Raw genomic sequence first — 60,948 nt, 5'->3', positions numbered from 1 at the left:
ATAAAATATGTCTTGGTGAGCATAAAACACTTATTTTTTTACAATAAAAATGTCACTGACTCTAAACTTTTAAACTATAGTGTATATAATATTTACATTTTGCTGGATCAGTTGTAGTACTGGCATAATATAATATGTTACACATTTAAACCTTTACTTTCCATCTCATCTTACCGGCCTGTTAGTGTTTCTTCTGTCTTTTGAGGGGATTTTAACAACTAACCCAAGTTCTTCTTTGAATTACTTAATTGGTACAATATCATTTACCACTTAATCACTTAAACTCTGATATCATACATTAACATTTAATCTCAGATGTGACCTAAAACATGCCCCCCTGAAGCACCATCACAATTTAATTTACCATGTGTCAGTTTGTTTGTCTAAGTGGTTCAATCTTGTGGTTACTCTGTCTTCAGGGGTTTTAAAATCATTTTCCTCCTCTCAAATATGACCAAGCTTACACACATCAAAACCTGTTATTATTGTAGATTGAATAACTGCAGGGCACTGAAACATACATGAGTGTAGCAATTATGTGGGTATGCCACATAATATCCAAGTTTATTAAGCATCACTGTTGAATTTTAGCATATGTTTTTTCGTTGACACTGCTAGATACTGTATTAGATGCTAAAAGGCTCCAAGTAAGACCACTAATGAGCAAGATAGATGATAGAGACAGGTGAGCTTTGTTAATTACATTTTATATAAAACTGAAGAATGTGGCCTCATAAACTTGCTAATGAGTAGTATTTTCTTAATATCAAAAACAATAGTTTAAGCATGATTCTGTATTAGCCAGAACTTCCCACAGATTTAACCACACTCTCAGGCCTGCTTAGTGAACCAAGGAGGACTATATAATATCTATAATATCTAGAGGAAGCTGTAAAATAATAAAAATGGATGCCAAGAAAAGAAAAACTACCAGTGATAATGAGCATTGTTACTTAAAAACTATTTAGCCTGGTAATCTCAGTTGAAGAACATCTCATAAATGATTCAGATATGTGTGTTTAGTTTGGTCTTTTGGCTCTTTAAATTTTGCACTGACTTCATAAATAGCCTTTTGTGTCCTCTCCTTGTGCAAGTCATATTTGGCTATGAACCCAGGGCTTGATTAGCCTCAGTCGCCTTCCAGTTAGCTCCAGAAAAGTCTGTTCACATACTTACAATTGTGCTTGGCGTCAGCGGCATACAATCTCTGCTCGTATGTGTAGTCCTGCCAAAAACATGCTAGCATGGATGCAGGACAAATGGGTTATTAAAGCAGAGCCTGTTTAAAAAAATCTCACTGTTTGGTCTACGGTCTACTCAGGCACCAATTAGAGCCATTCAGAGCAAAGAGGCAACATGTTGTTTGTAATTGGTCCCCCTTTATTCAATACAGAAAGGTGTGTGTGTTTTGCGCAGATATGAATGGTTTGACCACTTTCAGTTGCTCTAAACCAGTTCCAGATTTCTTAGAAGACTGAATGTTAATGGTTTGCTTGTGTCACATGATCAGTCTTCCACCCTGCTAAGTCCATTTGGGCCTCCTGATACATTGCATTAAAAATCCTGCACACTTTCAAACTCAGCACTTCAAAAACCATTACGCCACTCATCTACACATTCAGAGCACACCATCTATTGGCCTTAATACAGAGGGAATTCTTACCAGCACTTGGAGACACTGTAATTCAAAACAAAACGATCTGGATAAAAGATTTTGTTTCTTTCATCGTGTAATGTTTTGGCATGCGATAAAAGGTATTGGACGTCACTTCTACGGGTGTACAATTCATATGAGACATAAAGGAAAATGAATTGAGAGCAGATGGAATAGTGCACAGGCCCAATATCACAATTTATAAACATCTGGTTTAAGAATTAAGCTTGGGAAATGTTCTCTGGTGGTGCGTCAGGGTAAACTGAATTCATAATCAGTGGCAGCATTTAGAATTACAATTAACTTTCGATGGAGAAGAGCTTTGCAATTTACGAAATGCAGCCATATTGTGACTGAGGTATATTTAATGACTACTGTTTTTTGGTATTTGATATACTCCATCCTCTTGCTCAAAATATATATTTAAAGAGAGAGGAGTCACATGAGGCAGAACACTCAAGGTATGAGAACCATATCCTCCGTGGTTCAGTCGTGGCCTAATGGTTAGAGAGTCAGACTGGTAACCCTAAGGTTGCAGGTTTCATTCTCAATACCGGCAGGAAAAGACTGAGGTGCCCTTGAGCAAGTCACTTAACCCCCAATCACTCCCTGGGCGCCACAGAAAAATGGCTGCCCACCGCTCCGTGTGTGTGTGTGTGTGTGTGTGTGTGTGTGTGTGTGTGTGTGTGTGTGTGTGTGTGTGTGTGTGTGTGTGTGTGTGTGTGTGTGTGTGTGTGTGTGTGTGTGTGTGTGTGTGTGTGTGTGTGTGTGTGTGTGTGTGTGTGTGTGTGTGTGTGTGTTACTCACTAACTCCTAATGTGTGTGCACTAACTCGGATGGGATAAATGCAGAGGACAAATTCCGAGTATGGGTTACCCTTCACAATGAAACATGTGACTTTGTACGAGTTAATATGAATTATCCACCAATTCACCAAAATGTAAAATAGTTTTGTAAAACAATATGTTTTGGTTGAATTCACAAAATAATTATTCAAAATAATTTGTGAAAGATTCAACCAGTTTTTCTAAAAGATATGGGTAATAAAGATTAATTCACAAATCAGACATCACTATCATGGTCTTAGTGCAGTACTCAATTTCTTCACTTCAAAATAACAAGCCATTTTTTCTCTCTCACTATTTAGGAGAATAAACAGTCAGTTATTATGATTTGTGAGAAAACGAATTATAGGAAAAGTCACATAATAAAACTACTAGATAAAGAGTGCTAAACTTGAAAAATGTCCACCATTGAATTTCACCCATGTGTTCTTACCTTGTCAGCTGCAGTTCAGTTCTATGCCTGCAACACATTTTCTTGTTTTCTTGCTCACTGACAGCATATGAATATGGCGACCTGACCTCAGCCACGCACATGTATGCACTAATGAATAATTCACAGTCATGCAGATTTCAGCCACATGAAAGTCTGCCAAGAATATAACAACTCTGTTTTTCATTCTTTTTCTCTTTCTCTCTGCCAGACAGGCAGTTGTGAAGTTCAATGAAATCACACCTGTAACAGTATATCGCTCCAACTTTCTGTAGAATATAACAACTTTGTTTTTCATTTTTTTTTCTCTTTCTCTCTGCCAGATAGGCAGTTGTGAAGTTCAATGAAATCACACCTGTAACAGTATATCGCTCCAACTTTCGTCAACAGATAAACAACAAAGAACATGATGTAGAAAATCACTTAAATTCTGTTCTGATACTGGTTATATATAATCAGCAGAGGGTAATGATTAAAAAAAACTTCACACATGCAGCACATCATAACTTGCATATGACTCCACATGCACAGCACATTTTCACAACCAACATTTTCCAACTGTGTGAAGAAATCCATCATGAATTTTTTGACAGCAGTGATATTCAATTTGTCAAATGCTAGTGAACAAACGACAAAAAACCTTACAGTGTTGCATATATATTTATACATGCAGTGAATGGGATCATTTAACTCCAATTCCTGTGCACCCATTACCAGATTAACTTTACAGACAGCTTCAGGCAGCCTCGCTCTCCCAGCATCCCGCACTCTCCCTCTGTTGTGGGCTGCCGACAGTTAGAGGCGAAGTGCACATGTTGGTGTTTATTTCCATTCTGTCATGTGTATGAATCTGATTACAGGTCACTAAGTCAATATTTAGCTTTTGCGGACGGATTGCAGGCGGTCAGTATATTTTGCTTCTTGCCACTTCTCCCAGCATCTGCTGCCAGAAGCCTGTGTGTAAAAATCAAAAGTGCTCCACTGTGACAAATATAAAGACAAACAAACAAGTTCAGAGAGGCTGTGTAAAACAGGGTGGCATTGCATCTGTTATCCTTATTCAAATTGTATGCATAATTCTTAGCTCTTATAGGTATTTATAAAACGATAACAGTTCCAAATTAGATATCTGTTGAAATAGCAATGGTCTTTAGGTTTTTGAACATACATGTGGTTTTTATATTTATTACCTTTTATGTTTATATTTAATAAGGAACAAAATTATTTTTAAGACATTTCTAGCATTAAAGGGTTAGTTCACCCAATAATGAAATTTCTGTCATTAATTACTCTCGCGTCGTTCCAAACCCGTAAGACCTTCGTTTATCTCCGGAACACAAATTAAAATATTTATGATGAAATCCTTGAGCTTTCTGCATCAATCCTACCAATCCTGCATCAGTATCACACACATGCGTCATCGTACTCAGGTGAACAGCGTCAGAGACTGACATGGAAGAGAAGAAATTCTTGAATAAAGTCATTATTTTTGTTTTTCTCGCGCACAAAATGTATTCTCGTCGCTTCATAACATTAAGGTTGAACCTCTGTAGTCACATGGACTATTTTAACAATGTCTTTACTACCTTTCTGGGCCTTGAAAGTGGTAATAATGTTGCAGTCTATGGGGGATCAGAAAGCTCTCAGATTTCATCAAAAATATCTTCATTTGTGTTCCGAAGATAAACGAAAGTCTTACGGGTTTGGAACGACATGAGGGTGAGTAATTAATGACAGAATTTTATTTTAACCCTTTAACAAGAGATTGATACCATCTAAAAAAAAGATATGACAATATAGTCTGTGTTCACTGAAAATACAGTCACTATACAAATAGACTGACATATGTTGATTATTATGTTGCATAAAGACTCCTAAATTGGTGCATTACCATTTGGTCGGCAACTCAAAGAATTTGTTCAAATAAGCCTGAGGTGCACAAATCTTGGACGCACACACGCACGCATGCAAAAGGGGCAGTTTCTGTATAACACATCATGGTTAAACTCCAGTTTACATTCTGGCCCTCAGGCTGAGGGGATTTAAAATTTATTAAAATAGAGAGAGTATTTTTCTTTCAGTCATGACTCTATTTCAGGGGTTGCACTGTGCAAGCAGACCACACACGCTCCGACCCAAAGACATGAATACAGACATATGTGAACACTGCGGCAAAAACACACATGCTCACAAATCAGAATGAAAAGGAATTGTTTTCTTTTCTTATAGTTTTTTCAAGTCTCTTTTCCCAGAGTTTTCATTTGATTCTGCTGAGCTTCAGTAATGACAAGTTACAAAGTGAACTAGTAAAACATTGAAACTTCCTTTGGCAAACCTATATTTATTAATACTTTGGGTAAATTAATAGAAAAAACACAATGTGAATTCAGTGTTGATTCAAAGCTTTAGCTCAGACCATATATTCATATATTGTGTTTAGGGAACACAACAATCGCTTTTAAAACAAGAATTCAGATTCATAAAATGTTCAAATTATTTTCTAAAACTGGTTGTATGCAAAACCAAAAACAGCATAAAACAATATTACAGATATTTCACAGAAGCCAAAGAACAGATAGGACTTTCAGGTATTCTTTTCGCAAAGCATCAAGTTTAACATCAATGTAAATTAATTTGTATATGTATATGGTTTATATTAATACGCCAGTTATCCCTTTGCCCCTAAAACACCCTAAAATGTTCTTCAAACTCTCAACGCCTGCCTTCGTTTGCAGTGTAATAGGTGAACAACACACAGGAAATAAGTTCAGCCCCCACCACCAACTTAATTTCACTTAAACTCACACACACATCTGGAATTCATTGTGAAGCAGGGAAAAAATGGGGAAAATGAGAGCGAGGAGAGACTGTAGATGCCTTACATTTCCTCTGATGCTGAGATACTGTTGTGTGCCGAAAATCTCCTGGCGGTTTGTTTGCCTGACTTTTTTGGAATGATGGAGGCATTTTGGGAGGGAAACAAATAAGACATTCACACACAACCCTGCTTGAAAATATGAGTTAATGCCCAGACAGGGCTATTTTTCAGAAACATTGCACTGATTACACTTTAAATCGAAATGCGGTAACGGAGGCTTGTGCAGCCAGAAGCAAACAGTTTCATACGGTAATTCGACAGATGGTCGTATGTAGATGTAGTCTCTTTCATCTATGTTGTAGACCACCTAAAATGAGACATGGATTACTGTAAGATAGCATAATGCATTTCCTCTGGGTCTCCTGTCAGAGCATTGTAATTTAGGTACAATGTGTGCGGTGGATTGGTTTTGTGTATCTGTGAGAATTAAACAGAATTTAGCATGTTTTTCGAATTACTAGTTTCATTAGGTTTATATCCAACTTTCCCAGCTGTTAATATCTCCCTTTAAATGTTATAAATAACCGGAAGACTGAACTCTGCATTGTCTTGCTGATGTATGAGGGGTCGAGGTTAATAATAGCATGGTAATAGTTCAGGAAAACCGGTATCAAGTTAAACAGACCAAAGGGAAAAGCATAATTGTTTGGATCTCCATTCATAATCAACAGGCCATTATGATAGAGGCTGCAAGTCTCTCTGCGATTAAGTGTACTTGGGATCAAAGCAGCCTGCTATTCAGATAAGGCTGAATGAGAGCAATTTGATTGGTGCCTGATTTGGGAAGCAAACAGATTTTCTCAGTGGATAATTGGACATGATGTCACATTCCCGCCATTTTGACCACTCCCTTCTTGACCTTTTCCAAGCTGCTTTATTTGAAAAAAAATATTGAGTAACTAACAAAAACATGCCGTCTTTGGCAGACAAATCAGCTAACATCCCTGAAGCAGAAATAGCTCCTCCTTTTTCTTACCAGTGGAATTGGAAACACAAGAAAAACCTTTACTTTGTTTTCTGAAGTTTAATTTCCGTACTTTGCTCTAAGTGTTCCCAGCTGCTATCCCCCGTTTACGTAACACTTTTCTCTGCAGGGTTCTGTCTTAATAAGGGTGCTGCGCAGTCCCTGGGTCCCAACATTTATTTTGCACACCACTTCAAGTCAGCATCCAAGCATTGGTGACTAAGCTCAGATTTAATAACCACAGGGTGAATCTAGTCCTCATTGTTGACTGAAACTTATATCTCACTGTACAACCAATTTCTTTTGTTTTTTTTACAAATTTTTTTTTTCCTTCGCACAGGTTACCAAAGACTCCCTCCACATCAGACAAACATAAATCCCTGCCTCAAACTTGAGGCATTGATTGAGCCAGTGTTGCTATTAGGTGGAACAGGATGCTCAAACAAATAGAGAAATGCACCATAGAATAAATAAATAACTTATAGTCTATTCAAATTAGGCTGGGGTATTAAAAAGTGTTTTAACATTGAACAAATTATACATTTCACTTTTAATATACACTTCTTTCTCTTGTTGGGATAAACAATTGTTCTTCCATTTGTGGTATAACTAACAGTGACCTTCATGTCTCTTTGCATATACAGTCAGACATAAAAGAATAATTAATTTAGTCCTGAAATAATTGTTATATATATATATATATATATATATATATTGATCCCTCTGTAGCATAGCTGAGAGATTCAGGCAGTTTACAGCAGTCAGCAACTGCCTTCCACAGCAGCTGATAAGTGTCACCACAAACTTTTTGCACTCGTTCTGTAAATGTGCAACAGTTTTTTGGCTGTGAGATTTTTCTAAATAAACCATTGAAATCAGCAGCTGCTTTGCAAGAGTCTCCATTATTTATATGTAAACTTCTGGCTTTATTAAAAATAGTAAACAAGTGGTTTTAATGTGTGACACTGGCCGCTGGCCAATGTAAATGCTTTTGTTATGATAACAGGCTAATTTCCTGTAGTTAAGATTTTTGTTTAACTTCAGGCCTATTCTCAGCCACTGCCTGGCAAGGGCCTAGAGCTCGAGTTTTGTCAGACTCTTAAACTTAGCTGTAAGGAGCATACCAGATGTGGCTTATTTAAGCAAATTATTAGCTGTTCTAGTACATGTAGCTTTCCAGCTAAGTATTTCCATCCTATTTTTGGCAAAGCGAAGAAGACGACATTCCACTGTGGTAAGATCACTTTTTCCCTGACACAGTGACAGCTCGTGGTGCTTAATCATTTATCTTCATGGAATTCTTGTACTAAGACAATTAATATAACTTCACTCCAACCCTGCCTCCCATAGCCTTTGCTGCTTTCCAAATAGGAATGGAAATAATCCACAAGGCGTATTATGCCTGGAATATGTAAGAAGCTGTATGGATTCCTAGTAAAGAATAAAGGCAGACTTGTTTTAGGACACTTATGTTCTATAATAAATACTATATTCAACCATAAAAGCAGGGACAAAACCAAAGCACTTGGCCATTTAAAATATAGTTGATATAAACCCAGTACTTTTTACTAGAACATTTCTGCTTAAGAAACTATTCTGCTTAAAGTCAACAAGAAATCAAAACTGAAATCAAAACTGAACCCATTTACTTGTGTAATGCACATTCCTATTCTTAATTTGAATGATTAATTGTTCTGTAACTGTAATGTCTTCCAAAATAAATAAATAAATAAATAAATAAAATAATAATAAGTTCAGTCCGATGAATAACCTTTAAAGGTGGGGTAAGTTGTTTTTAAAATATGCTGTTTGGAAGTTAGTACAACAACAATCGTGTAGCCAATCAGCATAGCAGTATGACGGTGGAGGAGAGAGAACGATTATGAGGGAGATTTGAACTGAAGAAAGACTACAGAAATAGAGATGAGACACAATACAAAAGAGAAAAGCTCAGAAGAAATCCCTTAAAACTACAGGGTGGTGTCTGGGCAAGAGCTTTAGGACCCGCGTTAAAGGACAAGTTCGGTATTTTACACTTAAAGCCCTGTTTACAGATCGTTTCTGATGAAATAGAACGGTTAAGATTAAAATTTGGACACATGCTGCTGTCCCGAGAATTTTAGGTTTCTTTCGCTCCCCCCCCCCACCTCCAGAATGGCTGCATATGGGCACTGGAACAATCCTTCCTAAAACGCATTAAACTTTCGTTTACAAAGACGTGAAACTCACAGAGTGGTCAGGGGTGTTCACTGATATGCTCACACAAAAATCGCTGCAAAAGATGCTTTCCAACAGGTTTTATCGTAGTTTTTGTCCAACTCCATTGACTTGTATTGGATGTGCTATATAGGTATATGGAATGAGGTAACGAATGGTAAAACACCTGTTGGAAAGCATCTTTTGCAGCGATTTTTGTGTGAGCATATCAGTGAACATCCCTGACCACTCGGTGAGTTTCACATCTTTGTAAACGAAAGTTTAATGCGTTTTAGGAAGGATTGTTCCAGTGCCCATATGCAGCCATTCTGGAGGTGGGGGGGGGGGGAGCGAAAGAAACCTAAAATACTCGGGACAGCAGCATGTGTCCAAATTTTAATCTTAACCGTTCTATTTCATCAGAAACGATCTGTAAACAGGGCTTTAAGTGTAAAATACCGAACTTGTCCTTTAATATTAGAAATGCTTTCCAGTGCTGGAGAGAGCTTAGTGGGAAGGCCTGAAAACAGACGCGGACGCGTTGCTCCACACGTGAGTAACACTGGTTTTGAGTGTCATTGTGTGTCTGGAGCTGCTGTGCTGTTGGCAACTAACAACCAACTCTTGTTTGTAATTACTATTGTGTACTATTCATACATTTTTTGTGCTTCCTTCCTTCATTCGTTCATCATCTGCGCTTTATTTTTCGTGAAGCATTATTCTGTTATGATAAACAAACATCCTCTCTTGTATTGCGTGCGTAACAGAGGCCAGTTAGTCAGAGTCGCCTTGGCGACTGCCAGTGAATGCGATGTTTAGCGTCATTGTTAGCGCACTCGGCTCGCTTGCTCGAAGATCGGGGTTCGAGAGCTATTCGGAGCAGGGCTGTTAGGATTGGAGTGTGAGTTTTGGAGGCGGAGCAATGAAGAAGGGGTCTGTTTGTTTGGGTTGATTTCAAATATCAACATTGGCCAAAAGCATATTTCAAAAACGACTTACCCCACCTTTAATCAAAATGTATTAACTCGCTCTTCCTCTGAAATTACTTTTGCTGATGTCAGTAGGTTGAGTGGGCTATTGAATAACACTAACTAGTAGCCAAACAGCAACTTAAAAATTGCTTAAGTAACTCCCATTCATGTATGGCTTCATAATGGTATGTTCAGTAAAAATGTGGTCACATTTACTGTTGCTAAGTGAAATTTCGCAAGAGCAAGAAAGCAGGACTGGTTGTGACAAAATAAGATGAATTATATGGGAATAATGATGATGAAATAAACATCCAAAGCTATCCAAGCAACTAACCCTAAAAACTGCTTTCCAAACAAACTCATGTTTTCATGGGTCATGTAAGTCACCACCCGAATTAGCACCTCGTCCATAGAGTGGTGCAGGTATGAAGTCAGAACCTGGAAGACTAATTTTATAATGTTTTTTATTTATTTATTCATGTGTAAAATAAAGGCTCTGGTAAACATAACTTGACTATACTTTGATGTTTTGTTCTACAATGTAAATTACACACACCCATAGCGAAAACACGAATTTTGAAGCAGGTATGTTCATTTTTGAAAATGTATATTTCTAATAAGTAACTAGATAAGACAGTTTGGGGGGTGAGTGTGTGCAGTGTAAAACGTCAAAGGATCGTCAAGTTATGTTTACCAGAGCCTTTATTTTACGCATAAATTGGAACCCCCCATTATAAACCCCCATAGGAAAATTCTTGAAGGAACCAGTGGCAAATTAGACTTCAGGGTTCTGACGTCATTTCTGCACCACTCTATTGTAGATCTTCAGTTATGAATCTCCACCCACAGAGGGATCACTGCCGGATTAGGAGGCTTGTTATTGGTTGGCTCTGCAAATTTGTGTCAAAGTTCACCAGAACTTTTCACCAGAATTGAACCCCACAGCAAAATTTGCATAGCTAAATTTCTTCACCATCCAAAGTTCACCTGACAAAATTATTTATCGTCCTGATTTACATTCAAATAACTATTTTGCTTGTGAAATTTCACAAAGCAAAGGTAAATGTGACCACACACTTCACCAACCAATCATGATAAATGGAAGTCCCTACCTACTTTTCCCCCTCTAGTTTCACTTTGAAATATGTCATAGTTCAGAAGTGAAATAGGTTGCGAATCAGGATTTAGATTTAAAGACTAGGAAATGGCTATTCTGGATCGTCTATATATTTGTTTAGACACCATGTTTGAGTTTTTACCACATAAGGTCTTCCATAATGTCTTCCTCATTACTCCATTTCCTCTTGTCTGTCAACCCTCAGGGCTCTGAGGGCATCTAGAATGACACAGAGCTGAGGGTACCAGCATACTGGAGCTGATTATTCCACACCATCCTTCTCTTTTACCAACAAGATCGAATTACCATCTCAACCGTCCGCCACTCCAGCCCGGCCTTGTAATCTCTGCTGGCCGATTACATTTCATAATCTCTTTGCACTTTCAAAAGGAGTTACAGTGCAGACAAGACATTTATTCTGTGCATGTGGTTGCATCAGGCTGGCATAATGTTTTATGTAGCTAACTTGGGGCTCATGATCTTTGTGCAGGAATGACAGGGCAGGGAATTCACACGTGTATCATGTTATCATCATCATTACCTTGAGGTCCTGCAGGGAGAGGTTATAATTTCCAGATCCTGTGAGAGTCCAACCCAGATCTAAATCATGCATCAAAACATCTGCTGGGGGATTATAGGAAATGATTGGTGAATAACACTTTTGTAGAAGCACCTACAATAACCTTGGTTGTAAGCATAAACTTGACAAACTGTAAACTTGTCCTTCAAATCTGATTGGTTGATTGGAATGTTCAGGATCAACAAATACATTGATCCAGGAACATGTACTTGGTGAAATCATGTTCACCATCATTTCCACACCATTAGTGGCAACAATTTGAACTGCGGTCTTTTAGGGTGTACTGTGCCTGAGCATGTTTGACCCCCAAAGTCTGGTTCATTTGACTAGTGCGATCGCGCCGTACCATGTCCGGGCGCAGTTCGTTTAACCGTCCCTAGCCCACTTGGAAGAGGTTGGCCAGAGCACGGTTCAGTTGGGCTCGGGCACGGTAGTGTGATCACTAACCGCTACTACTTTTGTGTGCGTTACTGTCATCATCTTCTATTACTACTTGGACAGAACACTTTTCAATTATTTTTATTAAATCGAGTATATATAGGTTTATTAAGGGTCTGGTTCTCACCTTATTGATGAACAGGAATTGTAGTGTGCAAGTAAAGCTGCAAATTCCTCCATCAACATCAGCTGCCTCAGTAATATTCGTATGATACATGCAGCACAATGAAGTTAAAATCGCTGCATGGCACAGTTCTTCCTGTTTTCTTCAAAAGAAGAAGTTGCATCGTACATTATGTAAGCTTGCTCTGGCCCGGAACTTTAGGTGCAATGTGGGTGCAGACCAGCGGGGGAGTGGGGAGGGGGACAATCACGCCAGGGCACGGTACAAGACAACCGTGTCTACACCCTTAGACATACATAACAAAATTGACATCAACATAAGCTGTGAGTTAAGAGTCAGGACTATTTGTTTGTCTGACCAATGAACAACAGGGGGAGTCTTTGAAAAGACATTATTTTAGCAATTTACATTTACATTTATTCATTAGCCAGACGCTTTTATCCAAAGAGACTTGCAAATGAGGAAACAAATGAGCAATTTGGTTGCCAAAAAATTACACTTCACCTTTAGACAATGTGGTATGACAAAAATATTTGCATATATTCTTTTGTTTCAATTCTGACCTAACATTAGAGTCACTAATTGTTCTTTCAGTTACTAAATTGTATCTTTTAAACATCCAATTACTGACCACAAACTTTTCAACAGTAGTGTATGTATACATGGTAGAAATTAACATTAACCACAATTAATAAATGCTGTAAAAGTATTGTTCATTGTATTTTTATGTCAGGAATTGCAGTATCTATTATTAAAGTAACAATTCTTCTTCATTGTGTCTGTGGTACCCTCAAGATGGCACTGCTCATTGGGAATGGGCACTGTATACAGTATCTGCTTATAAACTGTGTTTTGTAATGGTGAGTGCTTGAACAAGAGGCACAGGACACACAAGGAAATATTTACAGTAAGAATACATGCACATCATGGTCGGTGAACCTTAGTGAACTCTCCCAGACTACAGTGAGTGCCCTTAAGAGGTGGTGGGTCTGATATATTACTTTAAACAAGCAGGGCCAGCTGAGGCTAGGTAGGTCTTAAAAATGGCACTTGTGTAAACATTTAGGAGCAGAAACAGTGTCTGAGGGTTGTTAACGTCTCGTGGGTCTTTACTAACATCATGCTGTGATGAGTGAGTGAAACGGAGTGCTTCTCTCTTATGTCGAGGTTTATCTCTACATTATGTAGTTTATTAAAGAAAATAAACATTATATAGCTTAATAAAGATACTTGAAGTGCCAGGAGGGATTTGGGATTGGGCTGGAGGGCTTCAGACACACACTAAAAAGAAATTAAATCAACCAAACCGCTTTTGAAAAAAAAAGCAAAAGCAAAACCAGTATTTTTTGTACTGGTAAAGTTTTGTACAAAAAAAAAAAAATCATTTTTGTTTGTACACAATTTTACATCTAGAGTTTCCATGTGCATTGTATGAAAATGTATTCCATACTAACAAAACAAAAGCACAAAAAGTAGGGCGACATCCTCAGACATACACACACTTAACAAGCTCATAATTGGACGCTGCGTGATGACTTCCTGTCAGAGCTCCATGAGGGATTCTTGTTCTTGACTCTGCTGATGACCCCAAACCAGAAACCTCAGCTTTCATTCCTCTGCCCTTGAAATATGCCCTGTGGCTTTGAAAAGCTCTCCAGTGCATTATCAACTGGCCAGTTTTTATGTCGCAGGCGTCTGCCTTCATCCGGTGTCCCTTGTAGCACTTAGCTGAAACGCCTGTGTTTTATTTCTAGAATTACTTATTTTGTATACTGCGAGATAAATCCAATCTTATGCTCATAGACAAAAAGATATATTTATAAAGCACAGCTGCTCTGAGACTGCTACATTTAAAGCCTTCCACTATGCATTCGCTCCTTTGACAACACATTCGCTCCTTTCTGCAACGGAACTGACTATGATGATGACAGCCTTTAAACTGTTTAATGTGGAGAAGCGGGATAAATCAGAAGGTAAGCGCCTTCATGGAATGTGCTAATAACAACCAGATCAAAATCATGTTTATCACTGGCACCTTGTAAAGGAGGCGATCCCTCATCTGAGCAGCACCGAATCTACTGTCTGCACAGCTGAATGCCTAGAGCCGTCAGCCAGCATGAACAACCTGAGGGAGACTTTTACTCCTGCAAGGCTTAGATAAAGTTGCTTAGTGAACTCAAAAAAACAACAACCAAAAACCGAGTATCTGCCAATATAATCTTTCCTGGAATTCCTTCCTTTCAAAATAACAAATATTCGTTCGATGAAATAAATATCTTTCACAGAAGACCCAAAGACAAAGTTTCATTGCCTGAATTGAACTTGTAATTAGTTCCACCAATTGTTTCCCAAGTGAGTTCTCACAGACAAGAGGCAAGCCAGTGTAATCCAGGATGGCTCAGACCAAAGATGCCTAATTCCTCTGAGCCCCTGTTTCCCACTGACGACAAAGATGAGACAGTGTCATTATTGTTCTCTCTCTCCCTCTCTCTCTTCTTTTCTCCCTCTCTCAGTTTCTCCAGCTCAGTTTTTTTTTCCAGTTGGAGGGTGAACAATAGGTCATTCATGCTCTCCTGTCATCCATCAATGACATGAAACTGCAGAGATGCCCCTGGGATCTTGATTACAAAGTCTAAAATACAGATGTACTACAACAGAATGCTCAACATATAGGGTGCTTCCCCCCTTTAATTGATTGATTTTTCTTTGATTTCTTTAGTTTCTTTTTTCTTCTTGCTTTTTGTCCCCGACTGATATTTTCATTTTAAAAATATGGAATTTTATAATGAAAATATAAATGATCTTTTTTTTAAAACTGATTAAAAGATAGTGAAATAAACATAAAACATTTTAATAGTTATTTTCTATCAATTACAGTATTTGTGCCGCACCAAACAGTTTTGCCCCTAAGAAAACTTAAAGCAACACTAAAGAACTTTTCCTCTTCGGTCGCCCTACAGGTTGGAAGCGGAATTGTCCATTACCGCTGTCGTAAATAATTTCGCTGCCTGCAGCCTACTGTCGCACACACACTCGCTGTTTATCTAGCACCGGCTTTGGAATGAACGATGTCCACTGACAAGGTAGAGTATGTTGCATGATTTCATGAAAGTATGATGTATTGCAACATCAGAAACGAAGGAAAACTAAATAATGACTATTGTAACGCTTGACGTAAAGCAAGTCAAATTTGTAGTTTTCTTATGTCTCATTCGAACTACAGAAACGCGACCCGGTTTGGCAAACTTGCATGGTGTGGTTATAGCAGATATAGGGCTGCAAAGCGAATCCAGAAGTGCCTTTCACCTTGTTACGACTTGAACCACTGATACGATTTTGGAAACATTAAGGTAAAAAATTTTCCTTAGTGTTGCTTTAAGGAGGTCAGTGAGTTCAGGAAATATATGAAATGTGATGTATGGCAAATATCACTTGTGAACAGGATATTATTATACTATGTAATTTCCAAACAAGATGTAATTTTGTAAGTGTAAAAATATTATTTATTGTGTGCATTTAGGATACATATTTTAAAAAAAAGTTTAAAAATGTTTTTGCAATCACCATCATCTCAAAACAGAATGCTAATAAACGCAATATATCATTTAGGATGTGGAAATTAATAAATAAATAAATAAATAAATAAAGGCAAATGTCTTTAGATGAAAAAAAATAATAAAACCCATTAACTTTTATTGGGTGGAAAAACAGCTTGGACATTCTTCTAAATATCTCATTTTGTATTTGATGTTAAACAAAGTAATACAGGTTTGAACAGACATAAGGGTCAATAAATAATGACATAATTATATTTTTTTGGATGAACTATACCTTCAAATTTAGAATCTCCTTTCTCCACTGTTTGATCACCATCACCATAAAAAGCCAAAAAACAACATAAAAAGCATATTCTTAACTTTTAGATGAGAAGATGAAGTGATCTACTATCACAGGAGCTCCACCAAAACCATAGGTTTCCTATATTAGCATCAAAGGTCACTGTGTTCAAAGACAAGCATGAAGATAATGGCTGAATAAATCAGATCAGGTACTCACCTAAACACAAACAGGCTACAGTACAAAAAGCGTTTCCACATAAACGATAAGATTTAAAGTACAGGCAACAACCTTTACAGACTGAACTGAATAATGATTAGCAGGTTCCTGGAAATAAGCAGCTTGAGATAGTCACAACAATAATATAAAGCATAGTCCGTTGGGATGTATTTACAGAGCCCTGAAACCATCCTGTGCCGTAGAACTGAATGCAATCTCTGCATTTTGATAAGGAAACAGGATTTATACATTACTGAAGTGAAATAGTTTGCCTTGCTCGTCCTCCTCTGTTTAGTGTGACTACTGTGTGACAGTTAGTGGTTTACACAACAGTCTCAGAGTTCATTTTGCCAGTTTTACTATTCTTACATTTATAACTTATTCTTTCTCTCTCCTCTCTCTTATTTTTGTTCCTAACATGGCCTGTGCTGTCGTATCCCATAAATGGTTAATGACCCCCCTGCGCATAGCAGAAAAGCTCTGAGTTGTTTTGGAGAGAGAAATAGTAAAATTTACTGCTTCAACCAAGCAACTCTGGACCACCCGGCTCGGAATAGCACATAATACAATCCAGAGCACTCTCTCTCTCTCTCTCTCTCTCTCTCTCTCTCTCTCTCTCTCTCTCTCTCTCATTCTTTCTTCATCTCATTCTTTCACCCTTTTTTCTTCATCACCCTCGTGGTCTCATCTGATGTTCTCCCTCCTTCGATCTACCTATACTTGGGATCCCTTGACTTGCCGGAATGTTCTGGCTCATGTGGTTACAACAAATATCATCTCCTGTAGACCGCCATCAGCTGTAATTTATGACGCAGCAGACTGAATCCCAACCTGCGAACTGGATCCTGGTGTGTTTCAAGGGAGGCATGTCCCTGCATCTATCATATCTGGTGTCAACTAAGAAATTAACTTTTTGAGTACCTTAACTTCACTTTCAGTGCTTTGCATATTATGTCTCTATGTGCACATGATGTTCTAATTATGATGGCACTAAATATTACAACAATGTCAAAGCACTTGGGTGGATCCTTAAACCATGCGTCTATGAAAAGTGTCTCTTCTTAAAGGGACAGGCATATGACTTATGATCTATATTCCAGTCTTAATAAGCCATATGATTACTTAGTAATAGTATGAAGTTTAAGTTGTTATTCTCACTCTTACAAACACTCAAACTAAAGAGGACTACTGTCATGCATCTGTATTCACTTAAAGGAACACTCCACCGTTTTTTGAAGTAGGGCTTATTCACCTTCTTTCCTACATTTAGATAGGTGGGCAAATGCATTTTTGTCTCAGTGCATGCATTGTTTTAGTTTGACAGGGTCGGCGCTAGCTTAGCTTAGCATAATGAATGGAATCCTTTGTTGCCAGCTAGCATGTCCTGAGTAAAAGTGATATAAGAAAAAAAAAACCCACCTAATTACTGCGTATTCACAACGAGTACAAATAGCGATGCAGATTAACACTAGACGATTTCCTAGGTAGATATTGACTTATATATTGAGGACTATATTAGGGGGAAGCACGGGCGAAGCACTGCTACGCCCAAGTAGCAGTGCTTCGCCTGTGCTTCCCCCTAATATAGTCCCAAGTCAATATCTGCATAGGAAATCGCCTAGTGTTAATCTGCATCGCTATTTGTACTTGTTGTGAATACGCAGGCCACAAGAAGTAATTAGGTGTGTTTTTTTTTTTTTTCATATCACTTTTACTCAGGACATGCTAGCTGGCAACAAAGGATTCCATTCATTATGCTAAGCTAAGCTAGTGCCGACCCTGTCAAACTAAAACAATGCATGCACTGAGACAAAAATGCATTTGCCCACCTATCTAAATGTGGGAAAGAAGGTGAATAAGCCCTATTTCAAAAAACGGTGGAGTGTTCCTTTTATCAGCTGCTCACAGTATCTGTAATCTAACTGACACTCAAACTCAGCACACATGACCTGCTGAAATTGGGCATCATTCACGAAAATGTTCTTTCTCCCGTCTGCTTTTTTGTGGCATGATCCAGAACGAGCTACACGGATCATAAGTTTGGCCAGAGTCCCGGGGGGCTTCCAGAAAAAACTGAAGTCCTCATTGAGGTACTCACTGAGAGACATACTGTAGAAGGCCTTCTGGCGCCACAACCTAGAAACCTTCTGGCATGAACATTGATCTGCTGACAAGAAAATGGTCTGATCCATGAGTTTTAACAATGAAAGAACTAGACTGACTTCCACCACAAAATTCATAATAACTATGATGATTTGTGATTATGATGGTTGGAGGAACCATTAAATGCCCTAAAAGACAATCGCCTATACCCAGGAGTTTTGCTGTGATTCATCTATTGTAAACACAAAAATATTGCAATACTGCATTTATTGTTCTGTCCCAGTAACCCATTGTAATCCCTTAAGTCCAATAAACAAAGAGCTTGTTTGTAGAAATGTGAAACTTCCTTTTGAAACATGCAAACCGAATAGGAATTTCAAGCTGCATGCTCATTTGGATGAGCCTGAATTTATAAATCTGACCACAAGCTTGGGCTCTGAGACTATAAAGCTGGCATTATAAACAGTTTATTTGAAGTGGCACCATCTTGACAGTGAGACTACAACAGTGATTAATTTACAATAACAGTGGCATTTATGCCAACTCTGACCAGCATAAACAAACAGGAGATTGTGTTCTGACCTTTTCAAATAAATGCAAACACAAGGGACGTTACATGTCACCCACGATTAGTCAAGTAAACTTAGCTGACAAATTAAATCAGATGGTTTCCAAAACAATTCTTTAACAAACACATACACCGCATTTGCTGTCTAAAGGTGCACTATAAAGTGCGAAGATTGCAATCTGGTGAATAAAATAATGTATAATGTTGACCCTACACTGTAAGTGCATCAGGAAGGATAAGATTGGATTTACATATAATAAACATTATAAAAAAAAAATTCTCTATAAAATGCAATAATATTGAATATTTTAAACCATTTAATTTTCTGAAATAAAATGATAAATAATGATCTCAGAGTAACAGGTGCCCTTGCCTCGAGCCTACCGTGCCACACTATATCCTGTCTAGACAAGCATAATTTCCTTTCTGGTGAGAGGGTCAGCTTGTTTGTATTTTTATGGAACTGTAGGGAAAAAATGATGTTAGCTCACTTTGGACTGAGAAACAATGCTGCTTTTTAGCAGTTCTCAAGCTTGGCAAGTTTTGACCATTCAAAGGTGCTCCTGTAAACTTAAAATTGTCAAGGTATGTCAGACTAAATTTTTCAGTTATAAAGTTGATGTAAATGCAAGCAATTGTATAATATTTGGCATTTAATCCTTTTTTATATTTCAAAACAACAGCCAAAATGGAAAGAGTGATGATGAAACTGCTCAAATTTCTTCAAGTATGGTCCACTAAAATTCAAATACTGATCAACTGAATGATTGATTAATATAAAATAAACAAATATTGTTATTGTTATTTCTGTTATATATTGTTATTACACTGTAAAAAAAAATTACATCCCCAAGTCAAAAATTTCAAGTGACCGATAACATCTAAATTTTTCAATTAGTCTGACGTATTATTTCTCATTGAGCCAATGTTAACAGACTATTGCAACAAGAATTTCACTTGGGCCAATTGAAATTTTTGATTTGGGAGGGTTAGAATTTTTTTACAGTGTATAATTACACTGTAAAAAAAAATTACATCCCCAAGTCAAAAATTTCAAGTGACCGATAACATCTAAATTTTTCAATTAGTCTGACGTATTATTTCTCATTGAGCCAATGTTAACAGACTATTGCAACAAGAATTTCACTTGGGCCAATTGAAAAATTTAGATGTTATCGGTCACTTGAAATTTTTGATTTGGGAGGGTTAGAAATTTTTTACAGTGTATATATGGCTGGTTATATATATATATATATATATATATATAGTTGCCCTATCTTTGTGATTATTTGTGAAATGTACTATTAATTTTGAGTTAAAATTTTAAATAACCATTTATTTCAAGCTACATCATCTTCTAATTGATTCTGAGTTTTGATACACAAAGCATCAGCAGTCCCAAACTCTCTTTTCATTTCAACAACTGTGAATGAAACATCTAAAGTGAGTCACAGGCACATTATTTGCCCACTCCCTTCTGGACCGGCTCAGACAGCCAAACCCAATTTCTCCCACCATCCACAGGAAGTCACACTGCCTCAGAGCGGTCTGAAATGGAAGCTCTGTCAGTTGGGGAAAATTCCTTTTGACCTCATGTCTTTGGGGAGAAACACACAAACAGCTCCTTTGCAGGCTTATTTTTAATGCCACTATCAGAGAGCTCACAGGGAAAAATGTAACCTCTGTGTTGTCATAGTGTCTCACAGTCCTGGGAGAAACACCCTATGGAATAAAGCAATGGGACCCTGGTGACGAGCTTGTTCCCAGCAGTTTCACGATTCTTAGGACTTTGCATGTTTAAAATCATGTGCAAACTTGGTAGCACATTTAAAAAGAACCAAAATGATATTCTATCTTCAGATGTAAAATAAAAAAGTAAAAAAACGCAAAAAGTGCCTTGTCATTTTATTTACATTATGAGTTTCCCTTAAAGGGATAGTTCACTAAAAAAACCGCCTTGGTTACGACTGTAACCTTGTTTCCCTGAAGAGGGAACAAGACACTGTGTCTATTGACGCTGTGGGAATGCTTTGCGTGCTTGCGTCGTGAAGCACGTGTAAAATCAGTCCAATGGTGTGACAAAACCTCAGAGGAGGGTGACGCCGTGGGAACGTCTATACCACGCCACCGTAACGACAAGTGTCTGTCTAGTGTGAAATCATGAAGAAAACACTAAGACGAGAGCACCTGAGCCCCTGGAGCTAAAGTCCAGGTTGTAAAACCTCACAAATGTGTGTGGTGAGAACCAGCCTGTGGCATCACAAACATCTAATGCCTGAACTGGACACAGCATATTATTTCTTTCCTGGTCTGAGTCCTGGAATGGAGGAGGACAGAAGGCCTGTAATACAATAGATCTGGCCACATTAGTGGGGACCTTAGGAATGTACCCTGGCCTAGGGTGAATTAACGCCTTTACTGTGCCGGGTGCAAAATCCAAGCACGAAGGGGCAACCGACAGAGCTTGCAAATCTCCTATCCTTTTAAGAGAAGTGTTAGTTAGGAGGAACAATGTCTTAAGAGTCAGAAACTTGACTGGAACCTCTTCAATAGGCTCAAAGGGAGCCAGGGATAAGCCTTGGAGCACCACGGCCAGATCCCATGCTGGTACCCTAATGCAGTGGTTCCCAAACCTGTCCTGGAGTACCCCCAACACTGCACGTTTTCTTTGTCTCCCTAATCAAACACACCTGATTCATCTCATCAGCTCATTATCACATGGGTTAATGAGCTGATGAGTTGAATTAGGTGTGCACCTTTTGAAAAAATTTAGCCACTAGACATGGACCATCTTTCCAAAATCCCACCCTCCAAACACATGCATGCAGACAGAGACGTTGTGAGACGGTTATAATCATCTCAATGTCACAGTGAAACAAAATAAAATAAACATTCAATTTGATGTCAGCAAACACAAACTGTGAACTCAACTTTACTCTGGCCTTGTATAAACTCTGTAACGTCAGCTGTCAAAAGCAAAGGTAGTGTTCTTGCATGACAGACAGACACTCTCAGCTTTCTGGATTGATTGACAGGGAGAAAGTGCCTTAAAATCTTCTGATTGGTTGAATAAAGAATCTGACTGCTGCCTGATGTGCTCATATTTTATAGTTTACAGAGCAGGGACTGTCACAGAGGCAAGGGTGAAATTCAGGAGCTATTTCAGTGATATCTGTCAATCAAAAAAGAAATTTTTAGCATGCCGTTTCATAATTTTTTTTACAGCACTTTTAAATTCCTATTATTTGCACATCCATTTATAGTAAATTACCCACTATAAATGCAGCACACATGCAATTTGTTAGACTGCAGAAGTACATTAGCATACTTGATTTGAGATCTTTGAGTAAATATTAGACTTCATTGAGGCAGCACAGCAAGATGGACTCAGTTTGGAAAGAATTGTTCATGTAAGGACATGTACAGTCACAGAAAACTGATGTAGCCTAAAAATCCCAACACATTTTCTCTGACCACAATTTACACCCATGATGACAAATATACACACAGCAAAAAGGCTGAGGAAGACAGATCTACATAAGACATGAATGCAGACAAAAACATTTGTTTTGATAAATGAAGAAATCATTTGAAAATACCACAACCTTCTAGTGAACTTTCAAAGAATAACAAGTTATTAAAAGTAGTTTTTTAGTTGCAGGAAATCAGTTATTAATAAAATATATAAAATATTTAAAATTGTAATATAAAAAAGCCAAACAAAAGGCACTTTATGAACACAGGCATCCTATTTTAATATAAAAAGTACTATTTTCAGAGGCTGTTCCTGCTGCTAATGTCACATCTGCACTAAAATCATCAAAGGCCACAGCTCAGTCCCTCTCAGTTTCCATGAAAGCATGCCAGGGCTCAAACGGTAACAGCTTTTTTCTTTTCCCATTATCTCACACTGGCTCCAAAGACAACATGCTTTTCACTAACTCACCTTCCAAAGACAAACTTCTCTGTTGAGCTCTGAGGTCTAACCCAGTTGCTGTGTGCATAGCCCTTTATAATCATGTCTATAGATGTGAACTTACATGTGTTGATGTAGTATCCTGAACACTAGCACTGTATGAACAAGTGAGCTTATGTGAACTCCAGGAAAGGATCCAGGCATCTGTTAGTCAAAGGGACTTTTTTTAATGAGTTTTTGCTCTGGATCACCAAGTTTTGTCATCAAGTTTGGTTGAGGCTGAATATTTTTTCTCAAAACATTTAACTTTACTGCATAGTGTCAAATAAAGTCAACCACGAGAGCGGTAGAATTTCTCAGTTTCTCTCTCTCTCAGAACCTACCTGGGGTGCGTTTCCTGTACAACGACGTAACTCGATGCTTCACTACCATAGTACGATCAAGGGTGCAGGGATTTGTATTATTTTGAAGGTACCCCCGGACGCCGCCATTGGCTAACGGAACCCCACCTGCAGTTAGCATCCCATTGACTCCCATTCATTTTGGCGTCACTTTGACAGCGAATAACTTCACATCTGAGGCGTTTAAAGACTCCATTTGTCCATTATTTATTTCTAAAGAAACACGACAATGTATAAAATGCTCCATTACCTTGTAGCTTATGTTATGGCCCTGTAGAAGCAGTTTTTGTAAAAGTAGGCTAACGATTGCGTCACAGCCACGCGACTCTCTGTCGCACAGTAAGAAATTACCGTATGGACCGGAGGAGAAGCTCGCGCGCAATCGGGAGGACCTGGGGGCAAAATGACAAAGTAATTAATCAGAACACCTACTAAAAGTTTTTCCTGCTCCTCGCTCATGGACAGCTCCTACTCACGCTCTCCGTCTCTGCAAGTTTCGGAAGGGAATGATTCAGATTTCTCTTGGCACAGCTACTAGAAGACAGACGGTTTGCTCACGTCACATCTACGTCGTCAAGCTCAGCTTGAGTCTGCGCAGTACGCTGGACCCCCAGGAAGTAAGAGTTTCTAATGGGCTTCACTTTGTCTCCGTTGAATCCAATGGGGTCGCTGTGTCCATTTCTTTTACTGTCTATGAGTACGATGCATCAACTAGCTAGTCACGACTGTTTCCCGAAACCGTATTGTCACAAAGTGGTCGTTCAACCACGTTGGTTTATGACGTCACGCACGTGGTGGAGTAATAACTTCTTTTAATGAAACTGTTTCAGATTAATTAATGCTTGATGTTTTGATATAAATTACAGACATGGCATCTGATGACTATTTCTCATTTTTCTCAGTTATTTCGCTTTATTTCCAGATTAAATCTTACTTAGTAGGCCTAGGCTAGAGCACGTTCGCACATGCGCAGTCTTCAAAAACTGTGCTTTAAATCTCGACAAACTCAAATACGTAAATGACATTTGTATGTATTCTAAATAAAAGACACAGGTTGTACTGAATGTCATCTTGCTTATTTTGCTCAAGATAAGGATTTATTAAGTCCACATGTCATGCAATCTAGAAACTATGCTTCTAACCACAGCTCGAGAGCTGTCGTTCCAAACACACAACTTTGCGATGCTGTTTGCGAATGTTCGTTGGAACAATGGTTTCGGGAAACACCGACTCGTTGAACTATGCTGATAACGACGGAACTTGCGACCATAGTTGGCTAACGATGCTTTCAGGAAACGCACCCCAGGTCATTTAAAGAGTTTAATAAATAAATAAATAAATAAATAAAAATCACTGTGCTGAAGTTATTTTGCAAACTGTACATTTTTACTTGTAGTTACACTACTACTCTTTTTGCCTCCCCCGTCACATTTGGTGATAAAACAGAAGCGGCTGCCATGCCATCTGGAGTAGCCTATCTCGGGTATCTCAAGTCCGGACCTTGGTCAAAATAAAACGTCCATTAGCGCAATTAGGCTGCAGTGCGGCACTTACCAGAGAACGTATTTGTAACTTCTGTCAGGTTTAGTTAATATAAATACTCTGACATATGTTTACGAAACTGCATCCTCTTAAAGGCTGCCATGCTGCATTTACACTATGTCATAATTACCGTAAATAAAGCTCTCTATGCTTTTGAAATGCTCTTGCGGTAATTTGATGTTATAGCTACATCAGTCTGGTGACATCATTGGTCACAGCTCCGCTTCAAGTTGAACACACCTTAAATCTGCAGTGGTTAGGTGGTACTGAGGCCACGTGGTATAAGTCATAGCTCTCAGAAAATTAAGAGTTTGTAATTAAGTTCTACAAGCATGTGAAGACTTTTTACAGTTCAGAATCGTAATGGTAATTACGACATGGCGTGAACTCAGCATCTCAGCAACCTTTAGCATCTGACAGAAATCAGTAGTGAGATTCACGATTCACTTTTTTCTTAATTATACAACTATTCAAAAGTTTGGGGTCAGTAAGATTTTTGATTTTTATTTATTTTTTTAAGAAATGAATAGGCTACTTTTATCCATCCATCTTCTTCCGCTTATCCGGGGCCGGGTTGCAGGGGCAGCAGTCTAAGCAGGGATGCCCAGACTTCCCTCTCCCTAGACACTTCCTCCAGCTCTTCCGGGGGGACACCAAGGCGTTCCCAGGCCAGCCAGGAGACATAGGCCCTCCAGCGTGTCCTAGGTCTTCCCCGGGGTCTCCTCACGTTGGGACATGCCCGGTAACACCTTCCCAGGAAGGTGTCCAGGAGGCATCCGGAAAAGATGCCCGAGCCACCTCAGCTGGCCCCTCTCGATGTGGAGGAGCAGCGGCTCTACTCTGAGCTCCTCCCGAGTGACCGAGCTTCTCACTAAGGGATCTCTAAGGGATCACCCAGCCACCCTGAGGAGAAAGCTCATTTCAGCCGCCTGTATCCGGGATCTTGTCCTTTCGGTCATGACCCACAGCTCATGACCATAGGTGAGAATAGGAACGTAGATTGACCGGTAAATCGAGCCACGACAGACCGGTACATCGACTGCATTACTGCAGAAGCTGCACCGATCCGTCTGTCAATCTCCCGTTCCATCCTTTCCTCACTCGTGAACAAGACCCCAAGATACTTGAACTACTCCACTTGAGGCAGGAACTCTCCACCAACCTGAAGCGGGCAAACCACCCTTTTACGACTGAGAACCATGGCCTCGGATTTGGAGGTGCTGATTCTCACCCCAGCCGCTTCACACTCGGCTGCAAACCGTCCCAGTGCATGCTAAAGGTCCTGGTCTGATGGGGCCAGCATGACCACATCATCCGCAAAGAGCAGAGATGAAATCGTGTGGTCCCCAAACCTGACACCCTCCGGCCCCTGGCTGCGCCTAGAAATTCTGGCATAGACTTTCCCGGGGAGGCTGAGAAGTGTGATCCCCCTATAGTTGGAGCACACCCTCCGGTCCCCCTTCTTAAAAAGAGGGACCACCACCCCAGTCTGCCAGTCCAAAGGTACTGTCCCCGACCACCACGCGATGTTGCAGAGGCGTGTCAGCCAAGACAGCCCCACAACATCCAGAGACTTGAAGTACTCGGGCGGATCTCATCCACCCCCAGTGCCTTGCCACCGAGGAGTTTCTTGACTACCTCGGTGACTTCAGCCCGGGTGATGGACGAGTCCACCTCCGAGCCCCCAGCCTCTGCTTCCTCAATGGAAGACGTGTCGGTGGGATTGAGGAGATCCTCGAAGTATTCCTTCCACCGTCCGATGACATCCCCAGTCGAGGTCAACAGCTGCCCACCTCCACTGTAAACAGCGTTGGTAGGGCACTGCTTCCCCCTCCTGAGGCGCCGGACGGTTTGCCAGAATCTCTTCGTGGCCGACCGGTAGTCCTTCTCCATGGCCTCACCGAACTCCTTCCAAGCCCGATTTTTTGCCTCCACAACCACCCGGTCTGCAGTCCGCTTGGCCTGCCGGTACCCGTCAGCTGCTTCAGGAGTCCCACAAGCCAGCCTGGCCCGATAGGACTCCTTCTTCAGCTTTACGGCATCCCTCCCAGAGACCACAAGAAGGCCGGGTACTCTACACTGCCGTTTGGCCCATAGGCGCACACGACAGTGAGAGACCTATCCCCGACCCGAAGGCGCAGGGAAGCGACCCTCTCGTTCACCGGGGTGAACTCCAACACATGGCAGCTGAGCTGGGGGACTATAAGCAAACCCACACCAGCCCACCGCCTCTCACCATGGGCAACTCCAGAGTGGTGAAGAGTCCATCCTCTCTCAAGGAGTGTGGTTCCAGAGCCCAAGCCTTGCGTGGAGGTGATCCCGACTATCTCTAGTCAGAACCTCTGAACCTCACGCACAATCTCAGGATCCTTCCCGCCAGAGAGGTGACGTTCCATGTAGTCCATGTAGATCCCATGGGGGGAGGCCCGACCACCAGGTGCTCACATACGAGCCCCAACCCCAGGCCTGGCTCCAGGGTGGGGCCCCGGCTGCGCCATGCCGGGCGACGTCACGGTCCTCGAATTTATTGGCATCATAAAGGGTTTTTGAACCGCTCTTAGTCTGACCCGTCACCTAGGACCTTTTTGCCTTGGGAGACCCTACCAGGGGCATATAGCCCCAGACAACATAGCTCCTAGGGTCATTCGGGTACTCAAACCCCTCCACCACGGTAAGGTGGCAGTTCAAGGAGGGGTGGCAGTTCAAGGAGAGGCTACTTTTATTCAGGGTTATTCACTGTAGTGTAGCTTTTTGGGAATTTGTTTTGGATGCAAGTGACAACATTTTGTATTACTCCTATAAAATGGATAAACAACCCAAGAAAGAAATCAATAACCGTGAAGACCACACTATCAAAGCATTAAGAAATCTCAGTGTCATACAAATGTCAACTCCTCTGTGATTCAGTGATGGGCCTACTGTATAACTAACTCCCTTAAAAGTTCAAACTCAGTTCATGGAGGGCCACTGACTGTCCTGCAGAGTTTTGCTCCAACCCTAATTAAACACACCTGAACCAGCTAATCAAGGTCTTCAGGATCTAGAACTTTCAGGCAGGTGTTTTGGATCTGGTTGGAGGAGCTTCATATTGCTGGACAGTGGGCCTCCAGGAGCAGAAAGATTATATAGAAAATCTGATACACTAAATGTTCATTTAATGTTCATTAAATAATATACATAAATACACCTCAGCCAGAGTAGCTATATATGTATAATTCACAATCAGCAATGCAAATCACTGTTCAACAAGTGATAACCACTTTAACAGTCTGTCTCATTGACATTTAGAAGTTCAAATAAAATACAGAAAGCAGCAGATGTGAGTCCATGTTCACTAATATCATTGTCTTTTTTTCTCCCTACAGAGGTTAAGCCTGAAAACATTAGAGGGCTGAGTATCAAAGAGATCAGGCACAAGACAAATGACGTGTCTGAGATAACATGGGGTGCTGGGACTCCACTTTCTTTCGGATCTTCCCTTGGGATAAAGACTGGAGATTGAATAATGAACTATCACTGTAATGGTGTACCATTTCAGCCCAGTGATCTAATCAAATGAGAAACTTTGATCATTCACTAACATGCACTAGCTTGACCACTTGTTGTACTTAAAAGGTGCACTAACAAATTTTCACATTTTCCCAGAAGGTCTATAATACCTGGAAAAATCCATTCGATATAAATCCCATTCATCTCATTTGCAGTTGCTTGACTAGCACATTGTGTTGCTTGCAAATAAATTTAATTTAGAGCTACTTTTGAACGGCCATCACCGTACAAAGATGCTTTTACCCACAGAGTTGTGTAAGTATGGCATCTACCGGCAGGGGTTAACTGAACCATGCTACAATCTTAAAAAATAAAGGTTCTAAAAGAGATGCCATAGAACAACAATTTTTGGTTCCTTGAAGAACCTTTAAGTGAACAGTTCTTAACTTTCCGTTAATGCTGAATTTAAAGTCACTTTTAACCAGATTTGACCAGACTAGACCAGACTAACACAAATCAATGATCTCACAAATGACAAATGATATGCTGACTACAATGTAGATATGATACAGGCTTCTGGGAACGAAGCACAGCTTTTCACAAACCAGCAAACGCCTGGACAGAGGATATCTACCTTGTTCTTGGCTTTCACCCCTGTTGATAAAGCACCAATGCTTTTGGAAAGTTAAAACTCTCCAGACAACATCAGATATTTCTGATGTCTGTCTGTCTGTATAAACCTGCATGACTTTATTTCTTCAGTGGAACATAAAATAAAACGTCTCGGTTACTAATGTAACCCTTGTTCCCTGAAGGAGGGAACGGGAGATGTAATGTCGATGTGACAACATAATTGACAACTATCATCTTCGAGTGTCTACAGAACGAGCCAATGACTGTTGGCGTACGTGAATCATGTCACGCGCCCCGCAGCGTGGGTATAAACAGGAAGCGGGCACACGCACACATTGTTTTTCGCTGAGGAGCCGAGATAGTGACGGCCGTACAGCGATGGTCAGCAACGGTGACAGCAGAGCGGACTCTGCCAAGGGAAAGACACGGGCTCACCACAGGGAGCTGATTGTGGAAGAATACGCATATGGGATCGCTGCAGGGATCACCACATATGGAACCCAGCCTAGCACAAGTTACACAAGCATACGAGCACTAGGCCTGGCGTCGGACGCTCCGCAACATCCGACTGCGGAAGAGGTGCAGAGGAACTCTACAGGGTTTGCCTGAGTGGGGAACTCGACTGGAGCAAAAAGCGCACGTATCTGTTCCATATGGAAGGGAGTGGCGCAGCAAGCCGACACTATAGTGGGAACTTCGGTGTTACCGGCTGGTTGAAGCGAGCACGCAGGAAGAAACCGGCTCAATAGGTAGAAAGAGGGAGTAAAACAACTGGCAGTGCAACATGTCTGGGGTGGCAAACAGATCTATCTGTGCAGTCCCGAAGCGCCTCCAAATCAGCTGAGTGAGCTCACACAGTTCAACACTGACTGGACATGGGCCTCAGTGAGGCGTGCTGTCATGTTGATCGAGTCCAGCTCCATACCGAGAAAAGAGATCCTCTGGTGAGTCCTCTGCGCGCTCTTTTCCCAGTTGACCCAAAGCTCTAGGTGGCTGAGGTGCACCATGTCCCTGTGTTTGCACAACTGCTCTCTCGACTGGGCCAGGATAAGCCAGTCGTCGAGGTAGTTGAGAATACGAACACCACACTCGCACATGAGAGCAATGGCCGCCTCCACGACTTTCGTGAAGACACGAGGCGGCAGGACCAGCCCGAAGGGTAAGACTTTGTAGTGATATGCCTACCCCTCGAACACAAAGCGAAGAAACGGTCTGTGTCGAGGGAGAATCGAGACATGAAAGTACGCGTCCTTAAGGTCGATCGCTGCAAACCAATCTTGGGGACGGATGCACTTGAAAATGCGTTTCTGTGTAAGCATCTTGAACGGCAGCCTGTGAAGGGAACGGTTCAAGACACGCAGGTCCAAGATTGGTCGTAACCCACCGCCTTTCTTGGGTACAATGAAGTACAGGCTGTAAAAGCTGGTCTTCATATCGGCTGGAGGGACCGGCTCGATCGCGTCCTTCGCCAGTAGCACTGCGATCTCTGCCCTGAGCACAGGGGCTGGGGGATGCCGGGCGAACTGAAACGCATAGCCGAGTTTGATAGTACGGATGAGCCAGTAAGATGTGCTGGGAAGCGCTAGCCAGGCTCCCAGACACCGTGCAAGCAGGACCAACAGCACCACAGACATACCCGGGGTGGGGCAGCGCGGCGGAATGCAGGGACCCGACACGGACAGCATAGCGGCCCACTCAGACCCGAGTGTGTGGTGCAACACGTACCTGCTTCCGTCCGTGGGGGCAGGATGTGTCGGATTGCCTCCATCTGCTTCTGGGCGGCCGAGAACTGCTGGGCAAAGCTCTCGACTGCGTCGTCGAACAACCCAACCTGGGAGAGAGAGGTATCCAGGAACCGATATTTATCGGTGTCCCTCATGTTCGCCAGGTTGAGCCAAAGGTGGTGCTCCTGGACCACCAAGGTGGACATCGCCTGACCGATGGAACGTGCAGTTTCTTTCGTCACCCAGAGAAACCAATCGTCCAAACGAGAAGGTTCGGGACGTGGTGGAGGTCTCCACTCAAGCCCGACCTTCTCGGCAGCCCGGGAAAGCATAGCCGCCCATTCTGGATCTGACTCGGGCAACGCTACACTCCCCGAAGGGGGTAGCGCAGCCGAATCCTCATCTCCAGAGGACTGAAGCTCCCCCTCCGATGCTGCGACCGACATCTGGTCAACTGGAGGAGCTCCAAAAGACAAGACTGGTCGTTTAAGAGAAGAACCAGCATTTTTTGAAAGCTCCAACGGCGGCCGTGTTTGTGAGGCGTGAGGGGCCCACGGAGAACACTCAGGAACGCCCACCGATACCGACACACACAGTGTAGCTGAAGCTCGCGGCCACCGCTGATCGCGCCGTCACACCAACTCAGGAGAGTTTGGATTTCCAACTCGCGGAGTCTCTTCTTAGCAGTACTGAATTAATAACCTCTCGGCTCCGAAGTGAAAGACAATGTGTGCAATGGACAATTTCCATTTTCAGTGAACTATCCCTTTAAGGTGCTTATTATGCCCGACTGAACCCCTAAAAAGTACTTTGGTTGGAATAACTTTATGTAGTTACGTTAATTTAATCAAATTAAATAATACTTTTGACTTGAATTGATTTTACCACATGAAATTTTTTGGTAACAAAAATGTGCTAAGAAACAGTGTATGATAACATAATTAATTAGCTGTCATATAAATGCATGACAGCAACAGGTCTAAGATCAGTTAGTCCAGGGTTCCTCAATCTCGGTCCTGGAGGGCCGCTGTCCTGCAGAGTTTAGCTCAAACACTGATCAAACACACCTGAGCAAGCTAATCAGTGTCTTCAGGATCACTAGAAACTCACAGCTACTGTAGGTGTGTTTGATCAGGGTTGGAGCTAAACTGTGCAGGACAGTGGCCCTCCAGGACCGAGTTTGAGGAACCCTAAGTTACTCTGAAATGTTACAGATTTCTAAGGTCAAAGTTATAGAATGACAGAACCATTATTTTTGACAAAACATAACAATACTGTGACATCAGCTCCCCCATATATCTCTGAGTACACCTGAACCATATTCAAGGGGCTTATGTGTGTGTGTGTCTATGAGATTGAAGGGGCTTGATAGGAACCTGCATCTGGTTTTTGACCCTTATCATCATCTGCTAGAGCTGCAGCTGCAGCCGCCCTCATTCCTGTTCTTACATACATGATTACACACACACACACACACGCACACACACACATATAAGCAGCTGTCACTGCTCAAAACTCTGGTATCACGTTTCTTGTGGAGTGCTAGCTCTCAACATTACTACCACAAGACACCAACACACACAAACACCACAAAAGTTTGTTACATTCACCCTGGTTTCTGCCAGGCTGACAACAGTTTCACTAGCTATTAGTCTGGTTGATTGCTATAACAAATTACATTTAGATTCTGGCTAAAATCTCTGGAAGGGGAGGAGTGAGACATCACACATACCATACACAACTTCTCCTCTCTACCTATCATCAGACTGCTGCTTCACAGTGTGGTAATTTGTGATGAAAATGAACAGTTACACTTCTCCCCTCTCCATCAATGGCCCCATCAAAACCTTCAATTATATCGAATGGTGCTTTTCATTACATTTCTCCACACTGTTAATTGAGACATCAGCAGAGCCATTCATCAGCCTTAAAGATACAAACACCAGACTAAAGCCCAATTTATACTTCTGCGTCGAACTTACGCCGTAGCTACGTCGTAGGCTGTGTTTAGCGCGCGTACCCTTCTGCGTACCCTGACGCGCACCTCTCCAAAAATTTAACAACGCGTCAATTCTACGCGGACGCAAGCGCTGTGATTGGTCTGCTTGAACCCCTCCCTCGGGTTTCACATGCTCCCTCTGCACGAGTAATTGCGCGTCAACGCGGACAACGACACAGAAGTATAAATTAAAACCAACGCGTTGCCTACAGCATAGAGGCTACGGCATAGGTCCGACGCAGAAGTATAAATTGGGCTTAAGAGAGTAGGTGAAGAGCATGTCAACAAACATATATGAGACAGGTGAAGCTGAAACATTTGACGCATCGCTTAGGTTACTGGCTGATGGTTAAACTATTGCTTTTGAAAAATCTTGTCTAGATTATTTTGTTTAAAAGTCTATTCATTTTATAGATTATATTAACTATTATCTATTAATTTATATAAAAAATTATATGACAAACAAAGACTTGAATTTACCTCTTCTATGAATAAGTTTTTATTTTCGGTTTAATCATTTTTTTCATGTGTGTGTGTGTGTCAAAACTCCTCCGGTGGCCCCTTAAATAAAAAACGAACAGTCCCTAAGAGATTGTAAAACTAATCCATATAAATTGATCAGTTTAGTCACAATTTCTGAAGAGACATGATCGGTTTATGATGAAAAAGTTGAATTTAGCTTTTATTCACATACAAACATTGGTCAGTGAACATAAACAGAAGCTTACCTGAACCGGCTTGACGCGCGAGAACAAACCTCATTGGTTCTAGTGGAATCTCAAACGTGCTGCATAACATGAGAATGAACCCCATGCAAACATGCTTGAGCTTCCATTTTCCACAACAGATGTGTGAGTTGCTGAATGTATATGTGAATAAAAGCCTAAATTAAATCTGTTCATCATATAAAGTGATCGTGTGTCTTCAGAAAATTTGGACTAAACTGCTCAAGATTAATTTTACAAAGGGGTAGTTGTGTAGCAATGGAGGGACAGAAAGCTCTCAGATTTCCTTAAAAAATGAATAGCCACATTTGTGTACTCACAATTTATGAATTGAGAATTAGGGTTTGACTTTAAGTACATGTTGCAAAACATTCAGATTTTCAGACATTCAGCAGTCTTTGTGTTTTAAACAGAAACTTAATGTGCAATGACGTGCATGTGAATATGCAAAACATTCCCTTTTCTGGGTGTGTTTGGAAAGTAAATAGCCATTCGTATATATCACTTCTACTGATCTCAGTTGCTAATGGCAAAGGTTAGTGGTCTCAGGCTTGGCTGGCTCACGTCTATCTCTGGGTGGAGCTGCTGTTTAGGGTTGTCACTCTGCCCTCATCAACTCTGGCTACATGAACAATAGAAATGCTGTTACCCTCTCTCGCTCTCTCTCCTAACCTCTCTCTTTCTCACTGGGCAGGTATTTCCTGAGGGAACATGGGCCATTATCACAGCTGAGGGGAGTCAGGTTTCTCCACTAGACTTACTGACCCTCAAATCAATACCTGCCTCTGAATGCATGGGTCTTTGCCAAGCTGCCTGCCCCCCTCAACTGGGGGAGCCCACTTTGTCATGCTCAATATGGCTGTCTCTCTCCGAAACCAGGGCAGGATGCAGGCTTGGGGGCCCTAGAAAAGACTCAGAGGCCACAGAAAAGCCTGAACAAGAAACTCGCAAAACATTGAAAACGAGGGAGGAAGGAAGAGGGGGAAAAGCCTGGATACAGGTGTGCAGCTGCTGGTAGGCTGAAGTTACAGGTTGAGAAAGTCACAGGAAATGTCAGTTTATCATTCAGTACTGTTAAAAATATTGAGCACTGGAAATTAAATGTAAAAAAAAAAAACATGGTATGGAAAGTTATAATGCAGTTTCCTAATGTTAACAAATGAAAGCCTATTGTAAAGTGTTACCACATTTCTAATAAAAAATGGCATCTTGCAGCCTCATAACTTCAGTTGCTTTGAAGGCAAAAAAGTAATCTGATATTCAACATGAACCCATAGGCCTATTGATCATTTATCTAAGACAGGGGTGTCTAATCCTGCTCCTTGAGGGCCACTGTCCTGCAAAGTTTAGCTCCAACCCCAATTAAACACACCTGAACGAGCTATTCAAGGTCTCACTAGGCATACTAGAAACTTCCAGGCAGGAGTTTTGAGGCAAGTTGGAGCTACACTCTGCAGGACTGGCCCTCCAGGGCCAACATTGGACACCCCTGACCTAAGAGTACTCTTTTAATTCCTGACTCGTTTTCAGGGACAGAAAGAAGTCAAAATATGTACCCCTAACATTTTCCTTATCTTCCTTATATAAACATAGATGATGTGACCCAACCCCCAAATATCTGCAGAACTGATAATGGCGATGGAGAGGCTGGTTGGTTGGTGTTGTGGGAGTACGAGCTGTAAAGGTGAATCATATTGCTGTCAAAAAAGCAAAAGGAACAGAGTCTTTCCAGATGTGCGTTTTAGTCTTTGTCTGTGATGAAGATGCAGCTATCTGGACATCGTAATCCCAAACTGGCCCACCGCCCAGAACCTCCCCCTATGATTAATGGGGCATCTGTGGAGAGATGGAGTCATGGTGAGGGGGTACTCTACTGCCTTTCGCTGATGCAATAGGGACAGGTGCTGATTTAGTGCACTCAGTTATTTACAATATACACTAAGCTGGAAAATAGAAAAATATCTAATTACAGGGGCATGTTAAAACGACTACTTTTTGAAGCTATAGACTAGCCTATATAAAGATTTTTCTCCAGAATGGGTTCATCGGGGCTCTTAAGAGACATCAAACAATCTCTGCATATTTAAGCATGTGACAGGCTCTAAAATTACAAGGAAAATATGACAGAGATCAATGTTTCAAATCTACTGTGCCATGCGGGGATAGGGGATCTCAGCTGGTGGACAGTAAATGAGCTTGTTACATTTTGTCAGAGAACATATATATTGCTGAACGGTTTCAATCAGCATTTCTGTCTATTGCTAATCAAAACAAGAGGAAAACATATTGAATATGCTTGTAAAATGAAGGCTATTAAAAACTCTTTGTTTATAAGACATAATTGACTTTATACATCTGATATATGGCCCAATTATCTCACTTATTTATGTCCTGGCACAAAAGACAGGGCATTTAAATGGTTTTTAACAAGTAATATTAACTATGGCTTTTGAGTTTTTATGGAGACAGAATAGAATGACTCACAAACACTGAGAAAAGCTCATTGGAAATGGATGTCTGCCAAAGAGTTGGCTCTTATACGATGCTTGGGTTTGAGTTTCCCCCCTCACAGAAACTTTCTGAAATGGACTGGAATAGTTTGCCTAAGAACCCTTTACACAAAAGACATATGTAAATATTTTGATGTCAATATGACTACTGGAGGACACAATCTTGACTATTTTATAAAGACTTTGATTATATAAATTATTTGAATTGGCCTCTATATACAGTTTTACCAGATGTTACATTTTAAATGAAGTAATTGCTGATAAATGCTAACATTCCCATTTCCAACCAATCCCCTTCAGCATCAGATTCAGTCTGGTTTTATGTGAGTTAGATATGTAACTGATTCTGAAAACATTATGATAAGAAATTCACACAGCAACAAAGGCCAAACTACAGATGAAAAATATTTTTGTTGCTCCAAAAGCCCAGGGCTATTAAAAATACTAATAAAAAGCGCAGCATTTCCATGGTCACTATCCAAGGTGAGGAAGGTTGATGTCTCCTGAAAAGAGGTATAACACTTCATTTTCCTTCCTCTCCCAAACCCCAGAGGTCCTCTCAAAAATTTCAGCAGAACATCTGGACTTAATATGCAAGAACTAACCAGAAATAAAATAATTCAGCACTATTCCTGAGGAGCTTCTAACAGTTGTATATTGTGGGAAAAGGGCAGATCATGATGATTTAACTTTCTAGACGCAGACTCTGTCAATCTATCAGGCGACACCAACTGTTGTCATGTTCTGCAGATTAACCGCTGCATTTTCTCCTTGAAATTTAAGGACACAACCCACAACCACCTCATGGTTTGTGCATTACCGTCTCTTGCTTCTCTGGAATGGTCGTTTGTGTTGCATATACACCCCCCCCCCCCCCCCCCCCACACACACACACACACTTTTTTCAACTTTTTTTCAATGCATTTTACCTTTTTCCATGAAGGCTTGCTAAAGATCATGATTTGTGATGGAGTGGAAATGTATTTTCTGTTGGACTGTGTTTTGTTTCCTGTTTTGTCTCTAAGCACCCTGTTTTGTATCTGTGCGCATTTCATATAAATGCTGAATCAGATACTTTGTTCCAATATTGTCTGCCAAGTGATTCTCTTACCTAGAATTGTTTTCTTTTAAGCATTCGCATAATTCATAGTTTAAATTTGCAGAAATCAAATTAGCGTTCAGTTATTTTATGACTGGCCTCTGTGCGTCAGATTGTATTTCACCTTGGTGCAGATGCCTGGGGCCTTAACTTTATTTTGTAGGCGTTTGCTTTTAGCCAACTGCCATTCTGGTGCACGGGGTTAGCTTGGAGATGGGCGGGTACGTGCATGTCTGTTGGCCCTCAGTAAAATTAGCCCATCATATTGAGTGTTGACAGAAATGCTGAGTGCAGAGGAGCTCTAGAGGGATCCTGAAGGTGACATGGCCCCATCTGTCAGAGTACAGGGCCAGCTGCTGCTGTCAGGTAGGGCCTTCTGCGGTAAATCACCAGTGCGCCCTGGTGGGAGTGGCCTGCTCTTTTCTCCCTCACTATGTTCTGATGGGGGAAGCAGGCCCCAGCCTCGCCAGAGAGCCAAAAGGAATTCTGTTAACTGTCTCAGGACTCAAGGGGGTCGACTTTCAATCCCAACTGCATCTGCAGGAAAACTGGCCTGTGTCACAAAGCAGGAAACTGCTAGATGAAGACATTCTTCACTCTCAAACATATCCTGTTTTCTGGATTTTTAAAATAGTAATATAGAGTAACATGAGTAACAATATAGAGTAACTATGCATGACATTTGAAGGAGTCACACAACCTGAAGCAAAGCATTTGTGTTTTGTTTTTTTACTAAACTGATTGGCATCCACTGAAATAACAGGGCTAGGTATAGATACAGATGTCAATTTAATTCTGATTCACAAGATCTCGATTCATTTCAGATGCCAATTTGAATCGATACTAATTCATTTATAGGTATATATTTCAGTTAAAATGCCCATTTTGCTTACATGATTGAGAATAGCTTAATATTATCAATATCAGTAAGCAAACTGTGCTGTGAACATTCGTTTGTATCTATTAATTTAATTAGTAAATATTACATGTCTGAGCCATTTAATAACTGAAGCTTAAACAATTCATAAACCCTGAGAAATCACATTTCCCATGCATTAATTTTTATTTTTTTTATTTTATAAAAAGCAATGTACTATGAAAAACATACTGTAACTTGCAGGACTTCCTCTCCAGTCCAAAATTTAAACACTGTTATAATGTCCATTTTGCTTGCATGAAAAAGATTATCTCCCAGCAAATGCTGTCAATTATACAGGAAACCCTCGGACTTTGTACATTATAAAACAATAATTTTATTTTAAAAGTTATTATATTATATTTTTGTAATTTTAGAATTTAAAAAATAATAAAATATTAATAATTTTTCACTGAAATATTCTATCAATGAAAGTAATGATAACATGTAATAACATGTGATAATCAGTAAATCAGTTTACATTACACCGTTTTCAGCTAAAAGCTGAAAAAGAAATTATGCATTTTGGCCATTCATTTATATGAGAACAGCATTTTGGGGGCCTGAAAACGCAAATAAAAAAAAAAAGGGTTTAAAGGTGCAAGTTTTTTTCTTGTAAACTACAAAAACGCGCATTTGTGAAAATGATGACGTCATGTGCATGCGTATTACATGTTCAGTCTATAGGCACGTAGTGTTTTATTACAAAGTGACATCGCCAACTACTGGCCTGGCATGCATAATACAGCGTTTTTGATTAATCATGATCTTCATTTGAATGAGTAGAATAGTAGGCCTATATATGGTGTGACCAGTGTATTTTGATTCACATCGAAATTACTCTTTTAATCTGGATCTTTTTAGTGAATAAAAATAATAAAACATTAAATAAATAAAACATACACCAAAACCACTGTATTTATATTCACAAACAAGTGACTCTTTTGAGCTAGTCCTCATCCAAAAGGACCTCATAATGAATTACCATTTGAATCGGTCTGATGAATCGTTCATAGAATTAATTAATTTAGGGGACATTTACACGACAACGATGTAATAAAAACAGAAACGTTTTTCCCTTGCGTTTTTCCCGTACAGGCGGCAACGTTGTCAAAATGATTCCTGTTCAGACAGATCTGCGAAAACGACAAAAAAAACACAAAAAAAACATATTTTTACCCATAGAAACAATATATCAAATTCATATGGGTCATATACTTAAAAGAAGAAGTTTTTAAATGAACTGATAATACATTCTAGATCGTAGTGACACCAAATAACTCCGAAGACATCAGTCAACATTCCAGCTATGGACATCAGAGAATACTTTAGACTTACTCAATATTAAGTGCAGGAGATCTCCAGGGCTCTTGTGGTCTCCATCCAGACACAAAGAGTAAAACCGGATAGATAGACACATGGTGACCATGTGGAGGCCACCTTATCTCAAGTTCAAAGCGATGGAGGAGGCCAAAAAAGCTTACTCAACCTCTGAATATGCTTTCATGATAAAGGTCTTTTGGACAGAGTGTTGGCTAGATTGCTTAAGAACATAGGTCCTTGAGGAGGCATGCTAGGACCTCCTTACTGAGTGATGAAAGCTGGGGCCTCTGCTCTTTTGGGAGAGCACACAGGGGCCATGGTACACTAACTCCCATGACCCATCCAAATTCTTGCATTTTGACAGCTTTGTTTAAATCAACTTTTCCAAATGCAATAACAAATTGTTACCATAACACTGAAAATTGAGCCCGATCTCACGGGAAAACGTACAAATTCTACGAGGTGGCTTATTCGTACGAATTCATACGACCTGGCTCGTACGAATTAGTACGATTTTTGCAAAATCGTACATATTTTACGAATTGGCCAATTCGTGTGAATTCATACGAATGACCTACCCCTGACCCCGCCCCTAAACCTACCCATCACGTGGGTTTAGACAAATCGTACAAATTCGTACGAGCTAGGTCGTACGAATTAGTACGAATTAGCCAACTTTTTATCATTCGTACGAATTCGTACGAATTGGTCGTGAGATAGCGTTGGAAAATTTGCTGTTCCAAAGGCTTTAATAACTTAACTTGCAATAAAACACAAACTGTTGGGAATGTGAACATTTCTTAGCACCTATTAATTTAAATAGTAAATATTACATGTCTGAATGATTTAAAACCTAGAGAAATTACACCCTGAGAAATCTATATATAAATATATATATATATAAATAAAAGCATCAAATGCACTATGAAAACATACTTGCAACTTGGAAAACTCAAAACTACTGTGAGACGAGAACAGTGGAATGGGAAAAAAAACATGCAAGATATTGAGACACGGTTTTTAAAACGCTGAACTTATTTTATCTTGGGCGGCATTTTTTTAGAACACTACGTTGTGCGAGACGCAGCAAAAGTCAGACATCCATCTAACAAATGTTTGGAACAATGGAACAACCATGGAAAAGTAGCCCGGTGAAATGTCAAAGTGTGTTTACACTTACTGAGTTTAATTTTAAGTAACCTCATATGAAATTAATAGAAAATAACCATTAGAAATGACCTTTTTAAGGATTTAAGGACCTATTTTTGGAAAGTGACAAACATAAAAAATTTAAGAGCTGTTTAGTGTAGATTAGTCTGCTATCATATATTTCATCATGATAAACAGTAATATTATCCAAATCTTGTTTCCAGCTGAAGGAGGATGCATCACAGTGTGATAGTGAGAACTGACAGCTGCCCTAATTGCTGATTACGCCATCAATTGCCTCTCTTACGCCTGCCAGGAACAGAAAGGGTCACTTTGTAATTGTGTGCCAGAAGTAACTGGCCTCTGTCCTGATGCAAGACTTTATGGTGAGCTGAGGAACTAGGATGGAAGGACAGTGAAGGGGCTGTTGGACAACAGGCATAGAGGCCTTCAGTCTGATATTATCAAGTCATCTGCACCATCCACACGCCTCCACGTTGACAGACAAACAGTGCCTCTGCTAGCCTCATCCATCTTCATTGAGCCCTAAAGAGTGACGGTAAGTAAGCTCGACAGGACAGAAGAAGGTCTGGATTGTTCCAATATTATCTCAGACTGGCTGGGATTCCTTGTCCAGTGGCGGCTCTGTTTTCCTGGATTTCTGAGGGGACTGTGTTTGAATAAGTGTGTGTGTATGTGTGTGCAGGCCCACCATTCTGTTCACGGGGTCTCCTGTAACTCACTAGACTTTCAGTCTCTAGACGCCAACAGAATCTGTCAATTTGTTGTCTGTACATTAAGTTTGAAAGCTCTATCAAATCCTCTTACACTCACCACATTGTGCTTCTCCTTGGTAACCTCACTAGACTATGTGATTTCTTTTTCCTACACAATGTGCACACAAACAGCGTCACAGCCAAATGAAGCACCAAAGTTGGGGACAAAATTATAATTTCTCCACCATCGTATGGGCAATGCTCAAGTAACTGGCTGTTGTACATGTTGTATCAAAAAAAGATTGTTGGTAAAGGAAAAGCTAGGGAATTTAAACTTCACTCCAGGGGTTGTTAAATATCCCCCAGCAGGCCACTGCAGCGCCACAGTGCATTCCACTAAGTTAAAACCCAGCTAGGGGCCAAGGGTGTAAAGCTCTCTCTTTTCACGTACACCTAAAGTCCCTGAGGCTAAAGACATAAACCGTTGCTTTCCATGGAGAAGAACACCTGCTTGCTTTCCGAGTTGGCTCATGGAATATCAAAGCAACAGAAATGAAAGGTGCTATAAGCCGTCTTATCATTTTGATAACTTCCGCCAGGCTTTAGTGATTTAGACCACACTCATTCACCAAAACCCAGCCATACAAAGATATGCCAAAAAACTCATGCGGTGTATCTGTATTTTGCACCATTGAAGGGCACTACAGGATTGGGATGCTACTCATGGCTCTTCTACAAGGCAATTAGTGAAGGGTCATGAATTTGCTCACTTTAAGGAGTTACCTGGGAATTGAGCCAATTTAAACCCATTGTGAAATATCGCTTAATTTTACACATTTATTTTTATGTTTTTTTTTTTTTTTTTACAAAATGCCCAATGATGAGATGCAAAAGAGCTTTTCACACTTGAAATAGTTAACCCTGGTCATTCTAATGGAATCCTGGGTTATCTTGCTTCACATTTGTTCACTGTTCTTTATCCAGGGTTAATTATCAATCATATTCATATGCTGGCGTTTCACACTGTACATTCCTAGCCCTGGGTTAACATTCTTTTTTGCCTATTTGCAATCAATGTCATTGATTGAACGAGCGTAGCACACAACCCATTTACATAAAGGCTCTAGCATTGTGCAACCTCATATTGTACATTGTCGACTGCTATTTTCCTGATTAGACTTTTTAAATGGTCTGTTCTTCATTCCAATTGTCCTGTTTTCTGTCATCATTTGACATTGTTCCCCTCAAATGCTGAAATGACTGTTTGTTTACAACGAGCTTCATTTCTGTGACTGTCCAAAGCATGTGAATTTGAGGAATGCGGGGTTAAGACCACAAAAGTGGTGCAAACCTTAATTTTGAAGCAGGTTTTGATAAACCTAGTTAAAATGTGGTGCTAAACTCACTTCTAAATTACAAGTGTGAAACATTAAGAGTTAAGAGCTGAGTTTAGAACATAAGGGTTAAGGGCAGTTTGAAAAGCCCTAAAGAGGCTTAATTTGATGCAAAACTTATTTTCTACAACAATCTTAAAAGTTGAATTTTCTTAAAAGTATACTTTGGAACACCACATAAAGTTTACTCAAACTGAGGGCAAATTCCATTGAAAGTGTGCATCACTTACTTACGCCCTACTCACTCCATTCCTGTGCTCACTTTCAATGGAATTTGCTCTTAGTGTGAATAAACTTGTATATGCAAAATGATCATTAGGACAATCTTTACTCTTCGTTGTAGTTTGGAATGTGGGAGTGCTTCAAAATAGTGGGAGATACTTATCCTTCCTTCTTCTAGGCGTATTGATTTCATCTTCAAGCTGGGGGGAGTCAATGCTTGTTATAGGCAGTGATGTCATGCCTGGTGTTAAAACTCAAATTAGATCTGCTTCTTAGGCCAAAGATAGAGGAATCTGCCATGACAGGCTGTGGACAGCTGTGTGAACCAACTAAATCACACTGCAACTAATGTCTTCATTTAAATTAACAGGCCGATTGCTTACAAGTAAAATGTAAATACACCATAGATGGACTTTCACTTTTGTGCCTGGCTTGAACAAACGTTAGGCATGGATACATTTATAATGGTACTTTTTTTATAACCAAGATAAAACTTGTTATAAGATACAGTATGTGCATTGTGACAGTCATTTAACAGGCTCACTTCTTTATGAACAGAACCTTGGTTTGATTCACTTGATTCACTGGGAAAAAGGCAATTAAAAAACAACAGGGTCAGAATATTTTTACATTTCCTTCAGTACTATTTTGTAGCATTACATGTGACTATGGGCCACAAAGCATCTCTAAAAGACTCACTCAAATACTATTTTTTCCACAAAGTTACCTTTCAAAAAGTGAACTACTGTTGTAGTAACATGGTATACAGTGATAGTATCAGATTGTAATAATACCATTGTACTCTGATAAATGTTACTGAATGATTTCCATTTTCATGTACTATGGTATTTATATGGTAGCCTACATGTCCATGAAACATGTTAATGCAATGGTTCACTTTGATAAAGATACTGTTCGTTTAACCATTTTGGCTGGAAAAATGCTTTACCTGCAGTTAATATGAATCACTCATAAGCTATATATGCAAGTGTTGGAAGATTTTCTTCATCCGTGTCAGTCGATAGAATACAACTGCAGGTTTGATTTAAATGAATCGTTGGTAATCCAGTGACAATTTTTTTCATTATGTTTTCATGTTTTTATGGAGAAAGACACTGCTCCAAACGATTCAGTGCGCGAGTGAAGTGTCTGAATTATTGTGATTGATTCGCAAACCGTTTTAGACCATGGCTGCATTCGAAATCGCATACATCCCCACTATAGTAGGCGAAAAACAGTATGTGACAAAAGTAGTACAGTATGTCCAAATTCACAGTCCTCATGAAAGAATAGGCAAAAAAAAATCCGGATGACCTACTTCCTGCAAGATTCTGAAGTGTTCATACGATGGACACTTTACTATCCCATAAGGCCACGGGAGAGGGTTTATGAATGGCAGTGAGGCGATGCAACTGACACTGGTAGGTCACATGTGTAACGCTATGGTGGTAGTTGAAGGCACGAGATGAAGATCTGGGTAAACACAAACTCTACTTGATGAGTTCAAGCAGGACAGACACAACCATATCTAACATTAACGAGAACAGGAGGAAATGAGGAAACTAACTAGACACAGGTGGAGAAAGGTAAACTAATCAGGGACTAACGAGAACAGGTGCAGACTAGACAGAACATAATTGTGACAACATGATAATGATGACATGCCGAATGTAGTCCAGATTACATTCATACTACACACATTCATACTATATAGAACATACTTTTTTAGTGGTTGTGAAGTAATTACTTATTTAAAATAATACCTACTCAAGAGAGTATGCAATTTCGGATGCAGCCCATGGGTTTAAGTAAAATTATTTGCGCCCTTCCCCACGCTAACTTGTTTTAAAATTTTTTATTTAAATGTCAGTCACATTACAAACAATGAACATGACAATAATCATTTCCAACATATAGTATAAAATATTGAACAAATATAGACTACAGACCCTTGTAATGTGTTTAAATGGAACACTCTATGCCGTTGATCACTTGGAATCTGCAATGGAGCTGATTTTAAAAAAATAATATAAACAAAGATTAATATATTTATATTAAATATAAAATATTACAAAATTCACACATGAAAATGATAACAATACAATAAACTATAACTATGTAAAAAACAGTCAGCTTAAGGTATATTAAATGTGGTTAATTTGTCAAAATAACTCCAATATCATACACTTAGTTGCGTGTGAGCAAATTAAGCACACCCTGCTGTGACGTGTTGCATTGTGGTCTATATGGATCTGCCTGAAGTATACATGTTGAGCAGACTTAATGTTGAGCAGACTTAACCTCTGTCAAAATTGAGGGGTTGAGGGATTCTTCAAATTAACTTCCCTTGACCACTTGATGAAGTTGAACACACTTCAAAATGGCTTTGGGGATTCCCCCGAGGTTTCTTAGGGAAGTCTGTGAGTGCATGTCTACAATTGGACTTGAATGCAGCCCATTTTGAAAACACATTTTACTGATTCATAGAAAAGAAATGTGTTCAAAATAATAACAATAGCAGAAAATGGAGTGCCACACACTCAAACGATGATTGTTGTGCCGTAGGATGTGGAAAAAGATGTGCCCTGTATAACTGTCATGGTTGTGGTTGCAATCCAACATGAATGACAAAGGAATTCAATCGAAATAGTCTTTAATCCACAAAACAGGAATACACGGTGGAGTGTACACATGCTTACCACAGTTAATAATGACGAACACTGACAAGGAACAGAACAAAAAGGGAACAATCAAGGCTAAACTAAATTGAAGCAAAATAAACAAACACATTTGAAAACACAACTAAACAAAACATAATCCTGACAATAATAAAAAGTGAAGCAAAATGTGGCAAATCTACAAATGTATGGGGATCTAAGAAGTGAAGATAATATAAGGTAACATAAGAACTGTTTTTCATGTGACCGTCACAGTTTTAGGGCGACTAACTTGGTCAAAATGCATGTATTATAATACCTTTTGTTTGTATTTTGTGTTCGTATGGACATGATTTATGTTTTTCATCTTGCAACAGTGGTCATGGTCTCACACAGTTAAACTCAATTAAATGTAGCTTTGCCAATAGGATGCCTTGTCCCGGGGCAAGATCATAACATGAGGCCAATTAATAGGCTACACAGGAGGCCACAATGAAAACATTCCACAAGAGTCTAGCGGCAGGGAACTATGTCTACTGTGAATCCAAATCATATTGCCATGTTTTTGTTGCGGTCTCAGCTCAAGTCAAGTGGTTATAGTATTCTGGGGCAGGCAGGGAGAGCGAGACAGAGAAAACGAGGATTGAAATACTAAACAGTCATCCTAAACTCTCAGCAGAGCACTTGCATGGCTACTTGCACAAGCACCAGTGTTCAGGTCAGTACTCATAAGCGCTATAGTTTCATGCTCCACAAACAGGACATTTAACTTTAAGTTCAAGAGAGGGAAAGTTTGCGAAATTACATGCTGACAGATATTGGAAACTGACCTGTATTAGACCCCTGACTACTTTTGATTCTCTTTAGAATTAATGACCCAGTGACATCCCAAAGACAAGCGAGAGCAGATGAGCTTTCCACTGTTTATGAGCAGCACTGTGTGTATATCAGAGGCTGAAGGTGGTCCGATTCCTTAAGGAGTGAAGAGTTGTGTGTGTGAGTGTGTGTGTGTCTGTGTGTGTTTCTCAGTGCTTGGGAGGTTGTGATTAAGGTGTTCTGTGTGAGGAAAGACCACCAGGAGGGTTGTGCATGCATTTTTTTTGTGTGAATATTTGCTTGTATGAGTCTATGAAAGACAAATAGAGTAAGAAAACAATATATTTATTATTGAGATACTTGATTTATAGAATCTTTATTGATCAGAATTTGGACAATGTGATGAAGATGGAATCAAGTCAGACAATGCATAGACACCTGCATGTGATTATAATTTTTAATGTTTTTTATTCATAAGAGTTTCTGTTGTTTTTCTTGAACATAACATGGCTGTCAGTGGCTCTGCCAAACTTGTTGATCTTGACCTGCTTATCTTATCTTATCTGTAACTTTGTCTTCTGTGCTTTTCCAAGCCCAACATCCATTAATATGGATTATTTTTTAGATAAAACATATTCATTTGCAAAGCATTGTTACCAAAGCATGATCCTCTGCAAAACCATAATGTAAAGCTGAAGTAAACACATAAAGATGTGGAGATAATTCTTGACAAAGAGGCTGTTTAGTGTTTTTGTTTGAACATGTTACAACAATACTGGCATATTTATAATATTTATGAGTTGTAATGCTCAGAAAGTAGCATTTATGTAAGGACATACCCAAACTTATCATCTGTTCTTTTGACTGGATAAGTGTCTACGATGTTCTTTTATAGGCCTATTGTTTGTTTTGAGCACCAAGCAACCATGATGCTGCAGGCACTGAAAACCGTGATCATTGGAATAAGTATTGGCAGGTTCCTGCAGAGTTTAGTTTCTTATGTTTGGAAGAAAACCAACACAATAATTGCATTTATTCCTCAGATAATATTATATTGTTATTGATCATTCTGAGAGCCAGCCAAAGGTACACCATACAAAGTTTAATGTTTTGGTTATTTGTATATATCTATATTATTATATTTATCTATATAATTATAATTAGGGATGCAGGATATATTAGCACCTATCAGTTTTCAGCCGATTAGAGATTTTTAATATTGGTAGATATTTAATTGTGCATGTCCATTTACCTATTTTCAGGGGCCAAGCACCAACGGTGCGGAGGCACCTATTGTATCTGTTCCCGTTCTTCTTATTATTATTATTCAGTTTCTTCTTCTTCTTCCGCTCTTGGAGTCTTTGGCAGCCCATAGAACCGCTTGCGGGAAAGTTATGAAATTTGGCACACTGATAAAGGACAGTCTGAACTATCAGCATAGCAATTTTGGAGTCTCCAACTCATTCCCTCTAGCGCCACCAACTGTATATACAAAACAAAAGAGCATGACCACTAATTTAGAATTGGTTGTATAACGTGTTATAATTCGTTCCCTTGTTTTAGTTAAATGGTCATTCAGTTTGAAAAGAACTGGACCAAGAAAAAACTTTAGACTTTCAGTTATTTGCAAATGTTTATGGGTAAAACAGACTCTTGCACAAAGTATGTGCTTAGTGTAATAAAGATAGCATGTCCTCCATAAGGCCTTAAAACTTGACAAGCTGGTTTTAAAAACCATGTACTAGCACGGGCAACCATGACATGGCAATCACACAACATTACAACCCGTGGTAGAAAAGTGCAACCTCCCTGCACATAAATCTAGTGTGATGTTTGTAACCTCGGCCTGAACCATACTCCGGGAGGAAAAGAAGCAAGTTCCTGATGGATTACTGAGCAGTGACCTTTAGGCAAGAAGTGATGAATATGTCTGAAGACATCTGTGGGACTCCAGAGTCATAAGCAATGGCAGTACTAGCAGAAACCAGACACTAATGAGTGCGTTATTGCAAAATACCAGCATCAAGATATATTGACATTAACCAAGCTCAGCTGAGAGTGAAGCGATGAGTGTTGTGTGGGACTTTTTCAGACGTGTATTGCAAATGAGCATCTGTTTCTTGGAAAGTTTCTTTAAAGAGTGTTTTTCGTATAGATTTGCAACAGCTTGGATTCTTGATCATTTATAATAGTAACAAATAGGTTCATAAAACCCTGTGCTATGTGAATGCTGAGCATGCATTTTCTCTGAGTGAGATTTATGCAGTTGTGAATAATCACTTGGCTAATAAGGTCACATCTGTTCACAATTAAAAACAGCTTTATTAATGGATGCTGTAAAATTTTACTGTGACACAACACTTTCAAGCATATTTCCTTACATACCTGTCAATTGTATAGACACATACAGGCTGTGACAACATATTTATATAGGTGCTAAAATAAACTGCTTGCCGGCGACATGTGATGAAAGCTGCATTAATTCTGTCAACTTTGGATGGCACAAGAATATTTGTTTTAGTTTTTTTCAACCTTGGATTACATGGAAGTGTATTTATCTGATGCAAGATCAAGACCACAGGAAAGATTGACATGGTGGCAGCTATAAAGTGTCTATAAAATATCAGCTGCCTGTTGTGCTGCAGGCACAATCTTGCTTTTATACACATGGTCATGCTTAAAGCTGGAGAGCTGAGAATATATTAGTTGGGCTGAGAGCTGTACAGATAACAGAGAACCAGTCAGAATCTGATAATCATTCACATACACAACAACACATGCAAACCCACCCTATTATTCTAGGTTATCCTGTAATAACCCTACACAATAATTTGCCATGTGTAATTCCATGAATAACCAGATATTAAATGTCTAATTGCTATTTAACAGTGCTGCTGTTTTGAATTCATTCAGCTTAAAGCGTAATATGTGACTCCACTGTGACCGTAAAAGCAAAGTTCTCACAAAATTTCCAAACCCAAAGCTATTTAGATGATTCATAGTCCTCTCATGGGAGTTTCGACAATGGTATTTTCATAGTTGATTGTGGATTGCAGAGTTATTAACTGATTGTGTGTGAGTATTCGTTGCAATTGCACAACTTTACTGTGGTTAAATGTAAAGGTTAAATGTAGACTTATTGTTCTGTTTCAATTTAGTCTAGACCAAGAAGAACATGGTTGACGCAAAACATTAATTTCACACATTTAATAACACACATAATGTTTTGTAATAGTTTTTTTTACATACACTACTGTTCAAAAGTTGTGGTAAGATTTTTTTTTTTTTTCAAATAAAGTGTATTATACTGACCAAGGCTGTATGTGATCAAAAATATCAGTGATATTGTAGAATATTATTACAGTTTAAAGTAACTCTTTTTCCTATTTGAATATATTTAAAAATGTAATTTATTCCTGTGAGGGGAAAGATTTTTCAGAAGTTTTCAGTGTCACATGATCCTTCAGAAATCATTCCATTATCATTCTAATCATTTGGTGCACAAGAAACATTTCTTATTATTATCAATGTAAAACCATTATGTTTTTTTCTTTGATGAATAGTAGTTCAAAAGTCCAGAATTTATTTGAAATAATCTTCTGTAACATTATAAATGTCTTTATTGCACGTTTGATCCATTTAATGTGTCCTTGCTGAATAAAAGTATTCATTTATTTATTTCTTTAAAAAAAAAAAGTATTAACTCAAGACTTTTAAATGATACTGTATTCTCTATGCTGTATATTTTCTCTCATATATTACCATAGAAGTCATTACCCTTCTCTAAATGTGTTAGTAACAGGTAAATCACATTTAATTGAATGTTAAACCCCATCTAGAGAATGTGACTGTTGTTGTAATCTAAAACAGAAAATGTTTTGCTTAAGGGCTTGACAAATGCAATTTCCTTAACATGTGCCGGCGGGAAAGAAAAGGGAGAGACAGAATGCTAGTGAAATGCAATTATGTGGACTCGATGTGATAGCTGATATCATCTAATCAAAGTGGTAAAATAAGAAGGGCAGGGCTCAGCTCCACAGCTGCCCAGAATGAAAACTCACCATTTCTCAGAGGAGGAAGGGAGCGAGAAATTGTTCTTACAGCTCGCAGATGGGAACGAGGGGGGGAAAAAATTCTGGCAGAGCAAAAAGGGGGCTAGGAGTTTTAACAGTCTCCCTACATCTGTTTATTTAGAGAAGAAACCATTGTGTCATTCAGTTATTCTAAGCTTTGCGGTGGCCAGCGTTCAGGCCCACAGTGATCGCTCCAACAAAGCGGCCCCATAACACAACAGGGGCTATGGCCGTAAGGTACCAAAAGGAGGAATCATGCTAAGGGTTTCACATTACCTGCTCGTTCTTTCATAACCAGACAGGTCTCCATAACGAGACAGGTCAGGCCAGGCTTTTTGCAACAATTGGGGGCATAGGGCGACGGAAGAGGGTGATAGTTGGGCTGATTATGTAGGAGGAATCCTGCATGCCGTTTTAGACACTTACCCTTTACCATCTCAAGGTTACTAAAGGTTCCGCGAGCTTGTGTTTTACAAGCTATGCTTCTTATAGATACCAATACAGGGCTGACTAGGTGTTTGAAACAGGCTTCAGAAATTCAGAGAACATCTTCCCACAACCACAGCTTGACAGGTGTGGTTATATTTTATTTGGCTGTGAATATTTTATACTCTCTTAACTAATATGCTTTTGAAGTATTCGTGTAATGAATGCAGCTTGCCAAAAACATCAACAAATTGGCGTATTAACTATTGTGAAAGATTAGCAGGGTTGTGCATAATTGCAAGTGGGTGTGGGACACAACACAGACCAATAATTTAGTGAAAGTTCAAAGAATTACTCATATCTGAATTATTTGTACACCTGACCCTGTATCCAAAGCTTCAGTTCTGAACAAACAAGTCTCAGGCGTGCATTTGCGTGACTTTAGCATTGCTCTTTGATTTCTAAATATCATTAAAGCCTATATAGAATGTTTTGTGGTTGCCACTCGTATTTTCCGTCAGGCTTTGTTGTGTCTCATGTAGTAAAATTCTTCCATGCTGCACTCCATGTTTGTTGGATTAAGGTCATGTCTGTGAGGGGTTATGTCTTTATTGGCCGGCCCCATATGCACACATGAAATTCTTCTCCTCTTTGCAATGGTATGATGGGCCCTTAGGCCTGTATAAATAGTCACTTGTAGTATGGGAAGGGAAGGGGGCCATGTGTTGGAACAGCTGGCCTGTGAGTGTGTGCGCTGATCAAGGGAGTTGATTCGTGGGTTCAAACAGGACTTGGCAAGATATCGGTCCTCCTATCTGGTGTTAGTCAGAAGATGAGATGGTAATGCTGGAATGGAATGAGAGTGAAAGAAGTTTTTAGTCAACATCCTCCCTGACTGAAATATTGATGTCTGGATTCCAGACACTCCACATAGATACTGATTATACTCCCTGAAAGGCTTAATATCTTTGTGTTCGTTTTTTTGACTTTGTTGTGTTCATGAAAAAGAATGAAGCACAATTATGTCCAGATATAATGCTTTAAAAAAATCAAAACAATACAACCAGAATGATTATGTTATAAAGCTTATTACTCAACTGATTCTGACACATAGGGCAGCTGTCTATATCTCTATCATGGCGCTAACAACAGTTGTCGGTGTGTTTAGAGCCGCAATAAAACCAAGAGCAGCTGCTTTGTGTCACAACTTCTTGTAGGAATGTTAAAATCATTTGTATCATAATTTCGAACCAATCCGCTATGAATAAATTAAGATCCAACTGGATACACTGAATTTGTTTTCCAGTTTATTTTTGGGGAAAGTAGGTTTATCCAGTAGGATCTTAGCAGATTTTAAGAGAATTCTTATTTGATCCATATAGGATGGTTCCCAAATAGAACTAAAACATGTTTGCATAAAAACAATCTCAAAATATTGTATAGCCATTTGACTTGATCCTGCTGAAATGCCTCTGTTCTTTTGTTTGAAACGTAACAATTTATAGGTATGTTATAGTATTATAGTTTAAATGATTGATTAATGTATTAAAAATGTATTCATGTTCTTGTTGTGTGATTTCAGTGTTTTGCTATGTGTGTATGTGTGTGTGTGTGTGTGTGTGTGTGTGTGTGTGGGGGGGGGGGGTAATGTGAGTTTATTCTAATTACAGCACGGGTGAGTTTTTGTTTGGGGTCATCCATCAGGGTCAGGAATTTGGCAACAGCACCCCACGGATTATTGTAAGGACTCTGTTTCTCATTAAGTCCTCCCAAAGTGTAAGAAAGGTATTCTTAGATTAGAGCAAAAATGATTTTAGCCATATAAAGTGCATTATTATTTATTTTAAAACCGTATAAATTGGCAATACATGTTGAGCTAAGATTATAATCTGTGACTTCTACCTTTTGCCTTAATCATTGCAAGGTAACTGTTAACATTTGACTGTAATTCTACGGCACAAAATATTAAGCAAAGAAACAACCCTAATATTTTAGAAAATGGAATAAGAGACGAAACATATTCTGTTTATTTCAATTACCCCTTTAACCAATAATAATTCTGCTTTAAAGTTCTAACAGGAATATAAATATCTATATAAGTGGATTGTTTCTGTATGCTTTACTTTCACTGTATCGATAAAAATCAGCACTCATTTACGACACCCATACATTTCCAAAGCCCTGCTCAAAAATACCATCTTGTTCCTGTGTATAACATAAACAAGTCAAGTTAATAATGTGTACTTATTGAAGTTTCTCTCATAATGAGCATGGACGGACTTAATTTGTGCTGTGACTTCATTGCATTTGTCCCATAGTTGAGGCTTGTATCCCCATTTAAAGCTGTGTGCTGTTAATTTAAATGAATCCCCATTTAAAGTAAAAGCATGCAGTTCTCTTGCATGAGCATCTGGCTTATTTAAATCTATACCTGCCAAAAAAAACAACAATGTTGTTTATAAATGTTTTCCTCCCTCTATTTAGATCTCCTTTATATCCAAGTAAAGCTGTTAAGGATTCAGGTATTGAGAGAAAATAGAAACAAAGGTGTTTGATGAACAGCATGCTTGGTGTGGTTATCATTTTTCGGCAATATTTAAATTCACCACAGTAAAAATTGGAAAGTTGATCTTAGCCTACTATAAGAAACTGAGTGAGTCAACTATTATCTCTGGATCAAATCATTGTGCTCTCAAGACTTCTGACTCACAGGGTATAGAGTTCCCTACATCCATCACCTAGAACTGGTGCAAAAACGTCATTGTCAGATCTGACCATCCGTAACTGACATTGAGTTCATTGTTTAGGGTCAGAAGCTCGGTGCACAGTGGCCTAAAGGTACATTCCTAACTCCAGAGTAGTGTTTGAAACACAAACCCTCTTTGTGCAAGGTGGACCCACTCATCCTCCATCCTAAGCATCAGCAAATGCCCCCTTTTGATGTTCAAGTGTGAACTTGCACGTTATCATTTTACACGTAAGAAGTCACGGCTCACCGTTACATTTTATATCTGAACCCAGAGTTGATAATGCTTTTAGCCAATGTCTCTTTTTCTATTGTCTAATCGACTAGACACGGTGGAACGAGACAGGAATATATATCATTTTCAAACATTCCTGGATTAAGCTGAAATGGCATTCGCCCAAAATGCATTTTCCACTTGCAGATTTTATTTCGTAAGATCTTGTCTAAAAGGACAAAAACGTATAAAATGAAATCTGGCATGGTAACATGCATTTTAGCAAAGGCCAAATACTGTATTTCTGAAATGGATTCTGATTTTGCATTTCAGAATCTCTTGAAATAAATCCATTACAGATGCAGTAACATCTGATAAAAGAAAACTGACTTTCCACTAAACATTTGTTAGATTCCTTCAGGAAACCCCATAGGCTATTTAGTTAGATTTAATGAGCATAGATGGAAACTCATATTTAAGTTGCATAAAGTTGGCTTGACTTAACACTCATAAATTGACTCCAAATTAAAAGCTAGTTAACAACACATCTTTAGGTCTACAAGGAGAAATTGTTTTCTATGAAAGACATTGTTTACATAATTGTGTGCCCTCTGTAATGAAAATGCATACTAAATACATACTATCGTACAAGGTTTGGGGTTGGTAATAATATTTTAAATAAGCTACATTTGTACTTTTGAATGAATGAATGAGGCATTTATATAGTCAGGACACATTTAATTGATGTGATAAGTGACAGTAAAGACATTATAATGAAAATTTATATTTCAAATAAATGCTGTTCTTGTGAACTTTCTATTAAACAAAGATTCCTGAAAAATAATTGCTTCACAAAAATATTAAGCAGCACAACCATTTTCAACAATGAAAATAATAAGAAATGTTTATTGAGCACCAAATCGGCATAGTCGAATGATTTCTGAAGGATCATGTGACACTGAAGACTGAAGTATGCTGAAAATTCAGCTTTGACATCACAGGAATAGGCTAAATTACATTTCATATTAAAACAGTTATTTTAAATGGTAATAATATTCCATAATATTACTGTTTTACTGTAGGCTGTGATCATAAGAGACTGCTTTCGAAAACAATAGGAAATCAACAATCTTGCCATACTTTGTGTGTGTGTCTGTGTGTTTCTTTTAAATAATTTACGTTTAGCTATTGACTATTGATGACAAATTGTAATTTATGATTTTATATTGTTCAGCAATAAAGTTGTTGGTTGTTCTTGGATGCACAAAATCAAATGCTGTGATATACTGCCCAAGAACACACATCATTTCGACAACGTCTGAGAAACAGCAGTATAGTCGGTCTTTCTAACTCACTTTCTGCTGTGAGGTAATCCAAACCTTTTGGAGAGAGACCATTCCTGAACCATCATGCCCCACCTCCATTTTCCCGCCCCTTACTTGACGTCGAGATTTGCAACAACAAACGGTCTGACCAATAGAAATCCCATAAAGTTCCGCAGGAGTAGAATGGATAAAGCAAAACTAGCGGGTCAGAAAGGGGCCAGTGTGTGTATTTGAACGCTGTGTTATTATCTGTTTGCGTCCCTAAGCGTACTTAATGACGGACGACAAGCGCACGCTCGAGAATTTATCAGTTCAGTCGGGGAAGCTTGATGCGAGTAGCTCGGGAGCACATTTGGATGTGAGCGCGAGACGCGAAAGGACGAGCTCGTGAGCTCTTCACTTCTACCCACAAGAAAGACAAGAGGTGGAAAGAGAGGAATCACCGCACTGTCACACGGACACGCAAAACCCAAGATGATGGAGTGAACAAGCCGTTTGCTGGAAATAGCACTTTTCGTAATTTAGGCTCCCTTTTAAAACATGGATTACAGGAAAATGTCTTTATAAATTCACCGCAATTGTGGAACAAACTTTTTTCTTTTGGATGGACCTTGCAAAACATGATCTGAGGGATTGTTCCCTCCGTAGATGCAATGGGAATATGAAATATATATGCTTAAAACTGACCTGACGGCAACCAAACCATTACAGACTTCGATATGGCAACTTGTGCAAGTTTGGTTCGGGGCGCGCGCACTTTACTTTGGCCTTTCGCTTGTGTGCTTGTGTGTTTTAGCTGTTTTTCCATCGCCTCCTCCAACCACCACGGCCGTCGGTTGATTTGCTGGCAAGCGATATTAAACTGCCAGTCGGAGCCCGAGTGTCATTACGCGTATGACCAGTATTTGCACGCCTGCGAATCGATCCTGAGCGGCCAGAGGAAGAAGTGTCCGAGTCACTGCATCTCGTCGCTGGTGCAACTCAACCTGACCAAGAGCGGCCCGGCGCTGGAGGACTGCAGCTGCGCCTCGGACCCCCGCTGCCGGGAGATCAAACGAGCCATCGAGCCGTGCCTGCCCAAAACCAGCAGCATGGGCTGCACCGAAGCCCGGCGCCAGTGCGAAAGGGACAACCAGTGCCGAAGCGCGATGGGCGATTATTTATTCCACTGCGGGAAACTCTTCAGCGGCTCCAGCTGCTCGAACCAATGCCGCAATGTCATCGCTTACATGCGCAAACTACCAAAAGCTCAGCTCCTGGATTCTTGCGTCTGTGATGGATCGGAGCGGACTATATGCGAGTTTATCAAAACTAGTATGAAAACGCTTTGCTTTGACTCTCCCCCTGTGGATGAAGAAGGCTCCAGTGGCTTGGACGACTATGAGCCTGATGATGAGGATTACCCAGAGCCAGAGCCCACGAGGAACACAGGTTCTGCTTTTGTGGCATGTTCTGTTTTGACTGTGGTGGTGGCATCCATTTTGGCTCTAGTGCCGCTTCCTTGATCACTTTGAAGGCGAGTTAATGATCTGCTCCAACGGCTGTTCGGGAATAGTGCATTTTGTCAATTTTCTCCTGCTTTCCACTTCATGTATGGCAAGCTGTTATATCAACATTTATTCCTTAAAACATCTAGTCTTTGTTGTACTTTTTTTTTATTTCATAGCAAGTAACCCAATAGTGACTATCAACTTTTGTTAGGTGTTCATTACGTGTTTTTAAGTTACTAGTAGCTATTCCAGAAGTTGCTAGTATGACTATATGTATCCCATATTTTTCTAGTAACATTTATTTTCTCACAAGTTACAATTGTTTTTACTGGTCATATGCAATGTCACGTCAGAATGGTTATCTTGTAGCCATAACATTAAATGAACTTAGAAATTCCAGTCAAAAAATCTTACTAGAAAGTTTAAAATTGTTACCAGTGGACTGGTGTGTATATTTAGTTTAGTAGCCTATTCTTGGAAAAGTGAAATAGGTTATATCTGAACCACATGTCCCCATAAAATTTAATAGCAAAAGTCAGCAATGTCATACCAGTAACAATGGATTAGTTACTTATCACTATTTGACATGACTAGGGATAGTGACTAATAGCAAAGGAATAAGTAATGGAAGTACTAGCAAGAATGAATGTAATAGCCTAGCTAATGAATCCAGTGAAATAAAAAGTCACTATTAGATTACTTGCTAGCAAGTAAAAAAATAAAATAAAATAAAAAAATAGACATGAGTTAGCTTTAAGGAATAAATGTTAATAGAGCTTGACATGATTTTTCTCCAAAGAGTACAAGTTAAGCTTTGTGTGACATTTAGGTGCAGTTCCTTTCCAGAAAGTGTCACATTGTAAATGTGTTTTGATTCACTATGCAAATTTACATTTCAGATTCGGCCCAGGTGAACAATGTCTTGTCTATTGTAAGTTTTAATTCTGAAGCTAAAATTCTGTTTCTGAAGTTATTAAAGAGCAGGGATACAAAGTACTTTATGTCAGTCAACTGCCTTAAACACCAACTTGCCTATTTCAAGTGCTGTTTTGTAAAAGACAAATTTATTTCCATAAAGATATAGAAAAAGTTTATTTTGTTACCTAGACATTTTAACAGTGAAAGTTGTAATTATAAAACTGTGCACTGCCAATATAAAATTAGATTTTTTTAAATATGTAAAGTATTTTTATAAAGTTGCAAACGACTTTGGATAGGTAACTTCTGTAAGTGTTTGGAATGCTGGAAAGAATGAGTAGATCTCTATATTAGCTAACATTTGATAAACCTTATGGAAGTCCTAGAGATTCATGAGAGAGAACTTTATTTTTGTCATAAAGTAACCTTCGAAAACAAAGGGTGATGATTCCAGCTTTAAAGGGAAGTTAAATGTCTGTTGTAATTATTTTCCTTTTAAGATATTGTACAGTGTACAGATTTTCAGAGAATCTTTTTATTGTGTTATCTAAGATGAACTATTTACTGTGTAGAAATGTCTAAATCCACTGTATGACTGCCTCAGTGATGTTCATTTTATAGAAGGCATAAAAACTAAAGTGCAAAGACTCAAACCGAGTATGTGTAATTTATTTATGTTTGCTATATTTCATTATGTCATTAGGAAGTTTCAATGCATTGACTCCATGCGTGACCATGCATGGATTCCGATGCTAAATCTAGAATATGCTGGTTAGCACAGCAGAGCTTTTCAGGAACAGATTAAGTATCACAGACATAAGGAGCTTGAAGTGCTGACACACGCCTTAGCAAACAGAAGTGTTTGCTGAAGGCATAAACTCTTGATATTTGGATATCTTTAGAATGTGAACACAAAAGCGCGAGTGGCTTTTCCCTGGGGTGTCCGTGTTGCATCTGGGCCAAGACTGACAGAGGTTTATTTATTTTTCAATCACTGTGTTTGCTTAAAGGCCTTTGTCTGCACACCACAACTGCAAGTATAAAGCAGTAAAGTCTAAACTAACAGAGAAACAGTAGCAGAACAACATGAACCACAAATTGATTATCTTGTAACAAGTTCTATATTTGGATCTTTTTAGCTACTGAAATAGAAAATCAGCAGAAATTCACTCTCAGAAGGGTGTCGACTGTAGGATAAGAGTGAACTTCAACTCTACAGTGTCAGGATTCTTGACATGTGCCCTTTTTTCAGTAAAGTATTGATTTTATCTCGCAATTGAGGACTTGTTCCTTGGTAGAGTGTGCGGACTCTCTTGAAGTGTTTTACTTTTAGGATTCTTGATGAGACTTCGAAAAAGGATTAATTTGATCTTTTTTAAAAATTGATTTTATCTGCAGTGTAACTGATGACCCTTGCTGGTCAGTTAAAGTGATATTTAACCATCCAGTATTGACTATTATCCACTATCGCACCAGCTCCCAAGTTGGTCTTGTAAATGCTGAAATTTATGCATTACACTAAACTTCCACCATTAGAAATGTATAACCAATTTCAATTATAATTTGTATTTTAACATATAACCGTTTCCTTATGGGTTGTGCCAGTTGCGGTTAAGTTTATTTCCGTTTTATACATGAACAAATTTGTGCCAAGTTCTGGCATGCTTGATTGCTGGTAAACTTTTTCTGCGAAGGGAAAATGACATGTTTGCAGGTTTTCATCTGGCTCTTGAGGGTGCCTATATGCATATATTGTTGCCTCCATGTCATTTAATCATGTTCATCTAGGCCTCTCTCTGTCTCTCAACTCCATGCTGTTAAAAACTACCACTCTTATTCTCCCACTCTTGTCACCAGGGTCTTCAAATGGGGGTGATGGTTGCAAAATGTTTTATTAGTGTGGGGACAAGGGCCCTTCAGCCTACTGAAAGGAGGAGAAGTCGAGTGGCACTTTTGTCATGGTAATGTTAAGCACATAATAGTTCAACAGCACAATACCCAGGCACTTCATTCCTCTAGAGCTCGCTGACACCTCTTCAGAGCCGAACCACGGGGTAGCATGTGGGAAAGATCCGCTGGCCCCTGGTCCACATACTCTGTGCAATCCCCACTGCTGTCTATATACTTCATCATCTTTGGGGGGTAGTCGAAAACTACCCTCCCCCTCCCCCTCTTGCGCTCAGTTTCAGCCCATGCAATAGAGCCCAGCATGTGCCGTATGAAATAATAAGAGAGCTCTCAGAATGGCCAATAGGATGGAACAATTGAAATCAAGAATCTAAACAAGCCATGTCACTGTGGCCTGTTCAATAAAAAGATGGATTTTTTTTTTTTTGGTGTTACTCTCCTGCAGTGGCATTGTGGGTGAAAATGGAGAGGAGAGTACTGCCATGGCAGTGTATTTTAGAGTAACGTGTGTACGTTTCGATGTGTGATGGTTATTTGATGTGTGAAGGGTTATGATAAAATAGATTTTATTAAAGGAAAAACACTACAATAAATTAAGCGTTTCAAATGGTTTAATTTGGAAAATCTATTTAAAATTCTTCTTCTTCTTATTATTATTATAACATTTTAAACTCATTTTGTTTTTTATTTTACCATATGAAGTTAAGTCCGGGTTGTATTTTAACAAAATAATGTAGCTTTACATTTATAGTTGCTTCATTATTCATTTAGAAAATGCACCAGTTGTCTTGAGGCCGTACACTTCGCTTGTTGTGTTTTCAATTATCTATTGGCAAAAAGAAAAAAAATTGTTCCATATGCAAGAGGTATGAGAAAACTACAGGAAACCTCACAGCAGGACTTTCGAGTTATATTTCAGCAACTATTCCTCAGCCTATACATTTTCTATACTTATGCTGTAGTGCTGAAGCATAGGTTAGATTGAAGAATGGTTGAATGGTCAAACTTTGAGAAATTGTGTGATAAGTGATGAGACATGTAGACACTCAATTGGTATGGCTGAGCCTCAGCTGAGCATTGAAATGGAAAGCTGATTGGGCAGGATTTAGACTAATCCTTTAAAGTCAGCACTAGGTATTTAACAGCGAGGTCGCTGGCTGAGGCACCCTGTAGTCTTGTTCCTAAGTAATAGTTGTTTTCTAAATTATATAAATGATAAGACTTAAGGTGTGAGCTGATCTCTGGTCTTGAAACATTTTGTTTGTTGTGTAACCTCCCCCCACATACACACTATGCTCACTTTTTGACTAGAAGAAATTGTTCTTTTCTTTGTTCTTTGGTCTTTAGAGACAAATCAAGGTTTTTTTTTTTTCTTCACCAAGCTGCCACTTTGATTTCATCATGGAATACCTTTGTTGAGTTCACGGCCCTTTGAAATGAGTAAAAAGACCCATGTATTGGCTCTCTCAAGGGATCTGATGCTTTTGCCTTGGGTGCGAGAGCTCAGGATTAAGCTGGTCACAAAGAGATCAGTTACCTGAGAATTCGCTAAGGGCATCTCTTAAATCTGTTCCCCATATAAAGTGCAATAGCGCAAGTTTAATGTCCCATATATTGTTGGAACTCTGAAAACAAGTCCTACTATTTTTGTTAGCATTGTTGTAAATACTGACATGAGCTTTGGTGAAAGTGA

The 60,948-nt window shown here is 39.4% G+C and overlaps 1 protein-coding gene and 1 long non-coding RNA gene across 3 annotated transcripts; one reads left to right on the top strand and one right to left on the bottom strand.

Annotated features, from left to right (window-relative positions):
* Positions 1-2,839: 2,839 nt before the first annotated feature.
* Positions 2,840-12,333, bottom strand: LOC311083822. 2 transcript variants are annotated; one of them, XR_014606365.1, is made up of 3 exons: positions 12,201-12,333; positions 11,597-11,676; positions 2,840-3,883 (listed from the first exon to the last, which is right to left on the bottom strand). It is a non-coding gene; the product is annotated as an uncharacterized lncRNA (long non-coding RNA). The 2 variants fall into 2 exon arrangements; XR_014606366.1 differs by having other exon boundaries at positions 11,597-11,679; positions 12,201-12,310.
* A 42,230-nt stretch (positions 12,334-54,563) lies between these two features.
* On the top strand, positions 54,564-58,000 carry gas1a (growth arrest-specific 1a). Its single transcript, XM_084113783.1, has one exon. It carries the CDS (start codon positions 55,659-55,661, stop codon positions 56,442-56,444), a length of 786 nt encoding a protein of 261 aa, XP_083969909.1. The 5' UTR covers positions 54,564-55,658; the 3' UTR covers positions 56,445-58,000.
* The last annotated feature ends 2,948 nt before the right edge of the window (positions 58,001-60,948 follow it).

Source organism: Abramis brama (genome assembly GCF_963993115.1).
Source record: "Abramis brama genome assembly, chromosome: 5".
In the NCBI taxonomy this organism is placed as follows: Eukaryota; Metazoa; Chordata; class Actinopteri; order Cypriniformes; family Leuciscidae; genus Abramis; species Abramis brama.
Note: the sequence above shows the minus strand (reverse complement) of the source record. Positions and strands in the feature narration are given on the sequence as shown.

Coding starts and splice junctions, on each gene's coding strand:
- gas1a (XM_084113783.1), top strand. CDS start 55,659: ATGGCAACTTGTGCAAGTTTGGTTCGGGGCGCGCGCACTTTACTTTGG.